Source organism: Bos grunniens, chromosome 5 (assembly GCF_055505025.1).
Source record: "Bos grunniens cultivar Pamir isolate PY7600 chromosome 5, Bosgru_T2T1.0, whole genome shotgun sequence".
Classification (NCBI taxonomy): Eukaryota; Metazoa; Chordata; class Mammalia; order Artiodactyla; family Bovidae; genus Bos; species Bos grunniens.
This window is the reverse complement of record NC_141169.1, coordinates 74,824,997-74,895,535: the sequence shown is the minus strand read 5'-3', so window position 1 is coordinate 74,895,535 and position 70,539 is coordinate 74,824,997. Positions and strand designations below refer to the sequence as shown.

The window sequence follows — 70,539 nt, the reverse complement described above, 5'->3', positions numbered from 1 at the left end:
AGGAAGAAAACCGAGAAGTGTGAACAGAACAAATATGTAAAGATACGGTGTTGTTAGTCACTCAGTTGTGTCCAACTCTTTGCAGCCTCATGGACTGTAGCCCTCCTCTGTGAAAATCTCCAGCCAAGAATACTGGAGTGGGCTGCCATTTCCTTCTCCAGTGGATCTTCCGGACCTAGGGATCGAACCCAGGTCTCCCTCATTGCAGGCAGATTCTTAACCATCTGAGCCACCAGGAAAGCCCCATCTAAAGATAAAATGCAAAAAAAAAAAAAAATCTTTCCATAGTAACCCCCATCACAAAAACAAGCAGCAGCAGCTACAGAAACAGAACACGTAGAAATCTTCAGAGGCTCTGCAAGTGGGTGGGGTGCGTATGACAATTCCGTAATTCTCATTTTCCGGGATAATTTTTGGTATGCTATTAGCTCTCAGGGTTATAGAAGAAAAGATGTTTTGACTCACGATAGCTTAGGTCTACTTAGAAATCATCTGGAAACTGACAAAGGATGCATCTTTTCAACTTTTACCTGTTTTTTTATAAAAGATGCCAACACTTCAGATAAGCAAGAGAGAAGACACGAATCCCTTTTGCTTCCACCACCGACAGCCACCATACAAATGAGTGTTTTGACGGCTGTGTTATTTAATAAAGGACTTTACATCTGTTTTCTCCCACGCTGCTCCACACAACACATAAGGTCAGCACATTTATGTTCCTTGCATCTTACAACCAAGGGAAGGCCAGCTCAGTAGGAAGTGTGCTCACCTAGAGTCTCTCCTGGTATGTGCAGCATGTGGACACAGAGTGGCCCACTTTTTGCTTCTATGCTGTGTCCCCACGACTTGAAGGCACGTCACTCATTTTGGAAAGTGAGGCAGATGAGATGAGGCAGCTTTGAGCTGGGTTTCCAAAGGTCTGGGCCACAGCTGACTGCCATCTGCAGTGCTGCCTGCATTCTCGGGAACTGAGGAGCTGCTTATCACCATACTTCAGCCCTCTAGTCAGGAAAAGGGCTCAGCTAGTGAGCAGCTCACAGGAATGAGGGCATTTACCTGGGACCAGAAACCGTGTCTGAGGACAGCTCTGCCCACTTCCTCCTTTTCAGCCACAGAGACAGGATGCTCCAGAGATGCTGAGGGTTCCTCATGGGGCAGAACTTCTCATAACGTGCACACAAGTCCCCTGGGGTCTTGTCCGATGGCTGACTAGGTTGCAGATGGCTGAAATTCCGCGTTTCTAATCAAACTCCCAGGAAGCACTACTGCCCCCAGTCCTTGACCAAACTAGGCAAGAAACTCAGTAACAAGAAACACTTCTCAGGATGCCCCTGGCTTTCAAGCCCAAGTCCAGGCTTTTGACTGTGGCTCCTATGGTCTGCTTGACTCGACCCCCTTTTCCAGCCTCTGCCTCTATCTTCATTACTGCATGGTCCCCTGATCCTCAAAAGACCCATATCCAGAAAATTTAAAGAACTCCAACAAGCCCACTAAAAAAACTACAAACAGTCCCATAGGAAAACGAATACGAAACTGGACGAGGCATCTTATGCTTGCCGTTTGAGGGGCAGGCAAAAACTACCAGGTGGAGGGGCCGCTGTTGACCTTCTCAATCCAGCTGGGCAGAAGCCGCCTTCAGGGGAAACCTCAGGTGGGAAGCTGCATCCATGGAACCCACAGAAAGTTGCCTTGGGGTTGATCCTGAATTCACTGGTCCACCGGACGACTGAGCTCCCCTGGGACAAGGACACGAGCCCACACCCCTCCCCCTGCGGCGCACGCTGTACTGACAAGCTTAACATGGAGCCAGCTGGCAAGAGAGAGCCATCAGGAGGGTGCAGTAAGGGTGGATTTGGAGTGGAGAGGCAATACATTGAAAACTGGCCCGGGCAAAGAACGGTCATGAATCGGGAGTTCTTTACACTACTCTTGAACACTTCTGTATGTTTGAAATTACTCCTAAATTTAAAACCTATACTAGGAGAACGCCATTCGCTGAAATTGGTCAAAATAAGACGTTGGGGAGGATGCTTTCTTGATTTAAAAAATTGCACTGGACTCTAGAAGAGAATTTGATTTTGGTCTTTGGTTCTTCTGAGCTTTAAAAGATTTTTATTTCTTTTAATTTTTATATATCTTCTCTGTGCTAGGTCTTTATTATAGCATTCAAGCTTCTCTAGTTGAAGCTCGAGGGCTCTCTCTAGTTGCAGCATGCTGGTTTAGTCACCTTGTGGGATACGGGATCTTAGTTCCCCAAGCAGGGATCAAACTTGAGTCCCCTGCATTGACAGGTGGATTCTCAACCACTGGACCCACAGGGAAGTCCCTGTTTTAATTTTTCTAAAAGAAGGTTAGGAAGTAATGGAAGGAACCAAACTTGGGTCACCCACCTGCATGCAATAGGCAATGTATAGACACCAAGGAAAGTTCAGCACGTATTGTAGGGCTCCAAGCAAGGAGTCCAGGAAGCTAGTGCTCAAAGACCCCGACTCTTCAATGGCTTTCAGGGAAAGGTTTTTAAAGACAGGGTGAGGGAGGGGGATTGTGGGGTGCATGACCAGCTTATGGACAGTCTTCTGATTGGCAGGTGGTGAGGTAATCAACTGTCAACATCATCAACCATCTGGTTCCGATCAGCCTGGGATCTATGCACTTGTGGACTTGCGGGCAGCAAACAGTTAACTTCCTCCCCCTGGTGGGGATTTCAGTATCTGCAAAACAACTCAGGATGGGCTCAGAGTATTCTCTACAGCCCTGGAGGGAGAGCTAAAGGTTCTTGACTGTTTAGTGGGCTAGACTGTTATCATTTTGTCTTGCTTGACTGTTTTCCTGTCTTTCTGCATTTTCTCACTTCTCTAATTTATTCTTTGGAACTCAGGAAAGGCGTAGGAGGCTAAAGGTTTTCTACAGACAAGAGGCAGGCAGAGGACCCTGAGGAGAGGGGTAGGTATCCAAGGGGCATCTGGTATCTGATGGATGTGCTCTCACTGGGTCATGTAACTGCACCTTCCTCATCTTACAGAGAATGCCTCAGAACTGAGAGGTGTCTCAGAACTCCTGACTGTGATGGAGGGCCGTGTGCCACCTCCAGGGCACCGATGAAGAACCCCACTCAATCCAGAAGGAAGAGGAGGACAGTGGGGGTGGGGGGTGGGGCTTGCCCTAAGGAACAGGAGGAGTTGATGGGCTTCTCTTGGCAAAGAGGACAAAGATGTAACCAGTGGGGAGATAAAATGACGGGAAGGCATTTGTTCACCAGAATTCCAGGTGATGTAGACGAGCATGTTTCTGGGACATAGGCCTGATAGGGAAGTGTGTGTGTAGGGGGTGCTGCCTGCTGAAGGCATTTCAGGGAAGAAGATGGCACAGAAGCTGCTTGGGCTATGAGGAAGGAAGGAAGGATGGAGAAAGGGGCGGGGTGGGGGGGTGGAGAGGAAAATCTTTCCAGAAGCTTCTGCCCCAGTGGAGGAACCAGAGAACCTCTCCCTTCCCCAGCCTCCACCCCCATCCTCTCTGCATGCTGACTCAGAGCGCTAGTAAGGATTCAAGCTTATGTCAAGGTGTTTTCTCCCAGATTGCACTGAGCTGGATGCTGCATATCTGCACCCAGATGGAGTCCTGGATTTTATTCAGGCGACGCTTATTTCGTGGCTCAACAACCCAAAACTCAGAAATGTGACCAGACCAATAAGCCTCAGAGGTGAATCTCCAGTCTCCATTGTCTGATTCTTTCTTTTCTTTCATTCCGAACTTTCCACAAAACAAACAAAACCCCTAGTTTTGTGAATACCGTATTTTATGCAGGTATTACTATTGATAATATTTATTCAGAACTTGAACAGTGCTCATGCACACTTACAGAACAATATTAAATGGGGTGAAAGCTGTTTACTTACTGTTAGGCTCATGAAAAAATTATAAAAAGGGAATGACAGCAACAAAAGCAGGAACCACAGCCTGGGAGACAACTATTTAAAACCCCTGGATCATAAGAGCGTCCCCATAGCCCATCTTAGCAACCAGCGCCAGCACAGGCACTGAACCAGGCCTGGTCATTCAGAGTGGGTCTCTAGACTTTGCCCCGCCCCTTTCCACGTGGGAGCCCCCAGCCAGCAGCAGGCACACCTGCCGGTGATGAGGCCACGGGTGGCTGAACCTGACGGAAGTCTTTCTGAGAAATGGAAAGACAGATGCCTGATGACATCATTTTAATCCCCTGGGTCCACACACACACCTGAAGCTCACTGTTCCCTTAAGGTTTTAAAGTACATGAGCCAATAAATTCTTTTCTTTTGTATAAGTCTGTTTAAATTGGTTTTGGCCACTTAACAGTGATGACTAATATATATCTAATTAAAAGGTTATAGGTACAGTCAAAAGAACAGTTTGTAACACACAACAACAAAAATGTCTATAAAAACGCAGGGAAACATGGAATGGTAGAAAATTTTCCTAAGTGAAAACAGCAAAATGGAAGGTTATAGCTCTGCAGACAAATGAGGGAATTGAGAATGAAAAAGAAAGAAAACTCAGTGGGTTACAGGAAAAATCTATTTTACAATGCAACCTTGAAGAAGGGTCTCCAGCAGGCAGTAACGCCCAAAGCAAGAAAAGCACAGGAAGAAAATTCTCCAGCAAAATAACTAGCAGTTGTCAGCCTTGACTGGGGCACTATTTTCTTCCCTTACTTTCCTGAATTTTAAAAAGTTGTGCTGAACGTCCATGCATGACTTCTAAAATAGCAGCTGAAACACAGAAAAGAAAAAAAAAAAGATGTAAGATGGGTGAACTGGGAAGTGAGAAGAGTTCTTACAGGTTCCGAGGCCCTGAGGAGCTCCAAGAATTTGCGCTTGGTGAGGAGGACAGAGGGGCCCCTTCCTAATGCAAATCTGGTTGAGCAGGTTCCAGTGACATCCTTTTTTTGTGCAAACCTCCAGGAACTTCTCTGGCAATTACTGCCCAGGCGGGGGAGGGGAAGGACAGAGAAGGGCAACCCGACCTGAGTTGATACACAGAGAGAACACAACATACCCTCCATCTCAGAAGCCCTTGTGTCTGATGTCAGCACTTAACCTAGAGCCTGGCGTCAACAATTCAAGAGAGTAAGTGTGAGGGGAGGAGACGCTGGAGTCCAGGGAGTGAGTTACACGCAGGATGGAAGAGTGGGGACCGACTGACGCCCACTATCAGACAGTGTGACACTCACCAGCTGCCAGTACCCTGGGGACCCTTGTGGGCCTGCCAGCCGTTAAGTCTCCAGGCATTGCTTCTGCCAACCCTGCCCAGCCCCTCCCTGGTCCCCTTTGATTCCACTCAGAGACCCCAGGTTCAATTGCCTTCATCTTCCCCTGTCACCTGAGATCCAGCTTCCCCACGCGTGGCTGGTGGCAGAGGCACAGTCCCCATGGTTCCTTCCGAAGAGGAGCTCATAGGCTTTTTTTCTTGCAAGAGTTTCTGAAAACACACACACACACACACACACACACACACACACAAAAACACCAAGTAGAGTGAAGCTACCGGGGCAGCTCAGGTTGGAGATCCAGGCCCAGGCTCCCAGGTCAGGCTTCCCGGCTGTCATTCTGACTCCCTCCACATTGCTGCAAGCATTTGGCAAGTTATATAAGCTCCTTATGAACACCGCAGTCTGGGAGGTTAAACAGAAGAAATGTATTTTCTCATAGTCGTGGAGGCTGCAAGCCTACATCCAGGTGCTGGTCGGTTGGGCTCCTGGTGAGGACGCCTCCTGGCTTGTAGACATGGCCTTTCCTCACATGGCCGTTCCTCTGTGCCGGTGTAGGCAGAGAAGGAGAGCGCCCCCTGTGTTCCCGCCTCCTCTTATAAGGACACCAGTCCCCGAGGATTACAGCCCCAGTCCTACAACCTCATTCAATCCCAGCCACCGCTACCCCCACCGCAGACCCCAGCGACAAAACGTCACCTTTGGGCTTAGCACTTCTATGTATAAAGGGGGATACATTTCAATCCCCAACGCTCCCCGGGACTCAGTGTCCTCTTCTGTACCGCTGGGAAGACCCTCTTCCCAGTACATTGGAAGTCAAGAAGCACTGATGGATGTTATGTAGCAACTTGGATGGGATGGGAATTTGGGGGAGAGTGGGTACATGTGTATGTACGGCTGAGGCCCTTTGCTGTCCACCTGAAACCGTCACATAGTTAATCGGCTATACTCCAATACAAAATAAAAAGCTGTTTTTCTAAATGAAGAAAAGTTAAAAAACGAAGAAGCATTGATGGGAAAACAGAAGGCATGACAGGTCTGTCCAGAATAGTGTCAAGACGCACTTGATGCCGTTTGGGCCTCCAGACGCCCCGCATCCTCGGGAATAGGCAGGCATCCTGTACACACACTGGCTTCTTCATCACCCCTCCCATAGGCCCCAGTGCCCATAAACCCAGTTAAAGCTTTCCCCCCGCTCTGTGCCACCCACGAGGGGCCACACAGCCTCACCCTCTGCTGCAGGCTCTCGTAGCGCTGGGTGAGTTGTGTCAGCTGCCTTTCCAGCTCCCGAGCCTGGGCCCTTAGCTCTTCCGCAAGCTCTGTTCTGGCTCCCTCCTTCAGCTGCTTCCAGTCCTTGAGGAGGGAGGCCAAGTCCACGCTGAGGGAAAAGCCAGCCATAGCACTGCCCAGCAAGCGAGCCTTGGTTTTCATCACCAGCGTGGTACCTCCAAAGGCCCTTTGCACCTGACTGCTCCTTCGGGCTGAGACCTGGCCAGTGGTCAGGAGGCGCTTGGTAGCAGTGGCCAGGCGTGGGTCTGCCTTGGTGATCTGAAAGGCACGGATGCTCTTATGAACACCCTCGATGGCGCTTCTACAATTCTGAATCACCTTTCCAGCGGCCATGATGTAGTCCACCCCAGTTCGCCTGACTTTTCGGCCATGGGAGGGCATTAGGCTACCGACCTGAGCTTGGGCTTCTTGACTGTGAAAACGTTCCAAAACGTTGGTCAAGATACTGGTGACCTCTCCTGCTGTCCCCAAAACTCCACCTGCAGTGGAGAGCGCCAGGCTTCCCCCTGCTGTCGCTGGAGCAAGGACTAAGCCCAGGATGCTCATGGCTCCGGAGACCACAGTGATGGAATTGGCCACCACGCTGGTCTTGGTGAGAGTTTTGTGTGTTGTGTCAATGTGGTCTGCAAGGGCATGGAGCTTCTGGATGTCCATGTCCAGCTCCCCTTTCAAGTTGGGAAACTCTTCCAAAAATATTCTTTCTTCAGCTGACAGGTCACTGTCTTGCGGCTTCACATCGTCACATGGAAGAATGTCATCCACGTCCCTGTGGATGAGTGAAATAAAGATTTCCAGTCCCCCAGATGGAAAAGCCAAATTTGCAGCCAACCCCACGTGGTTTCTGGATCTTCTTGCCACTCCAAATTTTACGTTCTCCTTGCATCTTCCTAGCATCTCTGTTACCTCTAACCCAACTATTAATAAGAAAAGTCCCAGAGCATCGTTAGGAGCTGCTAATTTGCTTCAGAGAAGAAACATATAAGAGGGGCATCTGGAGGGAAATGAGAGAAATGGAGCCTTGGCCAAAGAGATGGAGGAAACGGATTAGTGCCAAGGGACTTTTTCAACCTTGTTCAAAGAGGCTAGAAATGTAACTGAGGTGGGGCAGCGGGAGATGCTAAGATCCGAGCCACGATCAGGAGCCTGGGACTAACTGGGGGCAGGGAAAGGTCTGAGGAAAGTAGGAGGAAGGGATACCAGGTGCTGGGCGGGAGGTTGGGAGTCCTGTACGCGGAGAGGTGAGTCAGCGGGAATGGACACTGTACTGTATAGCGCACCCTTCACTTTGATGACCTTGAACTCGGTTACTGCGCAGTGCCTTTGTTTCTCTCAGGAGTCTCACACTGAGAGGGCTGAGATAAATGATCGCTAATGTTCTGACTGTTCTCCTTGGCACTTGGCTGGCTTTCCTCCCTCTCTTAAGCAGATTCTTCATGGGAGAAGTCAGGGACAAGAGGACCCCTTCCCCTCCCCTACCCGCTCCGTGTCCTTAGGCAGTACCGAGGGATCTTCACCGGCTCGGCTGAGTGTGGCCTCCATGGGAGAGCAGTCTGGGGGGTGAGGAAGAAAGCCTGCTCCCTCAAGTGCTTTCCTCAAGCTCAGGGCCCTGGGTGCGACTTCTTCAGGGCGAGCTGAGCAGGCCAGGTGAGGCCCACAGGAGGATATCAGAGCCGGAAGGAGCCCTGGGGAAGATCTACGCTTCCTCCTTTTCTTTTCTGTGGTGGAAGCAGAAGCCCAGATGGAACGTGAAAGTGTTAGTCACTGAGTTGTGTCCAGCTCCTTGGCATCCCGTGGACTGCAGCCCACCAGGCTCCTCTGTCCATGGGATTCTCCAGGCAAGAATACTAGAGTGGGTTGCCATGGACAGAGGAGCCTGGTGGGCTACAGTCTATAAGGTCGCAGAGTCGGACACGACTGAATGACTGAGTATGCATGCATTCTATGTTAGGCAGCAATGCCTCCTGACACAAAGAGAACTAAAATCTAATACTGTTACACATATGTAGCTCACCTAATTCCCTCAGGAGACATTGGCTGATGGCCTGTGTGGGGCTGGCGATGCTATGTCTGCTGATGAACGCACGCTGGAGCTTAAATTCATGAATGAGGCAATGTTAAAGGGCTTTTTTGGTGATACATTAACCTCACAGAGGTGAGGTCCAAGGGGGCAATTTCTGCCCTCGGAGTCCTGTTGCCCAGGGTCAGGTACCCAACAAGAACTTGACTTGTGCTCCAAAATAGTGTAAAACGTGGAATAGTTTTCTCCCAGGGACATATCTGCACATACATAATGGAGACCAGTGAGAAGGCAGGCCTCATTTATGGCTGTTCTCTTGGAACCCATTTGTCACATGTCGTGAGAATGCCTAAGCATTTCTGTAGAAGTCGCCCTTTTCCCAGGGACACAGGGCTCTGGATTACCTTTGCAAACTGACACCAGTCTTGCGGGCTTTCCCTGCCTACCTGTTCAGCAGGTTCTGTGGCACCAAATCCATGCTCATTTTGTCCATGGGAGAATGAGAGCTGTCACCACGACTCAAAAGATTTTCTGGGTGAAGACACAGAAAACAAGTTTACTGCACGGTCCATGAAATTGTATGAAATTCAAGTGTGGGGACTTCCTTGGCAGTCCTGTGGTTAAGGTTCCGTCCACGCTTCCAATGCAGGGCACAAAGGTTCAATCCCTGGTCGGGGAACAAAGATCCCACCTGCTATGGGTTGTGGACAAAAAGATTTTTAAAACTTCAAAAAAGAAACTCAAGTGTGGAGGGATTTTAGATGATGCAAAATCCAAATAATAATGACATACAGGACTAAATATTTGAAAACTGTTGTTTTGACATTATATGTTGAGGTGAGCTTAGATAGGATAAATACATAAAACAAAGTCCTCAGATTGATAAATTTTGATGTCACACATCTGAGTCATCACCACCCAGATCGAGATAAAGGACAGAAGGTTTCCTTAACCCCAACCCAGTCAACATGCACCCCACCACACGGGTGATCACTACTCTGATTTCTATAACCTTTAATTTGTGTGCCTGGTCTTGAATTTCACGTCAATGGCGTCGGTTGTTTGGTTTCTTTCGCCCAACACAATGTGAAATTCTTTCATGTTGTCATGGTTTTAAAAACATTCAGTAGCTTGAAAAAATGAGAGGGCTTCCCTGATGGCTCAGTGGTAAAGAACCTGCCTGCCAATGGGGTAAACACTAGTTCAATCCCTGATCGAGGAAGATCCCACCTGCTGGGGAGCAACTAAGGCCTGTGCCACAACTACTGAGCCTAAGCTCTAGAGCCTGGTGACTGCGACTACTGAAGCCCGCACGCCCTAGAGTCTGTGCTCTGCAACAAGAGAAGTCACCGCAGTGAGAAGCCCCCATTAGCTGCAGCTAGAGATAAGCTCTCGCAGCAATGAAGACCCAGCACAGCCCCAAATAAATAATGCTAGAAATACACTACAAAGCAAATGTCAAGCACTTGGGAAGTGGAGGAGCCCCATGTGATTCCAGTCAGTCTCGAGCAGTGGATCTCCATCAGGGATGAGCTTTCTCCCCGGGGGATAGTGGTGATGCCCATAGACATTCAGCCGTGGGCGTCAGGGGACACTGCTCCTGGCGCCTAGTGAGTAGAGGTCGGAGATGCTGCTAAACACCCTACCGTGCACAGGATGGCCCCCACAGCAAAGAACAGTCCTGTCCAAACTGTCAGTGGTGCTGAGGCTGAGAAACCCTGGAGGAGCCCCAGTCTTTACCAGCAGCTCCTGAAAGCTCCCCCATTTTCCCTATTATTCCTACTAAATGAAGAGCTAAAGTGACAGCAGGGAGCCCTGTGGTCCTACCAGGTCCCATCCTCTCACTACTGACCTTCTCTTGGGAGATGTCAGAGGATGTTACGTTGGGAGAGGGATGGAAATGATGGGCGAGGATTAGAGACGTCATTTTCATATGAGAGCTGATATGTATGAGACTTTCTTTGTTGTTTGGGGAGCCTTCAGCTCTGCCTTATTCTGTCCCTTCCCCTCAAACCAACTCCCTCATATACACCATTGATGTCAGAGAAGTTGGATACTCTGGAACACAGCTTTGAGATAATCCCCTTAATCTTTATCACCAACCCGTGCCCCTCAAACTCCCTAAATAAGCGTACAACCCAACAAACACTGCAGGTGGCAATTTTGAGACAATTCATCTGGCATCTTTTCCTATAAACATGATACCCCTAAACCGCTCTTGTAGACAACAGCTAGGGAAATGCCTTGGCCCATGATGTCGCCTATGTTCTGGGGTCCAGGGCCTCTCTCTCTCTCTCTGTCTAGGATCCAGGGGTCCCCAAACAATGGAGGGGAACATGCAGTTTGGTTGGTCTAATCACATGCTTAGTCATGTTTTTATTTAGACTTCAAATGACCTCTGAGGGAGAGATTTCTATCCTGATTTATCAAGTAAAGAAGCTGAATTTCAGACCCGAGCTGACTCTAGGAGCTGGCCGGATGGGGATTTGAATGGGATGGGGGTTCCTGACAGTAACTCTTTTTCCCAAACCAACTGCAGGGGCAACCTCTTGGGCCCATTGTCCTTTAGAAGTGAGGCCCCAGAGCAGCCCTCCTCCTGGGTCTCCTGGCCCACCTGCTCTCAGTGAAGCACTCACCGTGGCCTCAGGTCCTGAGGGCCTTCCTTCATCTCCCCTCCAGGGGCCTCGGATCCATGAGGGCTGTGAGCGTCTAGGCTGCAGGAGGACAAATACACAGTGCAGAGTCTCCAGCTGGCTTTGCTCATCATGGGAAGGATCCGAGGCTCTAATTGCAAAACTGGATTCAAGTTCAGTGAGGCAGGCACACAAGTGTCAATGCCAAAGCAGCTCTTGGGTTGGGGGGGTGCGGTGGGGGGAGACCCCCCGGGGCTTATTGAGCAATGGCTTGCACTTTTACTTTCCTTTCTGCTTCTTTCTCTATGTGCAATGAGGGAGCTAGCTGAATCTGAGTCAGGTCCGGTCTCGCCTCTCCTGGGCCCAGCAGTTCCAAGAGCAGAGCGAGGGTGCTTACGTCCTGCAAGGACTCTGAAGTCAAGCAGACCATCTGGAGCTGAGTCACTGTGAGCCGCTTTCTCAACTGCCCTTGGCCTTGATTCCCCATCTGTGAAATGGGTATTTAGTAAAACAGCGCTTGTGGCAGAGAGCCATTGTGAGGAGCCCAGGAGCAAATGAGGCGACGCCCAGCTTAGAACCAACACCTAACAAATGTGTCCATGGTCCTGCCATGAGAGCCCTCTGCCCTCTGAGGAGGGGGTTGACCTCAAAATCTAAGACCTCTTCTGTGACTGTGAAACGCAAAAGACTCTGGAAAACGGAAACGTTTTTTCATAATTCATTTGGTGGTAAAACCTGACCCGAGCTGGAACAAGTGTATAGTTTTGATGTATCCACCTTCTGAATATTCAGTTTCCCTGCAGAAATATACCTAATGTTTGAACCAGGAGGGTGTTTGGGGCTGATCTCAGGGTTGTATATATATATATATATACATATATAAAATTGTATTTGTTTGTTTTTGGCTGTGCTGGGTCTTCATTGCTCTGTGGGCTTTTCTCTAGTTTGGCAAGTGGGGGCTCCTCTCTAGCTGGGGTACATGAGTGGCTCATTGCAGTGGCTTCTCTTGTTGAGGAACAGGGGCTCCAGGCACATGGGCTTCAGTAGTTGTGGCTCCCAGGCTCCAGAGCACCGGCTCTGTAGTTGTGGCTCATGGGCTTAGCTGCCACACGGCATGTGGGATCCTCCCACCCAGGGATCGAACCCTGGTTCCCTGCATGATTCTTTATCACTGAGCCACCAAGGAAGCCCCGGTCTCAGTTTATAACAACCCATGTTGTGTTTGGACTGCCCCTGGGGTCCTCATGCTTACAAGATGCCCTTCAGCAATAACCATCAAAAAACTTAAAAATAAATAAAGGTTTAAGACCTATGTGTTAGTAGCTCAGTTGTGTCCAACTCTTTGCAACCCCATGGACTGTAAAATTACATAAAATAAAAAAAATTTAATTAATTAAATAAAGGTTTATTACTTATAAGACCTGAGGTGGGGGGTGGTTAAGAGGGGAATGGAGAAAAGACAGAGCAGAAGAGCCTGGGGTTCTGCTTTTACTGGGGTCAAAGGTGGGGGCCCTGAGTCTTCAAGGGCTCCCTCTTTATTGGTAAATTTAAACTTAAGAGGGGAAATTGAAGGCACGGAAGCAAGTGACCCAAATGGTCAGTGATTAAAATCAACCAAGAGCTCTAAAACCAAGGGGCCTCTGTGGGGAAGGCAGCTGGATTTGACTGAGTGCTGGGGCTACCAGTGTGTTTATTTAAGATCACCATCTTCGAAGCGGATGCCTCAGCAATCAAAGATTAAGTCAGGCTCTTGCATTACAAACAACAAAACCCCCAGGTTTAGGGTTTACTCTACAAGAGGGCTTCAGGGGGTGTTGCATAATATATAATATATGCACCTTTCCAAAATCCCCCAAATTGGAAACTGAAATGCTTCTGACCCCTTTGACTTGAGACATAGGATTGTGATCCTGATGCTCCCTCCCATTTTACAAATGAGGAAACTGAGACCTCAAGAGGGTGGGGTGGTTTGCCCCATGGCCATATCGCTAAGAAATGACAGCCCCAGTTCTAGACCCCGTGTCTGTGGGAACAGCCTTTTGGGCAGTCATGGGCTGAGATTTGTGTCCATGTGTGTGTGTGTGTTCACACACAAGCTGGAACCTAGGGCTGTGTGTTCAAAAGTGGAAGCTCTTAGTGTGATCTGAGATTGTAGTTTGATGTCAAAAGTTTGTTCTTTGAACACCTGAGCAGGTCCAGTTTTAGGGTAGGTGGTCCCTACACTCTTAGCCAGCTTGAAATGGACCAGAGTCAACCTCAAGTTCTTGGAAAACAGCTTAAGCCCATCCACCTATTATTACTTCAACGACCCATATGGGGGGTTAAGAAGTCAGAAAATAATTAAGGTGAGCCTGGTCAGGGAAGGCGGGTTACAAGCGGGGGAGTTTTTAACAAGCTGTTCTTACCTGCTGTTGTACAACGCAAGCTCAGGAATTTCTTAGTCACCAGTTTCTATTAACTCTATGGGGCACAGTTGCAATATGGGTTTTTTAACCCTATCGGGCATGGTTTCAGAGTAAGTCATTTGTGGGTGAGTATTCGGCAAATTCAGGCCCCAATTTCCTATAAGGGCATTAAAAAAAAAAAAAAAACTCAACTGAGTAAATGTAAGGATCACATTGGCTTTATTCATCAATTCATAAATTGGGTAGTGCCCCATTTAGCAAATAGAAGCTGAGCTGAACTGTAGAAAAGGAAAGGTTTCTCAAGGTGGAAAGAGATAGAAAAAGGAAATTATTAGCAGAGAATGAATGCATTGTTTCAGGCAAAGGGTACCTCTTGAAGGGAACAGAATCACCCCATCAGGTTGATTGATGACAGGTCCCATTCCTGGGGGGCTGATGCTGCAGTTAGCGTAGGTACTAAGTCTTGCTTTGCCATTGTGGGTTTAACCTGAGTGACTCCATTTGGGGGCTACTGTTTCCCTTTAAAAAAATATATTTATTTACTTATTTTTGGCTGTGTTGAGTCTTCACTGTTTTGCTAGCTTTTCTCTAGTTGAAGCAAGTGGGGGCTACTCTCTAGGTGTGGTATGTGGGCTTCTCATTGGGTGGCTTCTCTTGCTGCAGAACATGGGTTCTAGGGTGCAGGGCCTCAGTATTTGTGGCTCCCAGACTCTAGAACGAGTTGGTGATGGACAGGGAAGCCTACCGTGCTGCAGTCCATGGGGTCTCAAAGAGTCGGACATGACTGAGCAACTGAACTGAACTGATCCTAGAACACAGGCTCAATAGTTGCGGTGCACGGGCTTAGTTAATTACTCTGGGGCATGTGGGATCCTCCTGGATCAGGATCGAACCTGTGTCTCCTGCATTGGCAGGCAATTCTTTACCACTGAGCCACCAGGGAAGCCCTTCTGTTTCCTTTTAACAGGGGCTTTTCCCTTCCTGAAGTTTGCTATGCCCTGGGTGACATCTGGCTGGGGTGCCTGCGTGGTCCCTCTGGGGTCTGGCTGGCTTGCATAGAGGCACCCTTTGCCCCACCCTCCAGCTGGGCGCCTCTTGCCTCCTGCTGGTGAAACACCCCCTGGTGTCTCTCTGCTGGCTCCCTGGTGCCAGCCTGGCTCTGAGAAACTGTAAGCTTCTCAGCCTTTCCACCCCCAGCATCTGGCCCACCCTGAGAACAGGCTCCCATCTCTCTGTGAAGTCCCCTATCCCTCAGTCTGTCTCCCAGGCCTCACTCAGGCCTTGGGGGCTGCAGTGGGAAGACTGGACTCAGGCTGAGGAAGCAGGAGCCCCTCTCTCCACCTAAACAGCAACAGCGTCCTTACTGCTTTCAGCCACCCCCTCCACCCCCCACACCCATTGGGAGGTTTTATACCACTTCTGCCAAGTTTGAGCACAATGGGGAGACGCTGCAGATGATTTCTTGCTCTGCCTCTTTTCCTCCCATTCCTGGAAAGCTACTCGCTAAACCAGGACTGGAAATGGTCAGTTTTCATTCCAATCCCAAAGAAAGGCAATGCCAAAGAATGCTCAAACTACCGCACAATTGCGCTCATCTCACACGCTAGTAAAGTAATGCTCAAAATTTTCCAAGCCAGGCTTCAGCAGTACGTGAACTGTGAACTTTCAGATGTTCAAACTGGTTTTAGAAAAGGCAGAGCAACCAGAGATCAAATTGCCAACATCTGCTGCTGCTGCTGCTGCTGCTGCTAAGGCACTTCAGTCATGTCCGACTCTGTGTGACCCCAGAGACGGCAGCCCACCAAGGCTCCGCCATCCCAGGGATTCTCCAGGCAAGAACACTGGAGTGGGTTGCCATTTCCTTCTCCAGCCAACATCCGCTGAATCATCAAAAAAGCAAGAGAGTTCCAGAAAAACATCTATTTCTGCTTTCTTGACTATGCCAAAGCCTTTGACTGTGTGGACCACAATAAACTGTGGAAAATTCTGAAAGAGATGGGAATACCAGAACACCTGACCTGCCTCTTGAGAAACCTATATGCGGGTCAGGAAGCAACAGTTAGAACTGGACATGGAACAACAGACTGGTTCCAAACAAGAAAAGGAGTACATCAAGGCGGTATATTGTCACCCTGTTTATTTAACTTATATGCAGAGTACATCATGAGAAACACTGGGCTGAAAGAAGCACAAGCTGGAATCAAGATTGCCGGGAGAAATATCAATAACCTCAGATATGCAGATGACACCACCACCCTTATGGCAGAAAGTGAAGAGGAACTAAAAAGTCTCTTGATGAAAGTGAAAGAGGAGAGGGGGAAAGTTGGCTTAAAACTCAACATTCAGAAAACTAAGATCATGGCATCTGGTCCCATCACTTCATGGCAAATAGATGGGGAAACAATGGAAACACTGTCAGACTTTTTTTTTGGGGGGGGGGGAGCTCCAAAATCACTGCAGATGATGACTGCAGCCATGAAATTAAAAGACGATTACTCCCTGGAAGGAAAGTTATGACCAACCTAGATAGTATATTAAAAAGCAGAGACATTACTTTGCCAACAAAAGTCCATCTAGTCAAGGCTATGGTTTTTCCAGTGGTCATGTATGAATGTGAGAGTTGGATTGTGAAGAAAGCTGAGCGCCAAAGAATTGATGCTTTTGAAGTGTGGTGTTGGAGAAGACTCTTGAGAGTCCCTTGGACTGCAAGGACATCCAACCAGTCCATTCTAAAGGAGATCACTCCTGGGTATTCATTGGAAGGACTGATGCTGAAGCTGAAACTCCAATACTTTGGCTACCTCATGCGAAGAGCTGACTCATTTGAAAAGACCCTGATGCTGGGAGGGATTGGGGGCAGGAGGAGAAGGGGATGACAGAGGATGAGATGGCTGGATGGCATCACTGACATGAGTTTGAGTGAACTCCGGGAGTTGGTGATGGACAGGGAGGCCTGGCGTGCTGCGATTCACGAGGTCGCCAGGAGTCAGACACGACTGAGCGACTGATCTGATCTGAACTGAACTGAAACCACGTGCAACCCTCCCATATCCTGAGGACTTGTCCTCCCATTCTTATTCTTTGGGAAATGAAGCACGAGATTTAGCCACTGTTGAACAGGATCAGGGTTGGGGGGAGGGGAACAATTTACAAATAAAGGGAACTATGCATTGGGGGTGGAAAAGGAAACAGCAACCCACTCCAGAATTCTTGCCTGGGAAATCCTATGGACAGAGGAGCCTGGCAGGCTACAGTCCATGGGGTCACAAGAGTCAGACACGACTTAGCAACTAAACCACCACTACATGCATTGGGGGGGTATTTAAAAAATATCCTAGTTACACTTGCCAAACACTTAGAGAATTTCTACTGTTAATGAAAGTTAAAGCTGTTAAAGTGCTAGTTGCTCAGTCGTGGAGTAGCCCGCCAGGCTCCTCTGTCCATGGAACTCTCCAGGCAAGAATACTGGAGTGGGTTGCCTCTTTTCTCCAGGGAATCTTCAAAGAAGCAAGCAAATAAACCACAACATTTTCACTACTGTGACCTAACTGGGAATGATAGGATTAAACCAATCTGTTTAATCAGCCAGATTGCAGGAAATCAAAATTTCCTGGTCACCTTCCTTTGGCCCGGGGCCTGGCCCCTTCATTGTTGCTGAAGCATTATCGAGTTGATTATCAGACACTTGTCTGGAGGTATGATTTTATTAAGTCCTTTGAACAGCAAGCAATAGAGATTGATTCTTGGGCTTGTTTATTTATTTGTTTGTTTTAATGCTTGATTCATTCCCTTTATTTGCTAAATCTTAAGGGGACACGAAATAATTGCTTTAGAATATTACGTAATCGCTCATTTAAATCAAAAGCACAGCAGGGATCATTTTTACTTATGTATTTATTTATTGCTTATTCTTGGCTGTGCTGGGTCTTGATTGCTATGCACAGGCCTTCTCTAGTTGAAGAGAGTGGGACTACTCTCCAGCTGCGGTGCAAAGGCTTCTCATGTTGCAGAGCACAGGCTCTAGGGCACATGGGTTTCAGCAGTCGCGGCATGTGGGCTCAGTCATGGCAGCTCGAGGATTCTAGTAGAGCTCACTTAACTTAAGAATCTTTTGGAAGGCCTCTGGGGCAGCTCCAGCCTCAAAGGTACAGCTGAACCAGCAAGGCTGGGAGAGACCAGGAAGCAGGCAGCCTGGTCACTTGCCGGGAGCTCGGGACTGATGCACAAGGCTGCTTCCATCACATGACTCGGCCACTCGTCTGTCTCTTCCACTCCAGTTTTGTTTTCCTGCCAGAGAATCTAATTGGCTAGCTGAGGTCACATGCCCATCCCTGTGTGCTGGGGTATGTCTTAGTTCATTTGGGCTGCTGTAACGAAATTATGCAGACTGAGTGGCTTGTAAACAATATTTGTTGCTCACAGTCTGGAGGCTGGAAGTCTGAGGTCAGGCAGCCAGGTGGTGAGAGTCTGGTGAGAACTAACTTCTCACTTGCCCTCACATGGCGGAAAAGACCAGGAAGCTCTGTGGGGTCTCCTTCTGTTGTTGTTTAGATGACAAGTCATGTCTGACTCTTTGCAAGTTCATGGACTTTAGCCCACCAGACTCCTCTGTCCATGGGATTTCCCAGGCAAGGATACTAGAGTGGGTTGCCATTTCCTTCTCCAGGGGATCTTCCTGACCCAGGGATCAAACCCGAGTCTCCTGCATCACCAGGCGATTCTTTACCACTGAGCCACGAGGGGAGCTTGGGGTCTCCTTTACATGTCTTCCTAAACGAACAATACAAAGAAATAGAGGAAAGCAACAGAATGGGAAAAACTAGAGATCTCTTCAAGCAAATTAGAGATACCAAGGGAACATTTCATGAAAAGATGGGCACAATAAAGGACAGAAATGGTATAGACCTAACAGAAGCAGAAGATATTAAGAAGAGGTGGCAAGAATACACAGAAAAACTATACCAAAAAAGATCTTAATGACCCAGATAACCACGATGGTGTGATCACTCACCTAGAGCCAGACATCCTGGAATGCGAAGTCAAGTGGGCCTTAGGAAACATCACTATGAACAAAGCTAGTGGAGGTGATGGAATTCCAGTTGAGTTATTTCAAATCCTAAAAGATAATGCTGTTAAAGTACTGCACTCAATATGTCAGCAAATTTGGAAAACTCAGCAGTGGCCACAGAACTGGAAAAAATCAGTTTTTATTTCAATCCCAAAGAAGGGCAATGCCAAAGAATGTTCAAACTACTGCACAATTGCACTCCTTTCACAAGCTAGCAAAGTAATGCTCAGAATTCTAAATGTCAGGCTTCAGCAGTATGTGAACTGAGAACTTCCAGATGTTCAAGCTGGATTTAGAAAAGGCAGAGGAATCAGAGATCAAATTGCCAACATCTGTTGGATCATAGATAAAGCAAGAGAATTCCAGAAAAACATTTACTTCTGCTTCATTGACTACACGAAAGCCTTTGACTGTGTGGATCACAACAAACTATGGAAAATTCTTAAAGAGATGGGAATCCCAGACCACCTGACCTGCCTCCTGCAAAGCTGTATGCAGGTCAAGAAGCAACAATTAAAACTGGACATGGAATAATGGACTGTTTACAAATTGGGAAAGGAGTATGTCAAGGCCGTGTATTGCTACCCTGCTTATTTAACTTACATGCAGAGTACATCATGCAAAATGCCAGAATGGATGAAGCACAAGCTAGAATCAAGATTTCTGGGAGAAATATCAATAACTTCAGATATGCAGATGAAACCACCCTTATGGCAAAAAGCAAAGAGGAACTAAAGAACCCCTTGATAAAGGTGAAAGAAGAGAATGAAAAAGCTGACTTAAAACTCAACATTTCAAAAAAGATCACAGCATCTGGTCCCATCACTTCATGGCAAATAGATGGGAAAACAATGACAACAGTGACAGACTTTATTTTCTTGGGCTCCAAAATCACTGCATACGGTGCCTGGAGCCACAAAATTAAAAGACACTTACTCCTTGGAAGAAAAACTATGACAAATCTAGACAGCATGTTAAAAAGCAGAGACATTACTTTAGCAACAAAGGTCTATCTAGTCAAAGCTGTGGTTTTTCCAGTAGTCATGTATGGATGTGAGAGTTGGACCATAAAGAAGGCTGAATGCTGAAGACTTGATGCTTTTGAGCCATGGTGTTGAAGAAGACTCTTGAGAGTCCCTTGGACTGCAAGGAGATCAAACCAGTCAATCCTAAAGGAAATGAATCCTGAATATTCGTTAGATGGACTAATGCTGAAGCTCCAATACTTTGGCCACCTGATACGAAGAGCCGATTCATTAGAAAAGTCCCTGATGCTGAGAAGATTGAAGGCAGGAGAAGAGGACAATAGAGGATGAAATGATTGGATGACATTACCAGCTCAATGAACATGAGTTTGAGCAAGCTTCGGGAGATGGTGAAGAACAGGGAAGCCAGGCATGCTGCAGTCCATTGGGTTGCAAAGAGTTGGACACAACTGAGTGACTGAACAACAACAAATCTCATTATGGAGGGCTCCATCCTTGTGACCTGCTCAGCTGCTCAGTTGTGTCCAACTCTTTGAAACCCCACCGACTATAGCCCAACATGCTCCTCTGTCCATGAGATTCTCCAGGCAAGAATACTGGATTGGGTTGCCATTTCTTTCTCTAGGGGATCTTCCTGACTCAGGGATTGAACCCCCATTTCCTGTGTCTTACGACCTAGTCACCCCCAAAAGCCCTGCCCCCTGATAACCTCACGTGGGTTGCAGAATTCCAATTTGTGAATGTTGTGGGGGTGGGACACAGACATTCAGGCTACAACAGGGTGATGGGCATGAACATGAGAGTCATTCGTCAGCACACCCACCAGCACTATGTGGGGTGGAGGAGAGGCAATTACTCAACAGAAAGGGTGCTGATCCCAGAAAAGACCAAGAGAGGCTCTTGTGCAGGCAAATGTGACAGGTGCTCATGTCATCTCATCCTTTGCTCATATTGGTGTCTGATTCCATTTATATGGCATGTCTAGAAGAGGCAGATGTGTAGAGACCAAAGTGGACTTGTGGTTGCCCAGGGAGGCGTAAGGGAGGAATGGGGAGAGACTGCTCATGGGTATCAGGTTTCCTTTGGGGATGATGAGAATCTTCTGGAATTAGATAGTGTGACACCTGCACAACTCCATGATCATACAAACACCCCCGAGTTGTTCCTCTTATGAGTGAATGGTATGATATGTGAATTTATCTCAGTGAAGTTGTGCTGCTTTTTCAAAGGCCAGCTTCCTTTTTTAACTTCCAATTTAATATACTAAGTGAACTGGGTGAACTGATGGGAGTTTTTTTTTTTTTTTTTTTTTGAGGGGATACCAAGCTAACCTTTCTAAAGGAATAGAGCCAGAAGTCATAGAATTATAAGCAAGCAGATAAGTTATGGTGTCCCCAGAGACGACGGCCAGGAATGGCTTTCCTGATGTAATAGAAACTAGTTTGGCCTGAGCCATCTTGTGATGTAAGCCTACCTGCAATACTTGCCCTTGAACAGTTCTCAGTAATCAATGATCTGAAGGAAAGTGAGGGACCACAGGAACAAAGGAAAGCAATCAAGAAACAATAGTTTAGCATTAAAACTGAGTCTCAGTTCCTCCTCAAGGGATTTTCATAATAATGTATCTTTGAGTTTTGCAGGAACTAAGCCCCCCACCCATGTGGAAGACAGAATGGTGATGTTGACCCTTCTGACACGAACTGAACCGACTGACATGAATCAACTAGAGCTTGGAGTCTGTCAACCTTTCAGTTCAACTTAATTCAGTCTCTCAGTCGTGTCCTACTCTTTGCAATCCCATGGACTGCAGCACGCCAGGCTTCCCTGTCCATCACCAACTCCCAGAGCTTGTACAGACTCATGTCCATTGAGTCAGTGATGCCATCCAACCATCTCATCCTCTGTCATCCCCTTCTCCTCCTGCCTTCAATCTTTCCCAGCATCAGGATCTTTTCCAATGAGTCAGCTCTTCATATCAGGTAGCCAAAGTATTGGAGCTTCAACTTTAGCATCAGTCCTTTCAGTGAATATTCAGGACTGATTTCCTCTAGGATTGAGTGGTTTGTCAACCTTTGCCCCAATGCTATGCTGAATTCTCCCCTGCTCAAGCCTCTTCATGAATATTCATGTACCTTAGCTTAAAACGTTCCTAATTTTCATGTTCAGGAAGACACTGCTTTGGGAAAGATCTCTGGTGTTCTCTTTACTTACTGTAAGTAATAAATCTTTCCTTCTCCTGATCTCTTTCACTTTCACTTTCCTGATCTCTGGTTTGGTTGTATCTATTGGCTCGACACAGACCAAGAAGTGACCCTGGATTTCAGGTAACAGGCTCATGTGTTCTGGTTATTGGGAGAAACTGAACGTGGACTAGAACTTATACAGGATCCTTTGAGTAGCATCCTGCCCCACCCCTCCTGCAGCCACTAGAGTCTCAGGTCCTGGCAGTGAGCAGGGGTAGAGCTGGGCTCCCCATCACCACCACGTGACGTCCCCTAGATACCTCGCGATCATTAGAATGGTTATTATTTTTAAACTAAAGAAAATGAGGGAGAATTCCCTGGTGGTCCAATGGTTAAGAATGTACTTTCACTGCTGAGGGCTTGGGTTCAATCCATGGTTGGGGAACTAAGATTCCACAAGCTGCTTGGTGTGACCATAAATAAATAAAATTTTAAATTAAAAAAAAAAGAAAATGAGTGTTGGCAAGGACATGGCGAAATTGGACACTCGTATATTACTGATGGGAATGTAAAATGGCACAGCTGCTGTGGAAAACAATATGGAAGCTCTACAAAAAAATTAAAAATAGAATTATCATTTGACCCAGCAATTCCACTTCTGGGAATACACCCAAAAGAATGGAAAGCAGGAGCTCAGAAATATTTGTACAGCCACATTCATAGCAGTGTTATTCACAGTAGCCAAAAGATGGAAGCAAGCAAGTGTCCATGTAAAACAAAGTCCTCCCTTAAACTGAGTTCCTCTGTCAAGTTTACGATTAACCTCTCTATCCAAAAACAATTATTCTCTTTCTTGTCCCACACCTGTTATCCTTGAGACTGAGGAGTATCAAAGAAAAGGGAAGGATTGAAACCAAACAAGACCCTAAGGGACCCTTCTGGGTACAAAAGCCTTTCCGTGTCCCCTATTTCTTATTTATAGGAAAAAGGCTTCAGTCTCCTAAATCTTTCCTGAGTTCCAAAGGGCAGATAAGTTATTAGATTGCTAATTAGGAGGGAGGGAACACAGAACAAAGAGAAAGCAGTCAAGAAACAATAGTGCAGCAGTAAAAAAGTCCTAGTTTCTCCTCAAGGGATTTGCTTAATCCGACCGACAGCTCTGAGTTCTTCTACTGGAGCGGGCTCCCACCCACGTGGCCAACGCTGACTTCAGGTCTGCAGGAGCACTGAGACCCCAGCCTGGATGGAACCCGAGGCTGCTGCCTGAGATTCCTGGAGCCCCACCCTGTTACCTCCCACCGACCAATCAGAAGGAGGTCACACACCCTGCAACCCTACCCTCAGTTTTCCCTTTAAAAACTCTTACCCCAAAATCCATCAGGGAGTTTGGATTTTTGAGGATGAACCACCCATCCTCCTTGTTCAGACCTGCAGTAAACTTTTCTCTGCTCCGAACTCCAATGTTTTGGTTTGTTTGACCTCGTATTTCTTTGGGCACATGAATTTGGATTGACAACACAAGGAAAGCAAAGGCGCACACACACACATTTGAATACTATTTAACCTTTAAAGAGGGAGGGAATTCTGACACATGCTACAACACGGATGAGCCTCGGACACATTATGCTCAGTAAAATAAGTGAGGGACAAATACTGCACAATTCCACTTTGATGAGGTCCCAGTGAAACTATGTAACTCAGATTGGGACTTGAACTTACAGTCTTTTAACTGAGATCACACACTTGGTTTCAGGACTTAATGAAGCTCAGAGGTTCTTGTTGTCTCACTGCAGAAAGAATTCAGAGAGAGGCAAAGTGATAGGTAAGAAGTGGATTTATTTAGAGAGAAACACACTCCATAGACAAAGTGTGGGCCATCTCAGAAGGCCAGAGCACTGCAAGGCTATGGGGTTATCAGGTTGGATAATTCCATAGGCTGATCAGTGGGAGGATTATTCCAACAGTTTGGGGGAAGGGGCTGGGACTTCCAGGAATTGGGCCACTTTTTGGCCTTTGATGGGTGGCCTCAGAATTGTCATGGTGCTACTGGGTGTAGCATTTGGCTTGCTCATGTGTTACAGTGAGTTTACACTGAGGCTCAAGGTCTAGTGAAAGCTGACTTGTTGGCCATTTTTAACTTGCTGCTGCTGCCGCCATTTTTAACTTATTTGGTTCTAATCAGTTTATGTCATGTCCTCGGGCTATGTCATTCTTTTAGAGCTTGTGCCCTGTCCCCTTCCCTCCTATTTCAGCTGGAGTAGTCCAATTCATAGAAACAGAAGTAGAATGCTGGCTACCAGGGGCTGGTGGGGAGGCGGGAAGGGGAAGATGTTGTTTAATGGGGACAGAGTTCAGTTTTGCGAGACGGAAAGGGTTCTGTGAATGGATGGTGGCGATGGTTGCACAACCATGTGAATGTACTTAATGACTCTGAATGGTACACTGACAAATGGTGAAGGTGTTAGATCTCCCAAAGGACACGCCACTCTATGCTCTTTGAGGTTCTCTGTTAGGCGAGGGCCTGAGCTGAACGCAGGGGCTCCCTCCCCACCCTGAGCTATTGGAAAATGGCCCAGCCCAGCTGCTAACTTTTGAACTGTAGTGCTGGAGAAGACTTTTAAGAGTGCTTTGAATTGCAAGGAGATCAAACCAGTCAATCCTAAAGGAAATCAACCCTGAATACATTGGAAGGACTAATGCTGAAGCTGAAGCTCCAATACTTCTGCCACCTGATGCGAAGAGCTGATTCATTTGAAAAGACCCTGATGCTGGGAAAGATTGAAGGCAGGAGGAGAAGGGGATGACAGAGGATGAGATGGTTGGATGGCATCACAGACTCCATGGACATGAGTTTGAGCAAACTACAGGAGATGGTGAGGGACAGGGAAGCCTGGCATGCTGCAGTCCATGGGGTTGCAAAGAGTCAGACATGACTTAGCAACTGAATAACAGCAACAGCTGCTTACTGGCTCCTCCTCCAACCCAGGACAGGAGAGTCAGCAACCTGAATCCCACTGGGTGGCTCAGAGCAGGACTCTCAAGCCCAAGGTTATAATAATCCCGAACTGTGACTCCATGTTCATGGCCCTGAAAGGCATCCTTTGGCAGCTCCATTGTCCCTGACTGGGGCAGTGACAGTCCCTGGCATGAGGGACGGAGAAGGGGACCAAGGAACACTCTGATCCCCAAATCCTTGGATTCCAGGAATTGCTGCCTGTCTCCCTGGCATTTAGGATAATTTGAGTAAACACTGTCTGAGACCACTTTGCCAAATGTACTAAAAGTACCATCTCCACCCCCCTCGCTCTGCCTGGAAGCCGAGTCCAGTTCTCGTCGGAGCAGGAAAGCAGCAGTCTCAGGGGAGAGAGGGTCACTGAACTTGGCCCTGGGACCCTGGGTTCCAGGCTCTTGCTGCCTGTCCTAATAACCCTCCAGCACCATTTCACCCACTTCCTAGGGGTGTAAAACAGGTTTATCTGGACAGTGGAAAGAATTGTCAACAGTTACTCTTGCATTGTTACCCTTTTCATGTACACAGGACTTTCCATTCGTGGAAGATACGAGAAACTCTTTTTTATGTATATAATTTTATATATATTCATTTGGGCTTCCCAGGTGGCGCTGGTGTTAAAGAATCCACCTGCTAATGCAGGTGGCATAAGAGATGCGGTTCAATCCCTGGGTCGGGAAAGTCCCCTGGAGAAGGGCATGGCAACCCACTCCAGTATTCTTACCTGGAAAATCCCCATGGACAGAGGAGCCTGGCGGGCTACAGTCCATGGTGCTGCAAAGAGTCAGACATGACTGAAGCGACTGAGCACACAGCACACATGTTTTTATTCAGGCTGTGCTGGGTCTTTGTTGCCGCAGGGGCTTTTCTCTATTAGTGCCTGCTGCTGCTGCTGCTAAGTAGCTTCAGTCGTGTCTGACTCTGTGCGACCCCATAGACAGCAGCCCACCAGGCTCCCCCGTCCCTGGGATTCTCCAGGCAAGAACACTGGAGTGGGTTGCCATTTCTTTCTCCAGTGCATAAAAGTGAGAAGTGAAAGTGAAGTCGTTCAGCTATTAGTGGCAAGCAGTGGCTACTCTAGTTGTGGTGGGTGTGGCTTCTGATTGCTGAGGCTTCTCTAGTTGTTGAGCATTGGCTCTAGGGCACTCGGACTTCAGCAGTTTGCTGTTCTCAGGCTCTAGAGCGCAGGCTCAATAGTTGTGGTGCACAGGCTTGGTTGCTCCACGGCATATGGGATCTTCCTGGATCAGAGATTGAAACCAGGTCTCCTGCGTTGGCAGGCAGACTCTTTACCAGTGAACCACCAGGGAAGTCCTGAGAAACTCTTGAAGGGGTGTTTCTCCCTCATTCTCTGAACTCAAACTAAAACGAGATTTTTGCACTGGTAGCGTTGGAGGATGGGGATGGCCATAGGCAGAGCATCCTTCACATGTGCAGCCCTGTCTGGAAGCGTTTCATGCAGGGTCTCATTTGATCCACATGGTCCCTGTAAGAGGCAGGGGACACAAGCCTAATTCATAGTCGCCCAGACTGAGGCTGGTGGGGTGGAGGCCCTCACCGAGATCTGATGCCACCACTAAGTGCCAGGGCTGGGGTCAGAATCCAGGATGGATTCATTGCACAGATGAGTGAGTAAGTGAGTTGGCAAACTGAGCTCCTTGTGGAAGCCTGGCCAGGGACGGGTGGGGCTGGAATGGGAGCAGAGGGCATGCCAGAGAAGTGAATTTCGTTAGTCTTGAGTTGCAAGTGACAAACACAACCTGAACTAGTGTTGGCCAAAACAGGGATCTATTGGAAGGCTTTGATCTGGCTTGGTTATTTTTATATTGCAGGTCACAACCCTTTTAGTGTATCATGAAATCAATTTAATGGATCTCAACTAATAGTAAAGGAAAATGACATGGCATAGAATGGAAAGTATCAGAATGTATCATACATCATATTGTTTCATGAAAATGATATGCATATAATCACAACATGTGTGTGTGTGTGTGTGTGTGTGTTCTGAATTGCCACGTGAACTGGGTCAGAGAGAATGTTTCAGAGCTGCTAATGTCCTAATCGCTCACAGAACCAAAGAAAAACCTCCAGGGTGTCAGGCAGCTGCAGGAACCACAGGCCCTGAGACCAGGAGTCCATCATAGGTGGTCGTGCTCTCTCGCTCACTCTTTCCTTTCCCCAAACTCTGGGCTTCCCTCAGAGGGGAGAAGGGGTAGGTTCCAATCTCATTCTGTCCTATTATAGGTGGGCCTTTTTTTTTTTTGACTGTGCTGGGCACTTTACCTGCAAAGCTGGGCAGTTGGGCTCTAGCTGGAAGGGGATCCCCATAACTTCATCTTAGTGTCTTCCACAGGGAGTGTCTTCTACTGGGTGGACCCTTAGCCTTCAGGAATGAGTAAGAAGCCTGTTGGGCTTCCCCCTGAAACTGCCAGACTCCCGCCCCATCTGTACAAGTCAGGGAGCCCATTGTAGGAGCCAGGATCTTTTTTTGGCTGTGATTCTATGATCCTTAGACTCTAACTTCTGTGATTCTGAGATCCTAGGAACTGAAGAGTCCTTTGTGTCCTTGACTATTGCTTTGGATCCAAGCCTTGTTCTCTCCCCAGTCCTGCAGATTTGTTTTTTTAGACTGCCCTTGACCTCAAGAAGGCCACCCACGGGAAATATATTTGGTCTCACCCTCGCCTGGAGTGAGCTTCAGAAGAAATGAGACTGCGTTCTCCTATCTTTATGCCCCTTTCTTCACTGGGGCAGGGCCTGCCTCTGTGTCATCTTTTCTCCTTGGCAATTTGCTTTTAGCACAGTGAACCTTTGTTGATTCAAAGTGACCTAAATCCCACAGTTCATGGCCCATGTGGTTCCAATAGCTAGATGGAGGAAGTTATCCAGGGGGGCTCCAGGGAGCTCCAGCAGCTCACAGCTTGTTCTATGTGAGCAAAGCAGGTGGGGCTGCATACTAGACTCAGTCCTTGGGGGCAGCGTGCTTTGAGGCATGACATCAAGTTCATAGGGCCTGGCAGAGGAGGAAGAAGAAGCTGGGGAGAGGTCAGAGGGCACAGGGAGAAAGGACTTGCTGTTGTGGAACTGTGGCTGAACAAACACAGCAAACGGAGTTTTTGTTTGTCAAGACAGTCTCTGCCAGGTCCCTGTCACCTTGCCAGGAAAGATGTTGACACCACACCTTTCTGTCTATGGATCTGAACTCTCATGAGGCCACAAGGAAGTGCTGGCAGGGTGAGGCCCAAAGCTGGGTGGCTGATGTCTGAGGTTCTGGATTCTTGGTCTAGATTCTAAAATTCCATAGGAAGGAAGGCAACGTTTGGCCTGACACAGAACAACACACTCACATCCCACCCTGCGCAGGGCACAAAGCTTGCTGGCTAGGGGCTGGGTGGATATGCAGCGACTAAGAAGTCTTCTGGGACAGAAGGAGAAAGCCCCTTGCTCCTTCCTGCCAAGATGGGCACTGTGACATACTGCTCGTGGGACACAGGACCCCAAGAGCCCTCACCAGCAGCCTGGCCCCCAGATCTCAGGCTGCTGTGAGGCAGTGAGGATGCATCAGAAGAAAGGATCTATCAACAGGATTTGGTCTCCACGACAGGCATCAGGGCCTGTTCGTAGGTTATTTTATTAAGGCAAGAAATTGAAGTCAACATCCTGGCCAGCACTGAATAAGACGATGTCAGACTAAAAATGACTCTCCCTATCTTTCTGTCTTGGAATTTCTTAAAATTGGGATTGGCTTAATATGACCCGTGGCCATTCCCTACTGGTATGGACTTGAGTTGTGATTTAGCCAGAAAAGCAAAACCCTGGGGGAAAGAGAGAGGCTTCCAGGAAAAGCTGAGTTCTAGAGGTCATATGAATTAGATCACAGCTGACATTTGACTGTATTTGTAGCCCGAGGTCCATTGACACTCCAAGTCACACAGGGGACAACAGTCATCTCTCCTGGTCTCAGTACAGGCTCTGGGATAAGGGCCTACTGTGGTCATGTTCCGGAGAAGGAAATGGCAACCCACTCCAGTGTTCTTGCCTGGAGAATCCCAGGGATGGGGGAGCCTGGTGAGCTGCCGTCTATGGGGTCACATAGAGTCGGACACGACTGAAGCGACTTAGCAGCAGCAGCAGCAGTGGTCATGTTCATCCTTTCAGTAACTCGGGAGGTCTGTCTGCCTTTGCCCCTCTCTTTCCACTGAGAGAAGCAAGACTTAGAGGAATTAATAGTGTCCAAGGCCACATGTTCAGCGAACAGCAGAGCAGGGGCTTGAACCTAGGCCGGGCTGTCTGGATTCTGAGGCCAGAATCTTAATCACTATGCTCTACAGCCTCTATGAATCAGGTATTCAGAGTCAGTTACTGGTTTAAATTCCACACAATGTTCTCATCTGTTTCCAAAGAGGGCAGGAGCTGTCTCCTGGAAAGACATTGACCCTAAGGTCAGAAGGACCATGTCCCTCTCCTCTCCCCGTGGTGTCCAGGCCTTCGAAAGAAGGGAGGGAGCAGTGACTGTAAGCGCAGGCGGACGAGGAGCAGAGCAGGGTCTGCGTGACAGCCCCGCCAGGCCCCAGGCACAGAGCCAACAGGAAAGGGAACTCCCTCTCTGATCACATTCTCAGCCACTCTGTGCAGGAAAGAGCAGGCTCCCCCGGAGCCCAGACAGTCAGTCTCCAGACGGTTTTTCACTGAAGGCTTTCCCAGAGAGTCTCTGGAATTCAGGCCAGTACTGGAGGGCAACAGAGCTCTGATTTAGCATCCGGAGAGTAGGCTGCCCTTGGGACCCTGAGAAAATTCATTCTCCTCTGGGTCTGTGTTTCTCCATCTGCAGTGGGCCGACTCAGTTCAGTTCAGTTCAGTCACTCAGTTGTGTCTGACCCTTTGTGACCCCATGGACTGCAGCACACCAGGCTTCCCTGTCCATCACCAACTCCCAGAGCTCACTCAAACTCATGTCCATTGAGTCAGTGCTGCCATCCAACCATCTTATCCCCTGTTGTCCCCTTCTCCTCCTGCCTTCAATCATTCCCAGCATCAGGGTCTTTTCAAATGAGTCAGTTCTTTGAATTAGGTGGCCAAAGTATTGGAGTTTCAGCTTCAGCATCAGTTCTTCCAATGAATATTCAGGACTGATTTCCTTTAGGATGGACTGGTTGGATATTCTTGCTGTTCAAGAGACTCTCAAGAGTCTTCTCCAACACCACAGTTCAAAACCATCAATTTTTTAGCACACAGCTTTATTTATAGTCCAACTCTCACATCCATACATGACTATTGGAAAAACCATAGCTTTGACTAGATGGACCTTTGTTGGCAAAGTAATGTCTTTGCTTTTTAGCATGCTGTCTAGGTTGGTCATAGCTTTTCTTCCAAGAAGCAAGCATTTTTTAATTTCATGGCTACCATCACCATCTGCAGTGATTTTGGAGCCCCCCAAAATAAAGTCTCTCACTGTTTCCATTGTTTCCCCATCTATTTGCCATGAAGTGATGGGACCAGATGCCATGGTCTTAGTTTTCTGAATGTTGAGCTTTAAGCCAACTTTTTCACTCTCCTCTTTTACTTTCATCAAGAGGCTTTTTAGTTCTTCAATTTCTGCCATAAGGGTGGTGTCATCTGCATATCTGAGGTTATTGATATTTCTCCCAGCAATCTTGATTCCAGCTTGTGCTTCATCCAGCCCAGCATTTCTCATGGTGTATTCTGCATATAAGTTAAATAAGCAAGGTGACAATATACAGCCTCGACATACTCCTTTCCCTATTTGGAACAAGTCTGTCGTTCCATGTCCAGTTCTAACTGTTGGTTCTTGATGTGCATACAGATTTCTCAGGAGGCAGGTCAGGTGGTCTGGTATTCCCATCTCTTTAAGAATTTTCCACAGTTTGTTTTGATCTACACAGTCAAAGGCTCTGCCATAGTCAATAAAGCAGAAATAGATGTTTTTCTGGAACTCCCTCACTTTTTTGATGATCCAATAGATGTTGGCAATTTGATCTCTGGTTCCTCTGCCTTTTCTAAATCCAGCTTGAACATCTGGAAGCTCACGGTTCATGTACTCTTGAAGCCTGGCTTGGAGAATTTTGAGCATTACTTTGCTAGCATGTGAGATGAGTAGTTTTAGCATTCTTTGGCATTGCTTCTCTTTGGGATTGGAATGAAAACTGATCTTTTGGTCACTGTGGCCTGTGGCCACTGCCGAGTTTTCCAAATTTGTTGACATATTGAGTGCAGCACTTTCACAGCATTATCTTTCAGGATTTGAAATAGCTCAACTGGAATTCCATCACCTCCACTAGCTTTGTTCATAGTGATGGTTCCTAAGGCCCACTTGACTTCACATTCCAGGATTTTAGGCTCTAGGTGAGTGATCACATCATTGTGATTATCTGGGTCGTTAAGATCTTTTTTGTATAGTTTTTCTGCGTATTCTTGCCACCTCTTCTTAATATCTTCTGCTTCTGTTAGGTCCATACCATTTCTGTCCTTTATTGTGCCCATCTTTGCATGAAATATTCCCTTGGTATCTCTAATTTTCTTGAAAAGATCTCTAGTATTTCCCATTCTATTGTTTTCCTCTATTTCTTTGCACTGATCACTGAGAAAGGCTTTCTTATCTCTCCTTGCTATTCTTTGAAACTCTGCATTCAAATGGGTGTATCTTTGCTTTTCTCCTTTGCCTTTCACTTTTCTTCTTTACTCAGCTGTTTGTAAAGCCTCCTCGGACAGCCATTTTGCTTTCTTGTATTTCTTTTTCTTGGGGATGGTCTTGATCCCTGCCTCCTGTACAATGCCACAAACCTCTGTCCATAGTTCTTTAGCCACTCTATCAGATCTAATCCCTTGAATCTATTTCTCACTTCCACTGTATAATCGTAAGGGATTTGATTTAGGTCATACATGAATGGTCTAGTGGTTTCCACTACTTTCTTCAATTTAAGTCTGAATTTGGCAATAAGGAGTTCATGATCTGAGCCACAGTCAGCTCCCAGTCTTGTTTTTGCTGACTGTATAAAGTTTCTACATCTTTGGCTGCAAAGAATATAATCAACCTGATTTCATATTGACCATTTGGTGATGTTCATGTGTAGAGTTTTCTTTTGTGTTGTTGGAAGAGGGTGTTTGCTATGATGGTGTTTGGTGTTTGAGGGTGTTTGGTGCCTGCCAAGTGCGTTCTCTTGGCAGAACTCTATTAGCCTTTGCCCTGCTTCATTCCGTACTCCAAGGCCAAATTTGTCTGTTACTCCAGGTGTTTCTTGACGTCCTACTTTTGCATTCCAGTCCCCTATAATGAAAAGGACAACTTTTTTGGGTGCTAGTTCTAGAAGCTCTTGTAAGGGCTTCAACTTCTTCAGCATTACTGGTAGGGACATAGACTTGGTTTACTGTGGTATTGAATGGTTTGCCTTGGAAATGAACAATCATTATGTCGTTTTTGAGATTGCATCCAAGTACTGCATTTCAGATTGTTAACTATGATGGCTACTCTATCACAGTCTATGATTATTGACTATGACTGCATTTCTTTCGTTGACTATGATGGTACTCCATTTCTTCTAAGGGATTCTTGCCCACAGTAGTAGATATAATGGTCATCTGAGTTAAATTCACCCATTCCAGTCCATTTTAGTTCACTGATTCCTAAAAGGTTGACGTTCACTCTTGTCATCTCCTGTTTCACCGCTTCCAGTTTGCCTTGACTCATGGACCTAACACTCCAGGTTCCTATGCAATATTGCTCTTAACAGCATCAGACTTCACTTCCATCACCAGTCACATCCACAACTGGGTGTTGTTTTTGCTTTGGCGCCATCCCTTCATTCTTTCTGGAGTTATTTCTCCACTGATCTCCAGTAGCATATGAGAATTCATCTTTCAGTGTCCTACCTTTTTGCCTTTTCATACTGTTCATGGGGTTCCCAAGGCAAGAATACTGAAGTGGTTTGCCATTCCCTTCTCCAGTGGACCCCTTTTTGTCAGAATTCTCCACCATGATCTGTCCGTCTTGGGTGGCCCTACACGGCATGGCTCGTAGTTTCATTGAGTTAGACAAGGCTGTGGTCCATGTTATCAGATAGGTTAGTTTTCTGTGATTGTGGTTTTCATTCTGTCTGCCCTCTGATGGAGAAGGATAAGAGGCTTATGGAAGCTTCCTGATGGGAGAATCTGACTGAGGGGTAAACTGGGTCCTGTTCTGATGGGCGGAGCCATGCTCAGTAAATCTTTAATCCAATTTTCTGTTGATGGGCGGGGCTGTGTTCTCGCCCTGTTATTTGACCTGAGGCCAAACTATGGTGGAGGTAATGAAGATAATGGCGACCTCCTTCACAAGGTCCCATGCATACACTGCTACACTCAGTGCCCCCAACCCTGCAGCAGGCCATCACCAACTCACGCCTCTGCCAGAGACTCCTGGACACTCACAGGCAAGTCTGAGTCAGTCTCCTGTGGGGGTCACTGCTCCTTTCTCCTGGGTCCCAGTGCACACAGGTTCTGTTTGCACCCTCCTAGAGTCTGTTTCCCAATCCTGTGTGAGTTCTGGTGGCTCTGTGGTGGGGTTAATGGCAACCTCCTCCCAGAGGGCTTACGCCATACCCAAGTCTGCTGCACCCAGAGCCCCAGCCCTGCGGCAGCCACTGCTGACCCGTACCTCCGCGGGAGACACGCAAACACAGCTCTGTCTCAGCCTCTGTGGGCTCTCTGGGTCCTGGCACGCACAAGGTTTGTTTGAGTCCTCTGAGCGTGTCTGGTGGGTATGAGGTTTGATTCTAAACATGATTTCACCCCTCTGACTGTCTTTCTGGGGCTTCTCCTTTGCCCTTGGATGTGGCGTATCTCCTCAAAGTCGCTCCAGTGCTGATTAGTGACCCCACAAAGACAGGTCCAAGTCCTAACCTCCCAGTACCTGTGAATGTGAACTTACTTGGAAAAGAGTCTTTGAAAATGTAATTGTTGTTGTTGTTCAGTCACTACATAGTGTCTGACTCTTTTTGACCCCATGGCTGCAGCACACCTGGCTCCCCTGTCCTTCACTATCTCCCAGAGTTTGCCCAAATCATACCCATTGAGTCAATGATGCTATCTAACCATCTCATCCTCTGCCAATGTAATTAAGACTCTCAAGATGAGGTCAAGCCGGATTTAGGGTGGGCCCTACATCTGACGACAGAGTCCCTAAAAGAGACCCAAGAGTGACTTGTCTGGTGGTCCAGTGGTTAAGGCTCCATGTTTCCAATGCAAGGGGCACGGGTGCAATCCCTGATCAGGGAACTAAGATCCCATATTCCATGAGGCATGGCCAAGAACATAGAAAACTAAAACAAAATTAAATGCTAAAAAGAGCTGTTTCTTTAAAAAGAGAAAGAGACCAAACAGAAGTCAGACACACAGCGGGAGAGCTGTGTGAAGACGGAGGCAGAGACTGGAGTGACGCAGCTGCAAACCAAGGATTGCCGGTGACTGCCCAAAGCTGGGAGTGGGGATCGAACAGACCATCCCTCCGAACCTCCAGTAGGAACCAGCCCTGCCAACACCTTGATTTTGAACCTGTGACTTCCAGAACTATGAGAGAATAACTTTCTGTTGCTTTAAGCCACCAGATTGCTTCTACTTATTACAGGAGCCCTAGAAAACTAATACGGCATCTCCAAGATTATTGATAAGGCCAGGACATCTCCCAGGGGTCAAAAGAATAAGTAAGAGACCTGAACTTGGTCCCCACCCTGAGAAGCTCACAGTTGAGTCGAGAAACCAGAAAACCTGCACTGAGTTACTACGTTTCAAGTGCCATCTTTTTTTTTTTGTTTAATGCGTAGTTATTTATTTAATGCCAGTCCTCTATATATTTTGAAGATTTATTTTTTGCTGCACTGGGGTCTCCATTGTGCACACGGGCTTTTCTCTTGCTCCTCCAAGCGGGAGCTATTCCCTAGTTGTGGTGCTCGGGCTTCTCATTGCAATGGCTTCTCTTGTTGCAAAGCACAGGCTCTTGGGTGCACAGGCTTCTGCAGTTGTGGCTCACAGGCTTAGTTGCTCCATGGCATGGGGGCTCTTCCCAGACCAGGGATCAAATCCATGTCCCCTGTGTTGGCAGGAGGACTCTTAACCACTAGACCATCAGGGAAGGACCCTCTTTACTTAAAAAAAAATTTTTTTTTGGTCACACTATGCAGCTTGTGGGATCTTAGTTCCCAGATCAGGGATTGAACCTGGGCCCTTGGAAGTAAAAGCATGGAGTCTTAAATACTGGACCACCAGGGAATTCCCTGAAATGCCATCTTGATGACCCTTTTGTACATAGAATGCAAGCTGCCCAGGCTGGTGGGTTCTCCCAGCCAGGGAGAGTGGTGGGTGGAAATTCAAAGCACGGAGAAGGATTGGCCCCCAGCACCCACAGGGTGCAGAGCAGGGCAGCTGGGATGTCAGTCCTGGCAGGGTCACCCCCAGGGAGCTCAAAGCACCACAGGGCCAGCACTGGGCCAGCATCCTTTCTAGGGCATGCAGTGGCTCTGCAAAGGGGCCTCTAGGTGCAGGGGTCTAAGCTCAGCGGGTGACTGTCTGCCAGGGCAGAAGAAGGATGTGGAGGGCAAAGCCTAGCCCAGGCCAAAGGGCTTTGCAGACTCCAGAGGAGGGGATTAGGGAACCAGAAACTAAGACAGTCATCAACCAAGCTGACCTGTGAGTTTCAGCAGGTTGGTTGGATTCTCACTTTATCCACCTGAAAACAGACACAGCTGTCCCTGCCTTACAAGGGGTTTATGAAATGAAATGGGCTAATATTCACAGTGATTAATGGAATATTTGGCTGAAGTTTGATTATTCAAGGCATTGCTGTCCTCAGAGCCAGTTGCTTGAATTACAGATGAGTTTCAAAGAAGTCAGTGTTTTTCCCAAATATGTACTCAGTGTCTTCAACCACAGACCATGGGAGTCAGGGCTGCAAAAGCGGGATTTGGAGGCGAACAAGCCTGGGTTTGAATCCTAGCTTAGCCTTTTCCTGGGATGGTTGCCCTGGAAAAAATTACTTATCTTCTCTGAACTTTCCTGACCTCATCTATAAATGGGAGATCGTATTGGCACCAGGGTGAGAGCTTCACTGTTTGGCAAATAGTAGGTATTTGGTGGTATTTCTAAATCACACATGAATTCAAATAAAAGCAACTGTGTGAGGTGGTGAGCGCTGACAGTTAAATGTGAGAGGAACAGGCCATAGGTAGCGGAGGCCAGGAGAAGGAGTGATGTCTAACTGAACAAACAAAGCATGGTCCTACCTCAGGGCAACTGAGGTTCTAATTGCTGTTGGAACACTTTTTCTCAATATTTATCCCTGGTTCTTTTCTTTACCTCTTTTTTTTTTTTTTCTTTACCCCTTTAGATGGTTACCAAATACATTTAAATTAAAATTTTACTTACATTTTGAAATGAAATTTTAAAATGTATCCCCTACTCCCACCCAACACTCTTTATGATTCTTCTCTGCTTTGTCGCTTTTCCCCCATAGCATTTATTATCACTGAACATGCTATTTTAATGATTTGCTTATTTTATTTATGAATCTTTCTACCTGCACCCCACACCTCCTACCGGGTAAACTCCACTTGTAGGATTTTCGTCCTTTCTTTTAACTTTTTCTTAAATTGTGGTAAAAGTCACATAACATAACACATACTATTCAACCATATTTAACTGTACAATTCAGTGGCACTAAGAACATTCACATTGTTGTGAAACTCTCACCATCATCCATTTCCCAAATTTTTCACCTTCCTAAACTGAAACGCGTCCCCATTAAACACTAACTCACTGTCTCCCATCCCCCGACACCACCCTCTCCCCGCCTGCTGCTGTATTTCCACCTCCTAGAGGTGTGCCTTGCACACAGTGGGGTGATGGCTACTTTTGGTTATTAACTTGACAGGGCCCCAGGGTGCCCAGATATTTGGCTAGACATTATTTCTGGGCCTGTGGGGGTGTTTCCAGATGAGGTTAACCCTGGAATTCATAGACTGGGTAAAGCAAATTGCCCTCTGCAACGTGGCTCTTATCCTCTATGTTGAGGCCTGAACAGAACAAAGAGGTGGAGGAAGGCAGAGTGTGCTGTCTGCCTGACCGCTGGAGCTGGGACTTTGGTTTTGCCACTGGATTGAGACCTACATCATCAGCTCTCCTGGTTTTCAGTCCTCGATCTCCGAATGGACACTCACCAGTGGTTCTTCTGGGTCTGCAGCTCACCAGCTGTAGATCATGGACCTCACAGCCCCTAATTGCATGAGCTAGTGCCTTCTAATAAGTTTTTTCATATCTATCTATTTCCTAATGGTTCTGTCTCTCTGGAGAACCCTGGCTAGTATAGTAAGCATTCAGTAACTAGCTGTTTTTCTGGATTTTCTCTCTTCTTTTTCTTTAGAGGAATCATGTGATTTATTTATTTATTTGGCTGTGCTGGGTCTTCGTTGCAGCACGCAGGCTTTCTCTAGCTGTGGCAAGTTCCTCCCAAGCTGTGGTGCCCGGTTTCTCATTGTGGTGGCTTCTCTCGTTGGTGAGCACAGGCTCTAGAGTGCGGGCTCAGTAGTTGTGACACAGGCTCAGCTGCCCTGCGGCATGTGGAACCTGCCCGGAGCCGGGATCAGGCCATATCCCTTGCACTGGCAGCAGATTCTTACCCATTAGACCACCAGGGAAGCCCAGTAACTAATTATTGAATGAACAAATGATCAAATACATGTAACTGGGAGGCCCAGGATGCAACTGACTCCAGGCATAGTTGAACCCAGTAGATGAGAAAAATTCCCCTGGGCACCACCTCACTGTACCTCATGGTTCTCTTGTCTGCTTGATTTTGCCTTTCAGTCCAGGGGCCACTTGCTGCCCTAGGTTCACATCCTCCTTACTTGGTGAGCCCTGGTCCAGGAAGATCCCACATGTCTCAGGGCAACTAAGCCCATGCACCACAGCTACGGAACCTGAGGGCCCCAGAGCCTGTGCTCAGAAACGAGGGAAGCCACTGCGATGAGAAGCCCGCGCACCACAACTAGAGTAGCCCCTGCTCTCTGCAACTAGAGAAAGCCCACGGGTAGCAGCAAAGACCCAGTGCAGCCAAAACGAAAACTTTTTAAACTTTTTAATTAAAAAAAAGTTGTGGCACTGCTCTGCCTCTGCTCATCTTCTTGCCTGTAGCTCTCCTCTTCTTCAGAAACCAAGATAATTCTCTATATCCTTGAAGTGCTACAGTACCTGATAAGGAAGACGGACGCCACAAATATTATTGCACAAATGAATGAATGAATCAATAAATGGATAACATCTTCCCTTGGAGATATAATAAGGGCATATTTAGCATTGTGTGGCTTTCCTGATAGCTCAGTGGGTAAAGAATCCACCTGCAATGCAGAAGACCCTGGTTCAATTCCTGGGTAGGGAAGACCCACTGGAGAAGAGATAGGCTACCCACTCCAGTATTTTTGGGCTTCACTGGTGGCTCAGCTGATAAGGAATTTGCCTGCAGTGCGGGATACTGGGTTCAATCCCTGGGTTGGGAAGATGCCCTGGAGAAGGGAAAGGCTACCCACTCCAGTATTCTTGGGCTTCCCTGGTGGCTCAGCTGGTAAAGAATTTGCCTGCAATGTGGGATACTGGGCTCAATCCCTGGGTTGGGAAGATGCCCTGGAGAAGGGAAAGGCTACCCACTCCAGTATTCTGGCCTAGAGAATTCCATGGACTGTATAGGACATGACTGAGCAACTTTCACTTTCACTTAGCATTCTGCTGGCAAGAACAGGATGGGGGCCTGGAGAGAGGTGTCTATATGATGCTGGGGCTCTGCAAGAAGGCCTTCCTTGAGGAAGTGACGTGCTGAGAAGGGTGGGCTTTGAACAGGTGGGGGCAGAGGGGAGTAAGGAGTTTTTCTTAGAGGTTAGATGACAAGCTGGTGCTTGCCTTTGTTGAAATAACATCTCTTGGTGGGGAGGTAAGAAGGGTTGAATTCCACTAGTAACCATTAAGACAGATCACAAGGGAAAATGATACCCATTTCCATACAAGGGCAAGTGGAGGGAAAGTTCTAGAACACAGGACATGTTCCCAAAGCGCTCAGTGAAGTCAAAAGTGGAAAGGATCCTAGGCCTTGGGGAAGAGGTCCTAAGTGTTTCCATTCCCGCAAGTTGCATGCTTTACAGTTTACAAAGCATTTTCCCATTCAGGATCTACCTATTCCTGGGTGGCAGGCATTTCTTTATTCAACAAATATTTATCAAGAGCCTTCTGTGGTGGTCCTGAGGGCTAAATGACCTCTTTATATAAAGGATTTGGAGCCACACTGGGCCCTGGAAGGCCAGCAGTGCATGCTTGTAGTGTGGGACTGGGGGGAGGGAGATGTGGTACAGCTGTTTTTATCAGCCTGAACTCGGCCTTGCATCAGACAATAGAAATTCAAAACATGTTCTCATGGACCCCCTAGTCCATCTGGGAAAGGGACCTTAATTCACTAATTATATAATACAGTCAAGAGTCTGTTAATTTCAACTCAGATGTCTGAGAAAACAGGGGTTTATTACTATTAATAGGTGCCATAGACCACACGCATATGGAGCGTTTACTCAAGTGTGTGCCAGGCATAGTTTTAGGTATTTCACCTAGTTTAAATTTCACCCTGTGAGGCAGGCACTGTTATGATTGCCATTTAGTAGATGAAGAAACTGGGGCACAGAGAGGTTAAGTAACTTGCCTGAAGTCACACAGCAAGCAAACAATGAAGGTAGAATTCAAAATCAGCAGTCTGGCTCCAGAATCCATATCCTTGATCCTGTAGTACGTTGCCTCTTGCCTGTAAGCACCCCTTCCTGCTGTGTGTGTGTGTATTGGGGGCAACCTAGATGATTCAATTAATGGGATCTCAATCTTTCCTCATGCTTGTATCTCTGGTTACATGCACACACATGGACCCCTAACCACCATGCACTTTCTCCTCTTTAAGAGGATACCCAGATACACGGGAGAGAGGAGATGGGAGACATGCCCTTGGAGATGACTGGCTGAATAATGCATTATTTAAAAATTTTAACCATTATCCAGTTCACAATTGCAATTGTGAATAATACTACCTAGGTCAAGCAAAAGAGTCTAGAACCTGGTTTTACTGGTGAGGAAGGCTCCATGAAGAAGGGGTTGGCAAGGTGAAGGGAAGACCACTCCATGCCAAGGTGGTCCGAGAGAGGATAATCAGGGAGTCGGGCCAAACTGCACCCCCTTCTCCTGAACTCAAGGTCAGAAACCCAGAGGTGCTACCCAGCAGTCCCAGTGGCTCCCGGACAGCTCAGAGCACCTGCTCCGGCTCTGAGCTCCCCCAACCCGAAGACTCCCCGGAGAAGCAAACTTTGGCTGCCACGTGAACCGACATGACTGTTGGCCTTGGCGTCTCTCCTCTGAGCCATCATGACTAATTTTAACTGACCCTGCTGATTCATCCGAGATGGCTGGGAACCTCCTCCTCCACCCCACCCCCACCTCACCCCACCCCAAGCCACAACCGCAGGGCCTGCTGAAGAGCTGCCAAAATTCTTCAAGTTCAAAGTCATTCCTGAGCTGCTCCAAGCCCACATTCCAGCCTCATCCACGACCAATCCCCTTCACGAAACTTCTGACCCTGCTAAACTTGTCTTCTCGGGGTTTCCTGAAGATTCCATATGCATTCCTGCTTCCCTAGCCCTCTCTGACCATCTTTCAGCTCCTTATTCAGATGCCCCCTTTTTAAGAATGCCTCTCTCATCATCAGAAAGGATGCTAGCCCTTCTCTGGCCATGCCATGTGGCTTGTGGGATCTTAGTTCCCAACTAGGGTTTGAACTTGGGCCCCGGTGGTGAAGGTGCCGAGTCTTAACCACTGGATTGCCAGGGAAGTCCCTTCCCGCTTCCCAAGTATTTTATCAGTGGTGATAAAACTCATCTGGAGGATGATGACCCAAACAGCCCTAATAAATCTGAAACATCTACTCTGTGAACTATTAAGACGATTTATAGGAATGTTTCATTCCCAGCTCCTCTTCCTCATCTTCCCACTAGATTATAAAAACATTTTATTATCTCAGGCCATGACTGGCAGACACAATGCTGTGTGTCTACCTAGCCAGCCTCTCTTCCTCCCGGACACACAAATTTCATTCCCATGGCGTGGCTGTGACCTGGCTGATGGCCAGAAATGGTGGGCCTCAGTTTCAGGCATGGCCTGTAAAACCTCTCACACACACTCCTGTGGTCTGCCTGCTGGATCTATTCAGTTCAGTTTGGTCGCTCAGTCGTGTCCAACTCTTTGAGACTCCATGGACTGTGTAGCACACCAGGCTTCCCTTTCCATCATCAACTCCCAGAGTTTACCCAAACTCATGTCTATTGAGTCGGTGATGCCATTCAACCATCTCATCCTCTGTCGTCCCCTTCTGCCTTCAATCTTTCCCAGCAACAGGGTCTTTTCAAATGAGTCAGTTCTTCGCATCAGGTGGCCAAAGTATTGGGGTTTCAGCTTCAGCATCAGTCCTTCCAATGAATATTCAGGGTTGATTTCCTTTACGATGGTTTGATCTCCATGCAGTCCAAGGGACTCTTAGGCTTTTCTAATACCACAGTTCGACAGCATCAATTCTTCAGCCCTCAGCCTTCTTTATGGTCCAACTCTCATTTCCATACATGCCTACCGGAAAAACCATAGCTTTGACTAGATGGACCTTTGTTGGCAAAGTAATGTCTCTGCTTTTTAATATGCTGTCTAGGTTGGTCGTAGCTTTTCTTCCAAGGAGCAAGCGCCTTTTAATTTCATGGCTGTAGTCACCATCTGCAGTGATTTTGGAGTCCAAGAAAATAAAGTCTGTCACTGTTTCCACTGTTAACCCATCTATTTGCCTGCTGGATAGGGAGGAATCTGAGGTTTCTGAAGTCCTGGGGGAGCAGAGCCTGGGTCCCCAGATCACTTTGTAAAGCAAAGTCCTCTCTCCAACTTGCACTGGAAAGTGAGGTAAATGAGAACCACACCCATGGAGCCACTGTGAAGACCTAACAAGCCACTGAGATTTGGGGGATGTTTGTTAAAGTGGCTAGTGCTGTAATACATGAACGCCTCCATATTTGTGGTTCAGCCCTCACCCACATCTAGTACATGCTGCTGCTGCTAAGTCACTTCAGTCGTGTCCAAAGAGTCCTTAATATTCATCCTCGCATCCCACAAGACTTCTCTTCCAACCATCCTCTATATGCAATCCTGACCCTGTCACTTCCCACCCCCCATAATCTCCCAGGGTCCCCATCATCCTTGTAAATTTCCATCTCTAGCTCCTCTTCCACTTCCCAATTTTTAAATGTTGGGGTGTTCCTTGGGGTCCTTCTTCTCTTCCCTCACATTCTCTCCTGGGGTGATCCCCGCCACTTCATGTACACTAACAGCTCACCCTCTGGTCCTGTGTCTGATGAGATGATTCTCCAAATGGCCAGGTAAATTCACGATGTTCTGTGCTGCAGCCCTAGAGAGGGTGGGTGTGGGGACAAGGCCTCTCTTAGCAGAATCAGAGTTCCTTAACTCCCAAGGAGTAAGTCCAAGTCTTGCTCAGGGGAAAGAGGAATATCTCCTGTTGCCCAAGGAGGGTTGTAAGAAAGAAATGACTTTGCTGGGGTGAGCTGTGTTTGATTTTAGGTAGTCTAGGGGGCCCGACTGCGGTCTGGGAGTTAGGGTCAGTGTTCACTTTCTCTGCTTCCACTGTCCTCGCAGGAGAAGCAGACCGAATGGCCTCCTCCCTGGAGAGCTGAGTAGCCAAGACCTGGGCTTTGGTAGTTTTTAAAAGGGAGGGAAGAGGAATTTGGAAAGAGGTGGGCGGCAGTCACTAGAGAGGAACAAGTATTCGACTGCAGGACGCTTGGGAGGGAGGAGGGAAGGGAGGCACCGCCCAGGCGGGCTGCGGGGCTTGCCTTCCCTGCCTCCTCCGCCCGCCTTGGGGAGTCGGGAGTGAGGGTTCCTGTCTGGATCCCGCAACCAGAACGCACCGCCTCCGTGCCTTCCCCACCGCCCTCCCGCGGCTGCCTCGGGGAAAGCAGGGCTGTGGCCTGCGGATCCGCGGAGGAGGGGCCCCTTTTCCTTTCTGGGGGCCGGAGTCTTGTGGGTGCCGGGGCTGAGCCGGGGAAAGATGGAGATTCTGGAGAAGCCCGGCCACCACTTCTCCGATGCCATCTCGACAGTGCAAGCCTCGGGGACGCGTGTGTCGCCTTAGGCCTGCTAGACAGATGTCTCACAGACGCCCAAATGCTACGGAACCCAGGGAGAGTCATTCTCCATCCCTTCCTCCCCGGTAGCCCGCCCGCCTTAGTAAATAGCGCCACCATCTGCTCAGTTAATTCAGCCAGAAACCCAGCACGGACTGCCGGCGCTGTGCTGGCCTCTCAGCTCACCTCAGCGTCCCCAGCCTCCCTTGTGGAGCCAGTCCCCTCTTCCCCCTCGCCCCTCCGCCTAGCCTCTCCCTCAACCCAGAGGTGGCCCTTAAAGGGTGCCCCTTGTGGCTCAGCTGGTAAAGAATCCGCCTGTAATGCAGGAGACATGGATTCCATCCTTGGGTTGGGAAGATCCCCTGGGGAAGGGAACAGCTATCCATTCCAGTATTCTGGCCTGGAGAAATGGACTATACAGTCCACCGGGTCACAAAGAGTCGGACACGACTGAGCGACTTTCACTTTCACTTTTTTCCGCAAACCACTCTGTGGTTTATACAAACCAAATTAGCTGGACAGCGGTTGCCTGGGGGTTGGGGCGGGGGCGGGGGGTGAGGGGGGGCGGGGACTGACCGGGAAAGGGCCTGTGGGAACTTTGCGGCGTGGTAATACCGACTGTGAAGAAGGCTGAGCGCCGAAGAATTGATGCTTTTGAACTGTGGTGTTGGAGAAGACTCTCGAGAGTCCCTTGGACTGCAAGGAGATCCAACCAGTCCATTCTGAAGGAGATCAGCCCTGGGATTTCTTTGGAAGGAATGATGCTAAAGCTGAAACTCCAGTACTTTGGCGACCTCATGCGAAGAGTTGACTCATTGGAAAAGACTCTGATGCTGGGAGGGACTGGGGGCAGGAGGAGAAGGGGACGACAGAGGATGAGACGGCTGGATGGCATCGCTGACTCAATGGACGTGAGTCTGAGTGAACTCCGGGAGTTGGTGATGGACAGGGAGGCCTGGCGTGCTGCGATTCATGGGGTCGCAAAGAGTCGGACACAACTGAGCGACTGAACTGAACTGAACTGAATACCGTTCTATATCCTGATAGGGGTTCACATTACACAAGTGTATAAATTTATCAAAACTCAGCAAGAGTCCACTTCAGTTGTGTGGATTTCATTGGATGTAAATTTTACATCAAAAGAAAAAAATGCAAACATAGAATTCTCACTAATGACATGCATGCTGATTAGGAAGAAGTGGATGGACAGTTGTTTGCAGTTTGCTTTGAAAGGCCTTGGAAATAAGATTGGAAGCATGAGGGTTGGATAGATACCTGAGAACACTGGTTTAGTAAAATGTTGGTAGAATTTCGGTGGTGGGTATAAGATGGTCACTTTAAAATTTATTTAACTTGTTGTTGTTCAGCTGCTAGGGCATGACCAACTCTTTACAACCCCATGGACTGCAGCACACCAGGCTCCCCTGTCTTTCACTATCTCCCAGAGTTTGCTGAAACTCATGTTCATTGAGTTGGTGATGCCATCCAACCATCTGTTGTCCCCTTCTCCTCCTGCCTTCAATCTTTCCCAGCAACAGGGTCTTTTCAAATGAGTCAGTTCTTCGCATCAGGTGGCCAAAGTATTGGAGTTTCAGCTTCAGCATCAGTCCTTCCAATGAATATTCAGGGTTGATTTCCTTTACGATGGTTTGATCTCCATGCAGTCCAAGGGATTCTCAAGAGGCTTCTCTAACATCACAGTTCGACAGCATCAATTCTTCAGCCCTCAGCCTTCTTTATGGTCCAACTCTCATTTCCATACATGACTACTGGAAAAACCATAGCTTTGACTAGATGGACCTTTGTTGGCAAAGTAATGTCTCTGCTTTTTAATAGGTTGGTCATAGCTTTTCTTCCAAGGAGCAAGCGTCTTTTAATTTCATGGCTGTGGTCACCATCTGCAGTGATTTTGGAGTCCAAGAAAATAAAGTTTTTTATTTTTGGATCCCCCCAAAATAAAGTCTCTCACTTTTTCCATTGTTTCTCCATCTATTTGCCATGAAGTGATGGGACCAGATGCCATGATCTTGGTTTTCTGAATGTTGGATTTTAAGCCAACGTTTTCACCCTCCTCTTTCACTTTCATCAAGAGGCTCTTCAGTTCTTCTTCGCTTTCTGCCATAAGGGTGATGTCATCTGCATATCCGAGGTCATTGATATTTCTTCCAGCAATCTTGATTCCAGCTTGTGAGTCATCCAGCCTGGCATTTCTCATGATGTACTCTGCATATAAGTTAAATAAGCAGGGTGTCAATAAATAGCCTTGACATACTCCTTTTTGCATTTTGAACTTAGCTTCATGAGAACTTTCAGAATGAAATGCTGGGAAGAAATGTCTCCTGCCTCCACTCCCCCCACCCCTTACATTATCCCCATGCAACTAGTGTGGTGTTTCCAATGCAGGAAATCAGACCATGGTCCTCCCGTGCTCAAAACCCTTCCTCAGCTTTTGTTTATTTCTTAGGCTGCATCTTTCATCACTTGCTCCATCAATTTTTCCACCATAAAAACACCAAAATATTTTTAGTTTCCTGTATCTTTACATGTTCTTTACAACTCCTGTGGCAGAAATGTCTAGTTTTCATCCAGTTTACATTTCCCCCTTTTTCCTAAGTAAAAGACTTTCCAGTTTTTATCTGGGGATATGGCCATATAGAAACACACACTACATTTCTCAGCCTCCCTTACAGAGAAGTGTGACCATGTGATGTTTAAGGAGAGGAAGTACTGATCACAACTTCCAGGAAGTGTCCCTAAAGGTAGGGGACACAAACGTCTTCACCTTTTTTGACTTCCTGCTGGTTGGAATGATGATATGATGACTGGACTCAAGCAGCCATTTTGGATCAGGAGGTGGAGACCATGTGTGTAATATGACAGAGCTACTAAAGTAGACTGAGGCTGGGTTCCTGACATGTTATGTGCCCTGCCAACCCTGGACCACTACCTCTGGACTTCTATATGAAAGAGAAACGAATATTCTCTTTTTAAAGCCATGTTTCTTTGGATTTCCTGCCACCCACAACCAAAACTTAGTCCTTATACACCAACTTCCATGTCCTTGAGTATTTCAGTCCTTGTGCTTGGAATATTCTTTCCTCACTTTGCTCCAACCCCTGTTGATCCTTCAAATTCCTACCTAGACATTACCTTCTCTGCTGCATGCTCCTTGATGGAATTAGCAATTTCCTCTTTTATGATTCCTTTGCATCTTACTTCACAGGGAGCAATTATTGAGCACTTACTGTGTGCCAGGCACTACCCTGAATCCTACATATGCATTCTTCTTTTAATCCTCATGATGACATTTGAGATGGGTAATTATTTTCAAAGTTCCTATTTTACAGATACAAAAACAAAAGCCCTGAAAAGTGATGAAACCATCCCCGGATCACAAACACGATACCTGGTGGAGCCAAGCCTCGAATCCAGGTGTCTGACTGCAAAGTCTTTACTCCTGTGCTGAACCGCCTGTTTCTGCCCCTGTCACAGTGCTGCCATCATCTGTGTACACGTGCCCTCCTCCCATTCCCTCTAAAGCTCGAGGAGGATTGATTCTCACCTGGTTTCCTTGGGCTGCAGCACAGAACCTGGCACTCAGTGAGCACGAGTGTTTGTGAAACTGAAAAGTCTAATGTTCTAAGTCCCCCATTCAAAGCCTCCTGTTTCGGTGCAGGAGGCCCTTGGCAGGGAGGGGTCTTACAGCTCCCACCCCCATAACACTCCTTTCCTCTGGAACTCTTTCCCTGAACCCCTTGGGCTTTTGCATACACGGTTTATTATTTCTGCTTAGGAGACCCTGCAGGAATTCCCTTATACGTTAAGATCCAGTCCAGCTGTCACCTCTGCCAACAGGTCTTCTCCATGTGGACCTGGGGGGCTACCTTCTCACTTGCCTGTAGCTCTTTGTTCAAATCTCTGTTGTATTTCTAATCCCCCTGGGATGTTTTCTCCACCCAACTTTGAGGTCCTTGAGAGTAAGGACCATGGCCTATTTAAATAACGTGGAAAGCCAGTCCTGGTGCCACGAAAGTCAAGATGGAAAAAGATCCCGTCCGCCTGCCGGCCGGCTGGCTAAACGAACAAAAGAACGCAGTGAGCTGGGCGGAGCCAGGGATGGAGGCTTTTCTCCTCGCCGCCACTAGATGGCAGCAGGGTCTCCTGATTGTTGGCCTCCCAGCGAGCCCTTTCCTAAGGGCTCTGTCTTCCTAAGGCAACTGTCTTTGCCTTCACCTCCAGGAACCTGGATGGACTCAGTTCAATAAAACAATTCAGAGAGCTTATCGACCTGGCCCTTTGGTCGGGGTTTGCAGAATCCCAGGTTAGACCATTTCCTATCAGTGAAGCACAAATTCTGAAACCAGACTGCCCAGTGCTGAATTTCGTGCTTGGCCCATTTCCTAGCCCTGTGACCTTGGGCAACTTAACCTCCCTGTGCCTCAGTCTCCCCTTGTGAAGAGTGGGGCTTAGCAAAGTGTCTATCCTGAAACGCTGGAAAGCAACTCTGCTTCCATTTCTTTTTCTTAAATGTTTACTGGAAAGGGCTCCTGGGAGGGGTCTTAAGGCCAGTGTGTCTGTAGCTTTTACATCCCTACCCCTGAAGAAGTTCACAGAGTAGAAATGGGGTGCTGCACCCCAAAGCAGAGAGAGCCGAGAAGGCTGCATCCATGTTGGAGCCCAAGGTGGGGAGGAAGAGGCACACTTGCTGGGAAAGGGGTGGCGTGGGGAGGGGGGATTCTTGGAGGGGGAGCTATTTCTGTGAGATCCACCAGGATGGAGGGAGGGCGGACTGATGAGGGAGGGGCAGCATGGGGGTGGTGCTGGACTCCGGCAGATGACAGGCAGGAGGAGGGGCTGGGGGGGGGGGGGGACTCTAAGCCTCAGAGGCTGGGGGTGTAGGGTGAGGGCAGGAAGGAGGGCAGGTGTCCCTGGGCTACACCTGTCGACTGGGATATTGGGCTCTGGTCCCTACCAGCCCTCCTCCAATAAGCCCCTCTGGGCCTCCAGGGAGAGGAGGGAGGAGCCTTGCCATATAAACTATATTTTTAGTTCCCTGTGCCTCTCCCCAGCTGCTATAAGACACCTCTCCCCGCCCCCAGCCCGCTTGGCTGAAGGCTTCAGAAGGACAGCTGGGCAGAAGGGGAAACGTGGTCAGTGCAAGGGCCGCTGGTGGGGGCTGGGAGGAGGGCGGGCCCCAGGGGGTCTGGGGCCAGCTTTGGGGGGTCCTCAAACTCATGCGTGACCTCAGCAGATCCTGCAGGCTCCAGGCCCCAGCCCTGCTCTGAGTCTCATCTGGCGCTGGTCCCGGAGGCAGACTCTGCCAGGAAGGAGCAAGCTGAGCTGGGAGTGGGTGGGAGGCGCTGTCTGGGCTGGCCTCCAAAGGGGCGGCTTCGGGGAGGAGGAGGAGGAAGTGGAGGAGGAAGGGGGGTGGCCAAGGTTGAGGGGACCTACAGCTTTGAAGATCCAAAATGTTCTTTCTTGCCATCTTTGGTTCCCCACGGTGGAGTCTTAAAGTGTAACACCTCTTCCCGCCCCCAGATTCACTGGGGCGGGGCCGCGGGGGGCGGGGAGCGGGGTGTGAGTTGTTAGCTGCACAAGGGTTCATGAATTCCCAGGTCACCTTTGAAAGAGAGAGTTTGGTGCACAGTCACCTGGGCCTCAAACTTGTGCAGGGGGAGCTGGAAGCCCCTTGCTAGAGAGTTCTCAGTATGTAAGTGAGGAGAGGTGGGAGTCACGGGGAGCAAGGTGGAGAATGGCCTTTTTTGACTAGACAGGCTCCTGGCTTACCTTGCCAGCAGAGGGCATTCAGTTAAAAAGCCTTGGGGATGTGCAGTCTGGACAAGAAAAATCTTAGGGAGCCTGAAACTTCTTTCAGCTGGTTCTCTACATTCCCAAGGAGCACCAGAGAGCCAGGACAAGGGAGTGAGCTTGACAAGAAGGCATACTTTGGTTTTTAGAAAGTGAGTTCGCTGCTCCTAGAAGTATTCAAGCAGATTATGATCTGTAGGGAAAATTCCTGCATTTAGTGCAGGGGTCTCCCAACCTCGGGGTCTAATGCCCAATGGTCTGAGGTGGAGCTGATGTAATAACAATAGAAATAAATTGCACAATGAATGTAGTGCGCTTGAATTATCCCCAAACCATCCCCCCACCCCCGGTCCATGGAAAAACTGTCTTCCACGAAACCAGTCCCTGATGCCAAGAAGGTTGGGGACCGCTGATTCAGTGGGAACTTTGATACCATCTAGGCCTCTGTAAGTTTCAAGATCCTATGTCCCTACGATTCTAGATTACTCTTTCTTTAGTTTTCTGACTCTGAATGTAGAACCCAAGTTTTCAGGGTGGTGAAAGTTGAACACTCTGGCCCTCTAGAACTGTAACTCTAGGATCTCAAGTGTCCAGAATTTGAAGACTTGAGGATGATTCTATATGTTTCAGATTTTCCCATTCAAAGGATTCTATGATATGAAAGGGAAGAAGAGGAAGAGGCAGGTCTCCCTTGGTGGGATCTAGTTCTGCCCCACTGGGTGTCAGACTAACTCACCTGTATGTGTGTATGCATAAGCTTGTAAGGCTGCAGAAAACTTTGCATGCAGAAGCAGCCTGGCTTTCCTATTCTGTGCCTTTCCAGTTTCCCTGCCCCGGCTATTAGAAGGCTGTCACAGGGATAATTATAGCCCCCAAACAAAGCTGGTGGCTGCAGGTAGCCATAGCAACTGCTAGGTACCGCCAGTTCTGTTATAGAGACGTGTAAGTACAAACAGATGTTGGTCCCTCCTATTAACTTAAAAGGTAAAACTTAAAAGGTTCATCAACTTCAAAGCCATGGGTTTCCATGAACTTGCCAGTTAATGAGGGTGCCTGCTAAGGGGGTGACAGCTTCATATTAAACACTTTAGTGCTGGTAACAAGTTGATGAAATTTTAAGTACTCAGGCCATCCTTGGAAAACTCAGGAGGCTGGAGATGGGACAAGGGCTGTGGATTGGGCTGTTGGTTCCAGCTCTGCTGCTTACCAGCTTCGGGCGGGTGTACAAGGTCTCCAAGCCTTTGTTTCTGAACAGCCATGTGGGATAACAATGAGTCCCGCTCTGCCAGCCCCTCAGGGATGTGCTGAGGTTCTCAGGGCACTGGGTAGAAGGGTTTTGCAAGTGGCATAGCCAGGGCTGGGGATTTAAATGGGAACCAGTGATGCTGATTCTTTCAGGGGTGTCCCCAGTGGGCCTCAGGGGTTGGTTCAGACTGGGGGCAGCTCGCTGCTGCTTCTGCTCTTCTCTCTGCACTTCCCTCCCATACTGATGAGCTCACCCTCCAGCAAGGAGCCAGGACTAGGAGCTGAGACCTCAGCAAACTCTCTCAGAGTGGCCTTTCTCTTTGATCCTGAGCCTGGCACAGAGTCAGCCCTTGGTAGCAGGATGGGGAATGGACAAATGAACAAATGTTCGGCTGGGTCTGTGTTGCGGTACGTGGGCTTCTCTTGTGTGGCCCCCAGGCTCTGGTTGCAGCCTGCATGGGCTCAGTAGTCGCAGTGTGCAGGCTCTCTAGTAACAGCTCTTGGGCTTAGTGGGCACATGGGATCTTACTTCCTTGACCAGGGATCAAACCCATGTCCCCAGCATTGGAAGGCAGATTCTTTACCACCTGACCACCAGGGTAGTCTCTTAGTTACTCATTTTACAACTGAACCTTTCACTGTGAAAGCTGAATGACTTCTGGAGATATACCAACTCAGTGTCCTGGGTTAACATGGATCCTCACGTGTGGTTTCAGGAGCACATTGTCAAGAAGGGGCCTGTGTGCTTCTGGTCTCTTTGGTTGTTAGGAGTCCGCTGACTCAATATCTAAACAGGGATCACTCAATGATGCACAAAAGGTCACACAGGAAGTGTGATGGTCACCCTGGAACTGAAATGGGAGCAGGCTTTACCAGAATCAGAATGGAGACCCAAGGTTGTTCTGGGGAAGCTCTGAGTTTGGGGGTCTTACTTGGTGCTAGCCATGGAACCCTTTCACCTAGCATTTCCTACCACCTAGCCAATTCTTATCAATCATCTCTGTTCATATTTTAAAGAGGGGATCTGATTGGTGTAGTTAATAGACACTGGCTGTTTGACAGAGCCATGCCATTGGCTGCCTCTAATTAGGTCCCAGCCTTGGTTCAATCAGCTGTGACTAGCCGCGGGATTTGGGAGAGGACATGACCTTGGGGGCTGGGGCAGGGCAGTTATCTTTAGAAAGAGCTGTGTATGTAGGGCAGTCATAACTGACAGGTCCAATACAGTCCCAGGGTGGCCAGGACACCTGATGTTTATCCTTGCTGAGTCTCGTGGTCCACAGCTATAAAATGGGATGATGCTTTCTACCTTGCTGGGGCATTGGGAAGACTAGATTAGTCCTGCCCGAGGAGGCACTTTGTAAACTGTAAAGTTCTGTGTAGACCCTGATCATAGCGCCACATAAACTGAACTGTAATGTTATTCCTCTTACTTATCTCTCTCCCTAGGAGATTGAACACCACGATGTGTTTTATCTGGTTTGTGTCCTCAGCATGTAGCAGTTTCTGACACACAGTAGGTACCTTATAACAGTTTGTTGGGTGGATGGCAGAATGGTGGATAGATGGATGGATGGATGATGGACAGATGGACGGATGGTGGGTGAGTGGGTAGAGGGGTTGATGGATGGATAGATGGATGGGAAGATGGATGAATGAAAAATAAAGGTTGATCATTCTCTTGCCTTCCTGGGAAGGCCATTCACCTTTTAAATTCAGTGAACCTTTATTCAGTTCAGCTTGGTATACAGCACTGTGCAAGGCCCACAAAACACTCAGATGAAGGAAACAAAGCTCCTGCACATGGTAACCAAAGTAAAGTGTTTGGGAGCACGGATTCAGGGGCCTGACTTCCTGGTTCAAAACCCAGCTCTTCCATCAGCTATCTGTGTGACTGTGGCACATCTCCTTAACTTCCCCTCCACGAGGTGGGGGTAATGTCTGTATTTATCATATAGGGCTGTCGGGAGACTAAACGAGTTACCAAATGTAAAGTGATTAGAATAGAGCCTGGCACCTGGGAAAGTCTCTGAGTATTGGGTGCTAGGGTACTAACGGAGGAGCCAGTATGGATACAAAGAAATGTGACGCAATGAGGTAAGCAGTGTGACAGGAACACATGCGAATAGGTGGAAAGGGCAGGCAGTTAATTGTGCCTTGAGGGGGCACATGAAGCACAATTTTTCAGAGGAAAATATCTGAACAATATTTGAGCTTTCTGGGTGGAGTGGGAAAATGCAGGCTCCAAGAGGGTATGGATCTGCCTGGGTTCACCCAGTTATAAGCAGGAAACCATCGAGGTTCCTTCCCACCACTCTGAAAAGTGAGAGGCATTCTGGCAAAGTGGGCTTCTAGACGGTGGGCAAAGAGACTGCTAAGGCCAGGACAGTCCCAGGGCCAAGCCAGGGTGCCTGCTGCTCTGGGCTTAGAGATATGACAGGTCCTCTTGGGGTGGCTGACAGCAGGGGGAGTTGGGTTTCAGGCCACTGGCGTCAGCCCTAGCCTTGCCCTTTCTGTTGGCCTCTGAGAGTCCAAACAGTGGCCCAGCCTCCTCCCCACTCTCCGCACACACAACCCCACCACCACCACACCCGTGACCTGAGTTGGCCTACCTCCCCACAATGGCACCTGCCTCAAAATAGCTTCCATGTGAGGGCTAGAGAAAGGAAAAGATTAGACCCCTACATGAGAGAGGGGGGTGGGGAGGAGGGAGAGAGAGAGTGAATGAGCTGTCAAGTGATCCCTGTTAAGCATCTGGGAAGGTATAAAATCCCTCTGGGGCCAGGCAGCCTCAAACCCCAGCTGTCGGAGACAGGACACCCAGTCAGTCCGCCCTTGTTCTTTTTCTCTTCTTCAGACTGCGCCATGGGGCTCAGCGACGGGGAATGGCAGTTGGTGCTGAATGCCTGGGGGAAGGTGGAGACTGATGTCGCAGGCCATGGGCAGGAGGTCCTCATCAGGTAAAAGGAAGAAATCCCACTGCCCCTGTCACCTCCTTCCTCAAGGTCAAGAATGCTTGCCTGCAAGGTGGAACGTTTGCCCTGGGGTTGACCAGTTGGCTGCTGTGTTAATTAACTTTGTTAAACCCCCTACTTGGTTCTCCTGTGTTTTTATGTATCAGAGGTTGGAATCAGGAAAGCAGATCCATTTCACACTTGTGCTAGCAGCTGGGAGGAGCTTTGATGATCAAATCCTTGATGCTTAGAGCCCACCAGAAGGAATCCTAAAATTATAGCTAGAATTAACAAGAAAGGTCTGAGAGGTCTTTCTCACCTCACCTAATGGATGAGGACACAAAGGACCTAAGAAGGGAAGGATGACCCCAGAGTCACAAGTTCATTAAAGTCTGTAAAATGCCAAGGATTAAGACACGGCCTTCAAGATGAGATATGTGGTTCTACACCTGGCTCTGCCACCGAGCTGTTGTGTGACCTTTGGGAAAGCACATAACTTCTCTGAGCCTCAGTTTCTTCTCCTATAAAATGGGAGGGGGGGGGAATCCTAATATCTACATTATACAGTAGAAGTAAGAATTAAATAAAATGCTGCAGCCAAGGGGCCCAGCATAATTCCTGGCATAGAGTGAGTTCCAAAAGATGTCAGTAACTCTTGGAGATGAAGCTTAGAATTGGGCCCTTTAAAGTATAATAATAATAGTAATTATTATTATTTTAGCTGTGTTGGGTCTTTGTTGCTTTCTCTAGTTGTGGTGAGCAGGGGCTGCTCTTCATTGCCATGCATGGGCTTCTCATTGCCGTGGTTTCTCTTGCTGGGGAACACAGGCTCCAGGTGCAGGAGCGCAGGCTCCGTAGTTGCGGCTCTAGGGCTCTAGAGCGTGGGCTCAGTAGTTGCGGGGCATGGGCTTAGTTGCTCGGCGGCATATGCAATCTTTCCAGATCAGGGATCCAACCCATGTCTCCTGCATTGGCTGGCAGATTCTTATCCATTGTGCCACCACAGAAGTCCCTAATCTTGACTTTTGATGTTGGGTATGTCTTTTGAAGGCTCAGAATAATCTCCAAGCACATCTTGCCTTCTTTAGCAAGGGATTCCTGAATAAAGAAACACCCTCCCCGCCCCCCACCCCCCAAAATTCTAAGTTTTGTAAGCAGAGGGTGGCTGTGGTTCAGAAATAGAACCTCATGTTCTCATTGCCTTCTTCGCCAAGTGGTGATAGACTCCCCTCTCCTCCTGGTCCTTTCTCATGCTCTGGGCAGCGTGAGTCAAAAGCGTACATCGACATTTCTGCGCCTGGGAGGAGGTGGGCCCTGGTTGCCATGAGTGAATGGATTGTCCTTTACACTTTATAGATGAATTTCTCCTTCTTTATGAGTCAGAGCAGGTTTTCCTCTCCCATTTAGACACCCTTTCAGCCTCCCCCAGGCTTCACCCATTTCCAGCTCCCATGTCTGGGAGAATGACCCAGACATAAGCTATAAGCTCTATTATCTGGAGTTTCAGCCTTAGTGGCCCATGCCAAAAACACATGAGAAAGGATGGTCAAGTTCCCTGTTGAATCTAACTGGCATCTTGGGGTTTTCCTTTGTGTCTTTTTCCTCTTATGCCTCTGTCAGTTGGCTACTGGCACTGCAAGAGGTCCCATTTGGTTGGACAGAAGACTCTCCAAAGTAGACATCAACTCCTCAGCTCTCCCTTTGCTGTGTGACCTTGGACAAGTCACTAATCCTGTCTGGGTCCCATTTCCCTATTTGTTGAATGGAGGGATTACCTTCATGGTCTCTGAGATCCCTGCCCACCCCCAGGCCTTGGCATTCTTTGAGTCCTGGATCCTGCCTTGCTTTTGGAGAGGAGGCAGGGTAGCTGAGTGGGAGACCAGTTTGCCAAAAAGGAGTCTTTCCCAGGTGACCTGGGGGCTGTCAGCCCTAAGTCAGTGACTTGGAGGTCTGGAAGGAGACTTGGGGTATCGTATCATGGGAGAAACAGCCCCTCCCTTCCCAGTGGATCAGAGAAAACTGCCAGGGGCAGGAGCCAGGGGCAAGACGTGATGCTGGAGACTGCCGACCCCTGGCAGGCCCCAGAGAGCCTGATGCCCCATCACATCTTAAGCTGAAGACATGCAGAAACCACGCGGACGGCTTCTGCCCTCTTGGTATTTGGGGGCCAGGGACAGGGAGAAGGGGATGCTGACTTCCAGGGTGCCCTGTGAGAAATGACCTTGTGATTCTGTTCCAGATGCCGAACCTGGGTTTTCTTACTCTTCTTGAAAAGGTCATTTCTCCCACTCCTCTGGTTATGACAGATAGCAAATTCTGTTCGGTCTGTTAATAAAACTCTGAGGGCTTCACTGCAAGTATGTGATCATTATGTCCTAGAACATAATAGCTGGAAGGTCAGTTGCAGAGTCTGGCTCCAGGAAACGGGGGTTTTTAGGAGGGCGGAGGCAGCTGAAGAGGGCTTTGGGCCCCTGCCTTTCCTTCTTTTCCCCCAGATCTTTCCTGCTTTATTTATTTTTGCATTTGAACAAAGGATTTCGAGGCCATGGAAAATTGGGAAGTCACTGCTGGTGGCCAGTATGTCTCATGTCACCGGGAGGAAACATGGCTCAAGAGTCCCAGTCAACCAATGGTAGCTACAGACAGAACCCAAGATTCCCAATCCTAGTGATGACGATGGTAGTGGTGAGGATGGTGATGATGGAGCTGGTGAGGATGATGGGGGTGATGGTGGTGATGGTGATCGTGGCCTAGAGCTTTTGATGAGGACAGCAAACATGTAAATATGTTACACACTGATTGCTAGGCCCTGTGTTACGTGTTCATGTATATTAACTCATTTCAGCCTCACAGTAACCTCATGAGGTGGACGTTATTATAATCCCCACGTTTAACAGAGAAGTTAAGTGACTTGCCTGAAGTCCCAAAGCTGGAGTTCAAGTCCAGCAGCCTGGATCAGCGTTGCCACTCCTGAACCCTATACCACGTCGTCCCGCAGTCTTAGCATACAAGAGATGCGTTCCCACCCTCGTCTGGTTCTTCGGTTCTAGAGCAGAGAAGAATTTATGCAGGCCTGGGAGCGCCTTCTATCTTTCATGTGGGTGTCTGGTTGGGTCTCAGCTCAGAGCACAGCTGGGAACTGGCCTCCTTTCCCGCTGACCTGTAATAAACTAGGCAGGTTGACGATAGGATTGAAGATGAAAGCACAAGGCAAGCGCGTGCTTCTGAAACCCTGGAAGAAAAGCCCCACCCACCCATGTCTACAGGGTGAGGGCCTTCCAGCTGCTCATTTTCTGAGTTGCCACTGTCACAAGTTCCCAGGTAGGACCTTCTGTGGCTTCCCAGGGACTCCCAGCTGCCGGCCTTGGGGGCAGTGGAGGGAGGCAGCTGTAGAAAGGAAGATCTGATGGGCATTCAGAAGCCAGGTTTTTCTGCAGTGTTAAAGTAAATCCGGGGTTCCCTCTCTGGCTGACAAGTGCTAAGAGTGTAGGGTGAGGTCCGGGTTGGAGGGGTCAAGCCTTAGAACTTGGAAGCTGAGAAATCAACTTTTTGGTTTAAGATAGTTGATCCAAAACCCAGAGGAGCTGAGTGACTTTTTCAACATCACAGCAGAGGCAGAACTGGGGCCAGAACTCAGCTTTCATGATTCTCAGTGCTTAGTCTCTTCCCCAGACATCCGGGGGTCTCCCAAGATGTCTCAGACCCCTGGTGGCCTTGGGTCCCAGATCCTTGGTCCTCTTCTTCCCCAGAGAGTCTCCCTCCAGTGTCCCGACCTTCACCTGTGGGTTCTGGGTCTTGCATCTGTCAGGCAGGAGTTCAAGGATCATTGTCGCCAGATAATAATAGTCAGGATCTCAGGGACCCTGAGGTGAAAAGTGCTGGAGATGAGCTGTCAGTGATGTAGAAGGGTTGGCCGGGGCCCCAGATGAGGTAGTGACATTGAGCATGGCTGTGGGCAGCACTGGGTGTTCTGGGAAGGCAGGAGGGACATGCCCTTGGGGGAAGGGGGCGCTCCCTGTCTGTGCTATGCCCGTGTGTGTGTGTGTGTGTGTGTGCATGAGCATACGTGTGATTATGGGTATGTGCCGTGAGACACTTGTGCACACTGGAGTGTGTCCGCAGTTAGGTTTAAGGGTGTTCTAGAGCCAGGAAATCACAAAAGAGAAAGCTTTCAAGGAACTGAAGCCATCAGACAAGAGGAGGGAAAGTCCAGCAGACAGGGTCACTCTGGCAGAGGTTTCCGGGTGCAACACAAAAGAGAGAGCATGCGTTATGGAACCATCTGTGTGGGTTCGTGTCTGGGCTCTGCTACTGACCAGACTTGTGACCCTGGACAAGTCACCTACCTCTGCGGTCTTCCCTTTGCCCATGAGTGAAATGGGAAAAATCTCTCCCTCCTCCCCGTGGCAGATACGACTCCCTTTAACGATCCCCACCTTTCTGCAGAATGAAAGACTGAAGTCTGAGGCAACAGGTGACTCCTTGGATCACTGCGGCCAACTCTCTGGGTCCCTGGCAAGAGTGGGGGCCTGGTCTTTGGCAGATGGCTCCCATTAGAGATTCTCACCGTCAGTACTGTGAGGGGCCTGGGAAAAACAGGGAGGCAGAGCAAAATAAGCAAGCGCTTTCTGAGCCTGAGAGCTGTTCAGACTAGAAAAGCTGTCACATGGAGTAGTGAGCCTCCTGAAGCTGGAAGTATTTAAGCAGCCAAAGGATGATCCTCGGGCAGGAAGCTGTAGTCCCTGTATGGACTACATTTTGAGTTACTCAGACCTGATTTCAGTCTGGCTCATCTGCAGCCCAGCTATGTGATATTGAGCTAGGACCTCATACTCCTCAGCCTCTGTTCCCTCATATGTAAAATGGGGATAATACATCACCAAAGGGAAGTGCAAGTGGAGAGCCTAGCGCGGGCCTGGCGCACAGCACATACTCCACAAATCCTTTAGCCCCCGTGCTCCTCCCTGCTCCACGGTGACACGTCTAGTCATCTTTGCTCCCAACAGCTTAGAGCAAATGGGGGCGAGGCCAGGTACCATGCAGATGTTTTTCCTTCCAGCCTTTCACAGTAACAATGAAGCAGATGATGATGCTAAAAATAGTAATAGCAAGCATTTATAGGACACTTCCTGTGTGACCCTCAGCCTATACCATCTCATTCAATTTAATCCTCACACTTCTATAGGGAGGGACTCGTTATCCCTATTCCTTGGATGGGGAGACTGAAGCACAGAGAGGTGAAGCGAATTGCCACAGTCACACAGCTAGCAACTGGGAGGGTGTGGATTTGAACTTGAGTCTGGCCACCTCCTGACCCCTGTGTCTAACTCAGCCCTCCTTGTACCCCTCAGGCTCTTCACAGGTCATCCCGAGACCCTGGAGAAATTTGACAAGTTCAAGCACCTGAAGACAGAGGCTGAGATGAAGGCCTCCGAGGACCTGAAGAAGCATGGCAACACGGTGCTCACGGCCCTGGGGGGTATCCTGAAGAAAAAGGGTCACCATGAGGCAGAGGTGAAGCATCTGGCTGAGTCACATGCCAACAAGCACAAGATCCCTGTCAAGTACCTGGAGGTGAGTGGCGGGTCCTGGGTGGCTGGGAGGATGGAAGGGGAGGCCTCGAAGACCTGAGATTTGGGTTCAAGTCCCAGCTCAGTTATAACTTGCTGAGTGACCTATGCTGTTCCTCTTTATCCCCCAGTTTTCTCATCTGTAAAGTGGGCTGCTACCCACTTGGCCTTCCTCCTGGGTCATTGAGAGTAAACATATTTTTCCCCCAAATGAGTATCTTATTACCAAGGGAGAAGTGGCTGTGAAGTACACAGCTTGCCTTCTGTCTATGAGTAGGCACCACTATCCCACCCTCTCAACAGATGAGGAAACTGAGGCACAGAGAGGTTAAGCAGCTTGCCCCTGGTCACAGAGGCACCAAGTAGCAGAACCAGGATTCAGACTAGGTCTCTATTCCTCCAGAAACCCAGCTCCTAGTCTCTGTGCCACTGCAAGTCGGACATACACAGGACTCATGTGGCAGGAGTTCAGTAGCTGGGGCTTAATTCTGGGTGGGAATCATTAGTTCCAGCATCTTTACGGATGAAGAGAGGGCGCCTCAGGTGTCCAAGGCATAAGCAATTGGCTTGAATCTCCTGTGATGGACTGAGAAGTTGGGTGGGCTGGGGAGAGTCTGAGTTTCAAGTCCTGTGTCTAGACCCAGTGGGTGGAGGGATATGGCAAGAAGGAGAACTAGGAAACTGGGGGATAAAGGGCCCTGAGGCTATCACCCCCGAGGATGGGGCCACAGGCAGTTTGGTGCAGCAGTGAAGGTAAGGTTAGTCATGAAAACTTCTGGTTAGGATGGGCTATGATAAGCAGTTTGCATGGGTCACTGCGTGGAACTTTCACGATTACCCCCATGAGCTTAGGAACTGCATTCAGTGTTGTCTTTTTCTCTTACAAAAGAAGTTCAGAGGTCAGGAGCCCAGAGCTGGTGTGGGAGCCCCATAGGTACCGGGAAAGCAGGCATCTCACCCAACAGTGTTATTTACATCTCACTGTCCAAAAGTTAGTCATGAGATCATGTCTATCTGTGTGGAAAGCTGGGAAATGTAGTCTATTGCCACTCCAAATACAAACTAGTGTTCTCTTACAAGGAAGAAGGTGAAAATGGCCATTGGGCAGGTAAACAGCATTCTCTTCCCCAGGCAGGGACTCTTCTCATCCCCACTTTACTGATTTGGAAACTGAAGGCTCAGAGAGGTTGAGTAGCTTGCTCCCAGTCACACAGCATATAAGCCAGGAGGGACAGTCTGATCTATGTTACTCTGGAACTTGCGCTCTTAATTCCTGATGGTGCAACGTCTCCTGTGAACAACCACCATCACCATTGTCTTCAGCCCCACCATCCAGCTCCCCTGCCTGCCCTCCCAAAGGTTACTGTGAAACTGTTAGCTACTCAGTTGTGTCTGACTCTTTGTGACCCTCTGGACTGTAGCCTGTCAGTCCAGCCTCCTCTGTCTATGGAATTCTCCAGGCAAGAATACTGGAGTGGGTTGCCATGCCCTCCCCCAGGGGATCTCGAACCCAGGTCTCCTGCATTGTAAGCAGATTCTTTACCCTCTGAACTACTGGAGAAGCCCCACCTGCTCTCCCGCATCACACACAAACAATTCTGCCTGCCCATCTCAGCATCACAGACATGAGGAACAGTTCCTGCCCCTGGGATTCTGCACAAGTGGTGCTTTCGCCTCCCCATCTTCTCTCGGCAAATCCCTGTTCATTCTCCAAGGCCCAGCGCAGAAGCCACCTCTTCAGTTCTGGCCCACGAGGCAGTCAGCTGCTCCACCTGCCAGCCCTCCCCAGCAAAGGCATTTATTCCAGCCCTGCCGTGGCGCCTGCCGGCTGTATTGTAATTTATCTCTTTACCCAGCTGTCTCCTGGCTGGGACAGGAGCTCCTCAAGGTCAGACCCTGGCTTCTTCCATATGTGAACCCCAGTGACAGGCAGGGGGCTCACAACCCAGCTTGAATGATGGATCCCATCTCCAGGGAGGAGCAGACAGGCTTAGAGAGAAACCAGTGCGGTCTGGAAATAGGACTGCCAGCTAGCAGACTAGAACCGGGTCTACTTAAAACAAGTTTGCAAAGAAAGTGGAAGTGAAGTCACTCAGTCGTGTCCAATTCTTTGCGACCCCATGGACTGTAGCCCATCAGGCTTCTCCATCTATGGAATTTTCCAGGCAAGAGTACTGGAGTGGGTTGCCATTTCCTTCTCCAGGGGATCTTCCTGACCCAGGGATCAAACCCAGGTCTCCCGCATTGCAGGTAGACGCTTTACCGTCTGAGCTACTGCAAAAAATTAAGACAGCGCCCCGCGTCTGCTGTTCCCCTCACCGTGGAACCTTTGTCTATGTTCTTCATGAGAAATTGCTCCTTCTCACCCATTAGCAAGGGGGCCCCAGAGGGTGCTGGGTGCTGAAGTCTTTTCTCAGTCTTCTAGCTGCCCCAGCCCACAATTTTCCTAGTATTAGTGACTCAGAAGTTGATTCAGGAAAGGCTGAATTGAGGGACCCAAAGGAGTCAGGATCTCTGTCTTACATGTGAGGTCATCCGTGGAGGTCAGGGTGGAACTGGGCCTGGAACCTGGGTCTCCAAGTTCTCGCTAGGTCAGCCCATCCCCTCACTTGGCTTTGTTACGTTTATGACATTAAAAGGGAATTAAACACATGTCCCCCCCGATGCCCAGCAGTGGGTGTCTGTGGCGCTGTCCTGGCTTCTGGCCAAGCGGGGTTTACTAGGTGCTGACATTTGTGCTCCTGAGGCTGCCCTGCACGCGCTCCCCTCACCCCCACCCGTCAGCTTTTGGCCACTTGTACCCTGGATGCCGGAGAATATGAACAAACCCACCACTGGTGGCCTCTGTCTCCCTGGCTCTGGCTGTTGTTTGTCCACAGTCCCCTGGGTGCAGATTCCAGCTCTCCCATCCACTTGCAACATGACCTCAGTCTGGCCTCTGTAAAATGACACCCCTTGTCTACAGGCCACGGCTGAAATTGGCATCAAATCTTTCTGAACTGTTGAAAAAGCAAGTAGCTTCTTACTATATAAGGTTGCTCAGTCCCTTAAAGCAGCCCTGTGCTGTGGAGATGTTTGTGCCCATCTTTCTGGGCATGACAATGTGGATGGTAGAGCCAACAGTGACGGTGAGGCTGCTGTAACATATGATCAGTCTTGGGCCCAAGCATAGGCCTGGTCCCTTTCCTCTTCCTTTCTCTCCTTCTCTTCCACCAATGCTTCTGAGGACCGGCTCCGTGCTTGGTGCAGAAAATAAGATGTTCTGATCACCCTCCCGCCACTGTCCCTCCAAAAGGCTACTGAAAGAGATCACCATCCTAAGCCATTAAATGCAAAAATTAAATCCACACACATGGAAGTATTTTCTAGACTTTCTGATTGCAAAATCCTGGATTAGAACCATGTAATAGGTTGGGTCCTCATCCTGAGCTGAACCTCCAATACCTTGGCTATCTGATGTGGAGAGCCAACTCATGGGAAAAGATCCTGATGCTGGGAAAGATTGAGGGCAGGAGAAGGGACAACAGAGGATGAAATGGTTAGATGGCATCATTGACTCAATGGACAGGAGTTTGAGCACATACAGGGAGATAGTGAAGGACAGGGAAGCCTTGCGTGCTGCTGTCCATGGGGTTGCAAAGAGTCTGACAGGACTGAGTGACTGAACAATAAAACATCCTGAACATAGTAGAGGGGGGTAGCGTGTATGCATGCTAAGTCGCTTCAGTCATGCCCAATTCTGTGACCCTAGGGACTGTAGCCCATCTCTGTCCATGGGATTCTCCAAGCAAGAATCCTGGAGTGGGTTGCCATGCTCTCCTCCAGGGGATTTTCCCAACCCAGCGACTGAACCCATGTCTTCTGCATCTCCAGCACTGCAGGTGGATTCTTTACTCTGAGCCACCTGGGAAGCCCCTGGTTGGGGGTGGGGGTAGCCAACCCACCAAGCCATGCGACTGTGACCACAAGCCCAAGGCCTGACCTTTCCTCCTCTGTATTAAGATGGGCCTCTATTATCCCATCTGTACTTGTCTCATGGGTTGTGGGGATTAGAGGAGTTAATCCATGGAGGCCGCTCAGAAGTGTGCCTGATATATAATAAATACTCAGTAAATGGCCCTGCAATAAAGCAAAGCTGGGGCTGGGGTTGATTCCCATCTGGCCCCTGGCTTGTCCTGCCAGTGACCAGCACCCCTCTGCTCCTGTCCCTGCAGTTCATCTCGGACGCCATCATCCATGTTCTACATGCCAAGCATCCTTCAGACTTCGGTGCTGATGCCCAGGCTGCCATGAGCAAGGCCCTGGAACTGTTCCGGAATGACATGGCTGCCCAGTACAAGGTGCTGGGCTTCCATGGCTAAGCCCCACCCCTGTGCCCCTCACCCCACCCACCTGGGCAGGGTGGGCGGGGACTGAATCCCAAGTAGTTATAGGGTTTGCTTCTGAGTGTGTGCTTTGTTTAGGAGAGGTGGGTGGAAGAGGTGGATGGGTTAGGGGTGGAGGGAGCCTTGGGAGAGGCCTGGGGACCAGGCTTTCAGTGGAGGGTCATCAACTTGGGAACCATGAGAAGCTTGACTGTGGCTGGCTGAGTCTGGGTCAAACTCAACTTTCCTTTCACCTCAATGCCAACCCAATTCCTACCAACCTCTAAACTGACCTGCACCTTTACCCTCACCTTAAATCCCCAATCCGAGCTGTCAACATAAACTCCAGCCTAATTCTCTGACCCCATCACCCAGCCCCTTGAAGACAGCAGAGTGTCTTGCTTGCCCTGAGAAGGAAGTGTGGGCCGGGTGGGACGGCCACACCCAGCCCTAGGGAGGCATGGAGGCATGGTGTCTGCAACATAAATGTCCCTTCTCAGGTAGGGGAGTGACACCTGGTTTAATAAAGGATTTCTCACATCACAGTCTCTGTCTGGTGTTTTTCATCCCTTAGAGCAGGGGTCCCTAACCTCTGGGATCTCATAACTGATGATCTGAGGTGGAGCTGATGTAATAATAATAGAAATAAAATGCACAATAAAAGTAACGCACTTGAGTCATCCCGAAACCATCCCCCATCCCCCACCTCCACCCCTCACACCCGTCCATGGAAAAGTCGACTCCAACGAGACGGATCCCTGGGGACCGCTGCCCTAGACCAAGTGTGGGGGCCCAGAGAAGATGCAGACTCAGGGGAAGATGGTCATCATGGTTACCACAGCTTAGGAAAGATGCTTAAGGACACTAGTAAGTGGCAGAACTCGGTTTAAAGTGCGGCCTGGAAGCTGGCAGGGACTCCAGCTGAGGAGACGGCTAGGCAGCCAGCTGGTGGCAGGGCTGACCTCTGGCCACAGAGAAAGGGCAGAAGCATGGAGAATAACTTACCAACGCAGGCCAAGAGACACAGTCCATATCTACAAAGGCTGAGCGGAGCGCATGGGTAGAATGTGTAAGTTTCGCTGCAGGGAACTAGAATAAAACCTTGGCCTGTGGCTGCAGCAGCCAGGTAGCAGGCTGGAACAGGCTGTAGAAACGGATCTGGTAGTCTGGATCAACGTGGGTACCCAAGCCAAGAGGGGCTTGAAGAGCACTCAAGACTCAGGGTGCTATCTGTGGGAAGCCCCGAGTCCTCCACCCCATACATCTCCAGGGGCTCCCAGGACAGGTAACCTGGTGCCCCCCGTCCTTGAATGGTCAGACCCCTGTGATGAGCCCGACCTCCCTGCCCCAAATCTCAGACTATGCCAGGTTTCACAGGCACTGAACCGACCAGAGCCCATCTTCAGAAACAGACATGTCTCAAATTCTAACGGGCTCATTCATCCGGCCCTGCTGCAGCAGCAGAGGGCAGAGTTAAAGTCCTTCTGCTCTGCTTCAGGCTTTGGGAATTCTTCCACAATCTGATAAACTGAGAGACGAGTGGAGGGGAAAACAGAGGGAGGGGGATCTTGGAGCCTGGAGAAAATTTCCATGCATTTATATAGTAACTCCACTGAACGCCCAAGTGAGGAATACTTCTGTGTAGGATATGTATGCGGGATTTAAAGAGGAATAATTTGGTCCCTGCCCTCAAGCAATTGACCATCTAGTCAGGAAGACACATGTGCTCTGATGATTAAATCGGCTGAATAAAATTCAGTCGCAGAGAAGTACCAGGTATTTGTCACACACCATCAGTATTCACATAACAAATATTTGTGGAGCTCAGCAGGTAGAAAAGCTCAGTTTATACCTTTGATGTGCAAAAAAGGCAACTTCCTTTTTTTTCTACAACTCAAATTTTTGTTTGGAATCCTCAGTGTGGCTGGATGGCAAATACTTAACCTCAGTCTCTTTAAGAAACCCCCCATCCCCACTCCCTGCAATCCAAAGGTCCCTGGGATTTTGACCAATTAATTCCAAGAAGCTTACATGTGCCGGGCTGTGGTGTATATGGGCAGGGAGGTGGCAATCTGGTCACTACTGTCATCTGTCCCCAGTAGTATCCTCAGGGGTGCTGCACTCCACCTGGTCTTGAGTTATTGTCCCCATCAGGCACTCAAGGAAATTCTGAGGCTGCCCAAGGCTCCCTTTGCCTGGTGCCACTTCTTTCCAGGGACCCCCACACCCACCCCAAGTGCTCTCCACCTGGGATATGAGGCAGACGTTTCCCCTGTTCAGACCCCATGGGCCTGTCTGAGCTTTCTCACCTTCTGCAGGGGTTAGCAGGGCTTATGCCTGGCTGTCCTGTACAGTGGTAGAGGGTGTACCCTGCACATGAGTGCCTGGCCAGGGGACTAATAAAGCTGGACCCAGTCTGTGCTCCAGTTGCTAAACTGCGCACTGGGAAAGGATGCCTCTTCCTCATTCACATAAGGATCCTCTGTGAGCTCGCGGTGGCCTCCAGCACAGGCACAACCACTTTCTTTGGAAACCTCCACCAACTGCAATCTTATTCTTTGCTTTCAACTCCTTTCCTTCTGATGATTCAGAAACGATTTTCCAACCTGGACAGCACAGATGCCTCATGATTTCCTCCAAATCTTTTGCCCTTTCTGTGTGTTCTTTCTGGTCCTCTCAGGCCTGAGCTTTTGAATCTGCAAATCCAGGCAAGGGACATGTTTTTATTGCTTTCAGCTGTCAAGTCTTTTCCCAAGGCCTGGGCACAGAAATACCTGGCTGTCTCAAAAGGAAAGAGCAAAGGAGAAAAGGAAGTTTCAGGGGGAAAATGCAGGATAATACTTTTTAAATGTGATCCTGCAATGGAACATATTCTGCATTAACCTAACACATATTTCTTGAGCAAATATTATGGACCAGGCCCCAGGTTTGGGACTAAGGGTCCCAGCTTCAAATAAGGCAAATGGTCTCTACCTTCTGTGGAATGGGAGTGAAAAGGAAAGGATCTGTGCTAGGCTTTGAGGGCAGCAGAAAAATGCATTCATCAGACGTGTATCTATTGAGGGCTACATCATGCCAGGTCCTGGGCTCATTCCAGAGTGCCCTGGTGAAGCCCACAGGCCTGGCCCCGTCTCCGGGAACTTATGGGCTTAGGGCTGTTCCCGTATGGATATGGGAAGGCTGAGCCTTGAGGCTTCTGGGGAGATTGGGGGGTCCAGTCCTGGGAACGAGTCATAGAGATGGCAGATTATTCGTTGGCCAATCATACATATGTTATGTATATTTATATATAAAATACCTCTTCAGTGTCACCTTTCCTGCATATACTCTATCATCGCCTTCTGGAATCTCTGTGAAATATTTCTCACATGGCTCACACCCTCCTCCATGACTCTTTCCTAGTTTCCATCTCATGGCTATTTTGCATCCTGAGAATTTTCCTTATCTTCTTGTGCAGTGATATCTTTTTTTTTTTTTCAATTTCTCAAATGTTCTTTTATCCAGAATTATTGAGGTGTTAGGAATGTGTATTTCACCCCATCTAGTCTGCCATCTTTCCAGAAGAGGACATCTTTACTACAATTTATGATTGCTGCTGCTGCTGCTAAGTCGCTTCAGTCATATCTGACTCTGTGCGACCCCACAGACGGCAGCCCATCAGGCTCCCCCACCCCTGGGATTCTCCAGGCAAGAACACTGGAGTGGGTGGCCATTTCCTTCTCCAATGCATGAAAGTGAAAAGTGAAAGTGAAGTCACTCAGTCATGTCCGACTCTTCGCGACCCCATGGACTGCAGCCTAGCAGGCTCCCCCGTCCATGGGATTTCCCAGGCAAGAGTACTGGAGTGGGGTGCCATCACCTTCTCTGACAATTTATGATTATGGTTTTTTTTCCCTCTGTTTTGTTTGTTCCCTTTGACTTTTTGTGTTTCCTCGGTCGGACACAGAAGGTAGGGGTCCCCTCAGCTTTGCTCACCTCTGTGTACCTGTCCCCTGGCCCAACTCCCACCCTATTATGGCAGTTCAAATGGTGTGAATTGAAGATGGGAATGAAGCCGCCCTTGTTTCTTTCCTGGACGTGAAGGCATGTTCTCAACTATAGAACATTCTATTGGTTTATTTATCCATGGCACGTGGGATCTTAGTTCCCCATCCGGGAATTGAACCCGTGCCCTCTGCAGTGGAAGCATGGACTGTTAACTGCTGGACCACCAGGAAAGTCCCATTTATATATTTATTTTTAGTTTTGAACATTTGAAACATTAGATGACTCAGACAGCATCAGTGAAGCCTGATTCTGAATATCTGGTTCCTGAGGTTGAGTTGCGTGTGTGTGTGTGTGTGTGTGTGTGTGTGGTTCTGTGAGGATATCACAGGTGCGGGCAGCTCTATGTGTGAGTCTGAGTGTGTGAACATCTGTCTAACCCCTCCGCTGTGAGGTCCGGTCTTGACCTTTTACCTGCTGCTCTGAAATCCACGGGACTCAGGCCCCTGGGATAGCTGAGGTGATCTCTTTGGACTCTAAAATCCAGCTCTAATGTCTCTGCCCAGGACTGTGGCTTATGGGGGTGGAGACAGGCTGAGAAGCTGGAGAGGACATAAAAGAAATCAGGGCTTGGGTAAGATCTGAGACAGTCTAAGCGATAAACCGTGAAGGGCTGTGTATGCGATGACTCATTTGAGCTCCTGACTTGGCAAACCTTTAACTGAGCAGAGCTGGAGGTATCAGATGATGCCCAAACAAATGACAGGCCAGGCTTCATAAAGTCTACCAGATATCACACACATATTTGCCTTTTAATCCAGAATTTAAATTATATCTTGCATTTTCTTTTTCACTGTGCACCCTCCCTCTCTCTCTCTCACAGACACACACACAAGGTTCATTTTTTTGTTCCCAAGCAAGTGAAAGGTGCATCTTTATTTTTTTTTTTCCAGTATTTTCAATGAAGGTGCATCTTTAAAGAAAAAAAAAAAATAGCCACAAAAGCTTCACGTCTGTTGACCCACATCAATTCTGTTGCCTTGGTCCAACCACATGAGTATACATATACATTACCCACAGATATGAAACTCTTTCTGTGCTGACATTTCCCACAGAAAGTGAAAAATATTGAACCTCTGTTACCACATTTAGAAGACCAGAATCTTTGTTGGAAATATTTCCACTCATCAAAGGATATTATCTTCTCAAGAAAAGTGAGAATCTCACGTCCCAGGTACAGAATGTTTCACATTCTGGCTGGTGGCCTTTCCCTCCATCGTGGCGAAGGCAGAGTTCAACCACCTCATCAAAAGTTTTCCTGTGAATTATCCAATTCAAAACACTCAGAGGGCAGCGTGGCCCCCCACTCATCACAGAGGGGAGGTGAGCTTGTGTCTAGTGAATGATGAAACCACGTTATTTGGAGCCCCAGTTTTTTTTTTTTTTAATATTTATTTGTTTATGGCTGCCGTAGGTCTTTGTTGATTTACATGGAGCTTCTCCAGTTGCTATGAGCGAGGCTACTCTTCATTGCGGTGCAAGGGCTTCTCATTGCGTGGCTTCTTCCTGTAAAGCACAGCTTCTAGAGGTGTGACCTTCAGCAGTTGCAGCACGCAGGCTCAGTAGATGTGGCTCCCAGGCCCTAGAGTGAAGGCTCAGTAGTTGTGGCACATGGGCTTAGCTGCTCTGCGGCATATGGGATCTTCCTGGATCAGGAAGATCTGTCTCCTCTATGGACAGGTGAGTTTTTGACCACTGAGCCATCAGGGAATCCAAGCACAGGTTTTGAGCACTGGGGACTCAGGATCTTCTGACAGGTGTGGGAAGGAGTGGGTATGGCAGAGCAGGGGTTCTGCAGAATGGGCACCCCTGCCTCAGCTAGAGCAGTAGGACTTTCAGCCAAAGTAATATTTAGAGTCTGATGATATTTTGTTGAAAGTAAGCCAAATAAGGGTATCCTGTTGCAAAAGGTTTGCCCCAACCACTAGCCTAGATGAGTGGCTCTCAGTGGGACTTGAATTGTCCCCTACGGTGGCATTTGGGTATTGGGAGAGTGTTTCCTGCTCCAGTATTGACATTTGGTGGGGGGAGGGGAGAGGGAGGCGTGCTGGGTGTTTTGGAATGTGCAGGAAAAAACACACAGAGAAGATTTATCTGTGATTTAGACCCTTACTCTAGAGCTTATAAATTTTTCTTATACATACATTGTCTTTGAATTGTTTAAAAATAACAACAATAAACATCAAATGTTTCAGGAATACAGCTACTGTGTAAATTGGGGAAAAAATTATTATTGGGAACTTTCCAAGTCTTGTTCACCATTTCAGAAAAATGACACCCCTCATGGCAGTGCCACCATGGGATTGTGGTGTCTATGGCCATTACTATGGATTATGGATTGTAGGGCATTATCTGACGTCCCCTCTTTCAGGCACGTGGTAGGATGTTTCAAGGTAGGTACGGCCATAATGCTTGTGTGGCCAATGAAATGCGAGGAGATATGCGTCACTTCCGGTGGAGGTTTTACGAACTAATGAGTATTTTCGGCACCAGTCAAGGCGGCGGTGATCATGCTGGTCTAGGTCGGGTGTTTCTGGTCCAGCTGGGTCTCAGGGACGAGCAGAGCCCCTCCCGACCACACTGAACGTGAAATGTGAGTGAGAAATCACCTTGAGGGGTTGGGAGAAGATTAAGAATGTTTATCACTGCAGCATAGCCCGGCCTGTCCTGACTATGCAGTCCCCCACCCAACAAACTTGGGCTGCAAAGTATTGCATAGGTGGTGAGTCTGTGAATAGGTGCAAACACTGAATTACTCCACGTGTCCTCTGGTGCCATCATGCCCGAGCATTTAAATATTGAAAAGCATTTTATTTGATCATTAAAAAACTTTCTTTTTATCTTTATACATATCATAGCTAGGACATGATATTAACTCTTTAAAATTATGGATATGGTAGATTATATTATCAGTGAGCTTTATTTTAGGATAATAAAGGGGTTGTTAGCAAATATTTGTTATAAAGAAGGGATATCGCCTGATGGTGCTGATAATCACTGATCCTGAGGCCTCTGTTATGGGGCCGACTGTTCTGATATTCTAGTAATATAGGAGGCTGGTATAGGTAGGAGGTGTAGGGGAAAATAGTCATCAAAGTTACAGCACAGTTAGATCATAAACTTCAGAAATTGCAGGTTCTAAACTAGATGCTCATCCACATGATTGTGCATTCACACAAGTAAAGGTCACAACGCCAAAGAGAAAGCTGTATCTGAGCACAGATGAATCTACCACTAACTGGGTGTAACCCTGATAAACTTGGAGACTCATGTAGCTCAGTCTCAGAGTGATGTCATGTTTAAATGAGACCATTCAACAACAAAAAGTAATTGAGGAGAAATTCCATTCTTGAGTTTCTTGAAGGCCCTTAAAAGATCTGCCAATACATAGGCCACATCACTACTTCTTCCCTTCCTCCTCATTTTTTTTTTTTTGTGGTATGGACTACTTTTAAGTCTTATATGGAATTTATTACAACATTGC

General features: G+C 48.3%; 2 protein-coding genes across 9 annotated transcripts in view; one reads left to right on the top strand and one right to left on the bottom strand.

Moving 5' to 3' along the window:
- The window catches only part of LOC147372418 (apolipoprotein L6-like), a 43,981-nt gene extending 32,660 nt beyond the window's left edge, over positions 1-11,321 (bottom strand). Inside the window, exons 1-6 of one of the 7 annotated variants that reach the window (XM_086401293.1) lie at positions 11,186-11,281; positions 8,996-9,080; positions 6,926-7,298; positions 6,473-6,790; positions 5,356-5,454; positions 3,779-4,745 (exon numbers count right to left, since the gene is read on the bottom strand). In XM_086401293.1, coding sequence (XP_086257419.1) covers positions 4,734-4,745; positions 5,356-5,454; positions 6,473-6,790; positions 6,926-7,298; positions 8,996-9,042 — 849 coding nt within the window. In that variant the 5' untranslated portion in view covers positions 9,043-9,080; positions 11,186-11,281 and the 3' untranslated portion in view covers positions 3,779-4,733. Of the gene's footprint in view, positions 1-3,778; positions 4,746-5,179; positions 5,455-6,196; positions 7,299-8,995; positions 9,081-11,185 lie in introns of those variants that run through there. The other 6 variants (XM_086401290.1, XM_086401292.1, XM_086401289.1 and 3 more) reach the window with 6 other exon arrangements.
- A 36,851-nt stretch (positions 11,322-48,172) lies between these two features.
- Positions 48,173-63,556, top strand: MB (myoglobin). 2 transcript variants are annotated; one of them, XM_086401232.1, is made up of 5 exons: positions 48,173-48,217; positions 51,573-51,639; positions 52,981-53,083; positions 58,429-58,651; positions 62,862-63,556. In XM_086401232.1, exons 3-5 carry the CDS (start codon positions 52,989-52,991, stop codon positions 63,006-63,008), a joined length of 465 nt encoding a protein of 154 aa, XP_086257358.1. In that variant the 5' UTR covers positions 48,173-48,217; positions 51,573-51,639; positions 52,981-52,988; the 3' UTR covers positions 63,009-63,556. The 2 variants fall into 2 exon arrangements, with proteins under 2 accessions (XP_086257358.1, XP_086257357.1); XM_086401231.1 differs by having other exon boundaries at positions 48,173-48,220.
- The last annotated feature ends 6,983 nt before the right edge of the window (positions 63,557-70,539 follow it).

Excerpts from the sequence above, each read along its gene's own strand:
- MB (XM_086401232.1), top strand. The coding sequence starts at position 52,989 with ATGGGGCTCAGCGACGGGGAATGGCAGTTGGTGCTGAATGCCTGGGGG. Across the intron at positions 53,084-58,428 it reads GGGCAGGAGGTCCTCATCAG|GCTCTTCACAGGTCATCCCG; the intron begins GTAAAAGGAAGA and ends TGTACCCCTCAG. Across the intron at positions 58,652-62,861 it reads TCCCTGTCAAGTACCTGGAG|TTCATCTCGGACGCCATCAT; the intron begins GTGAGTGGCGGG and ends CTGTCCCTGCAG.